The 68,675-nt window shown below is 36.4% G+C and overlaps 2 protein-coding genes across 2 annotated transcripts; both read left to right on the top strand.

Annotated features, from left to right (window-relative positions):
- The first annotated feature begins 46,068 nt into the window (after positions 1-46,068).
- LOC131078794 (major pollen allergen Bet v 1-D/H-like) lies at positions 46,069-46,720 on the top strand. The gene is made up of 2 exons (XM_058016555.2): positions 46,069-46,252; positions 46,419-46,720. The coding sequence occupies exons 1-2, from the start codon at positions 46,069-46,071 to the stop codon at positions 46,718-46,720; spliced, it is 486 nt and encodes a 161-aa protein (XP_057872538.2).
- A 2,829-nt stretch (positions 46,721-49,549) lies between these two features.
- Positions 49,550-50,267, top strand: LOC131859223 (major pollen allergen Bet v 1-D/H-like). The gene is made up of 2 exons (XM_059212798.1): positions 49,550-49,733; positions 50,017-50,267. Exons 1-2 carry the CDS (start codon positions 49,550-49,552, stop codon positions 50,265-50,267), a joined length of 435 nt encoding a protein of 144 aa, XP_059068781.1.
- The last annotated feature ends 18,408 nt before the right edge of the window (positions 50,268-68,675 follow it).

Raw genomic sequence — 68,675 nt, forward strand, 5'->3', positions numbered from 1 at the left:
AGGGGGGGTGGGTTTGATGTTAGATAGAAGAAATGGAGAACCTATTACATTCCTATGGAAGAAGAGGAAAATAGAGTATCCATTGTTATGACTATGTATGCATGATATGCAGCTATTTATGAATGTATGGATGGGTGGAATGCAACGAAATGCAATATATACAGATGAGATGAGATGACGATCCATAGTGCTCTATTTTCATCATTGAGCTTTAAAATGTTGGAAGAGAATACAAGCATCTTGACACAATGATTCAAGATGACCTGAGTATTTCTTACATGGATTTTTATATAGCAAGTTAATACAAGCAACTTGATATAATGGATCAAGTTGACCTGAGTATTGCTTGCGGAACAGATAAGGATTATCTCCTTTCGTGCATGACTTGGATCGTCCTCCTTGATCTTAGGCTGATCAGATCCTGAGACAAGTTCATACCGTACTAAGAAAATAAAACCTTTATCCAATTTGGAGGAAGAGGAACCAAAGAATGAGCATTGTACCTGCAAACAAACAGCATATATATACATAAAGAATAAAGAATATGGATCCTTGGTAATGGTTCATGCTCATATGGTCGAGGTATACGCTGTAGTCAGCAAGCCGTAATGATCTATGACTGTATTTGGCATAAGATTACGTAGCTTAGTGAACTTCCCACGTAGACACCATTAGTACATGCCCCAGAACTTCATCGGAAATAATGCGCAAACGATACAAAACAATGCTAAAAGATTCCGATACAGATAAACAAACAATTGAACTCACAAATCAACCAAGTATTTGATAGCTTAACAGAATTTTCTTGTCAAAGAAAATGTCATCTCGTCTTTGTTTTGGTAAGGAAGGATGCATCCTTGTTTTTAAAGACAGGTTCTGATTTGTTGGATGTTGATTGTGTTGGTTTGATTGATAAATGGTCATTGTGTGAGTAGTTTGTCAATGTTTATTTTGTATCTGATCGGATAAATATGTACAAGGTGTTGCCATGTTTTTGTGTGTTTTTTGATGGGTTTTCCGATGTTTTTGGATTTTGAATTGTTTTGAATGTTTTTGGATTTTGTGAGTCATTTTTGAATGTTTTTGATATTTTCTGGGACATTTTTGAATGTTTTTGATATTTTTGATGATTGCCTGAATGAAGAGCGTAATGACACATAAGACAATGTAGAATCCACTTCCATCAATACGTTAAGGGTAGTGCCCCCAGTTTGTAGACCGGACTATGAAAAGGTGGGATGCTAGACGCGTGGAGTACTTTCTTAATTGCAGATCAAATAACAAGCCATGGTTGGGATAGATGGATGTATGTGTGCATGAATGTGATCGCAACGAGCCTGAAAGATACTGGAGCCATTGCCTTTACGAGTGGCGCCTGTTTGCCAGGTTTTCACCATCACACTTACCCAAGGTGCCACTGGAGTGGTTGTTCACCGTTTGGATGCATGATTTTTCTTTACTTTTTTGAATGTTTTTGTATTTTCTTCAGGACATTTTCTGAATGTTTTTGGTATTTTTGATGTTTTTGTGAATGTTTTTGGTATTTTCTGGTATGCAGGGGAGCCTGATGCTCTGTACACCTTAGGTATAAAACCGTTTGAGGTGCATGCTATTGATTGGATCTACGAGCGGTTCTCCGTCTGATGTAGCCAACTGATATGCCCCGGACCCGAATACAGCAGTGACAACATATGGGCCCAACCAGTTTGATTCAAAATTGCCTTGATGTTCTCTGTTTGGTTGGTTGCGAGGATTTTCTCGAAGAACAAGATCACCTACCTCAAATGTACGAGATCTAACTCGGTGATTGTAGCTTCTACTCATGCGCTGCTGATAGGCTTTGAGGTGATTGTATGCAGCTTGTCGCTTCTCATCTAGTAACTCTAAGTCCTGAAGACGTGAGACTCTGTATGCTTCATCATCGATGAGATTATGCAAGGAAACTCGTAATGATGGTATCTCAACCTCAATAGGTAAGATAGCTTCTGCACCATAGACTAATGAATAAGGAGTTGCACCTGCAGGGGTTCGAATGCTAGTGCGATATGCCCATAATGCTGGATTCAATTGAACATGCCAATCACGACCGGCATTTATTGACTGTCTTCTTTAGGATTCTCAATATGTTTTTATTGGATGCTTCGGCCTGACCATTGCCTTGTGGGTAATAGGGAGTGGAAAAGCGGTGTTGGATATGAAATTTCTCACAAAGCTCACGGACATCCTGATTTTTGAAAGGAAGACCGTTATCTGTGATAATGGACATGGGCACACCATACCGGTAGATGATGTAATTGAGGATGAATGAGGCGATCTGCTTGCCGGTAACTTGGGTAAGTGGAACAGCTTCGATCCACTTGGTGAAATATTCGGTGGCGGTAATAATGAATTTATGGCCATTGGATGAAGATGGATGAATCTTACCCACAAGGTCAAGGCCCCATTGACAAAAAGGCCATGGTGTTGTGATTGGTTGCAGTTCCTGTGCTGGTGCATGTATCAGGTCGCCATGAACTTGACATTTCTTGCATTTCCTAACAAAGTAGTAGGAATCCTTTTCCATAGATGGCCAATAGTATCCAGCTCGCATGATCTTCTTGGCTAGTGATGGACCGCTTGAGTGAGTCCCGCAAATTCCTTCATGTACCTCTTCCAAAGCCTTTGTTATCTCACCTTGTTCCAGACATCGAAGGAGAGTACCATCAAGACCGCGTCGGTATAGGGTTTCGGCAATAATGGTATATCGAGCAGTTTGGCGAATGAAGGTTTTACGTTGGTTATTTGATTGGTTGGGAGGAAGGGTGTGATCACGGAGATAGGTGTAGAACTCACCGTACCATGGGGATTCAGAACCAACAAGGCAACATATCATTTCAGATTCGGGGATATCATTATCGGGGATCCAAAGTTGTTCTACCAAGAACTCGTAGCGTGTTGAATTCTGTGGAAGATCTACTAGAGATGCGATGGTAGCCATGGCGTCAGCAGCTCGATTCTGATCTCTTGGTATCTGCTCAAAAGTGATAGTAGTAAATGATGTCTTTAGATTGTCCACCATTTGCTTGTATGGCATGAGTTTATCATCTTTGGTCTGATACTCATCTGTTGCTTGTCGAATGACTAGTTGGGAATCGCCATATACTTGCAGTTCTTTTAATTTCCATTGTATGGCTAATCTGAGTCCTGTGATCAAGGCCTCATACTCTGCTATGTTGTTTGTGCATGGAAATGTGAGCCTGTAAGACTTCGGGATGCTATCACCTTGAGGTGTGATAAACAGAATGCCTGCCCCCGAGCCGTGCCTAGTGTATGAACCATCAAAATATAGTTTCCATGGTTGTACTTCTGTGATCATGAATATCTCTTCATCTGGAAAATTGGAAATGAGAGGATGATCACCTATGAGAGGCGCATCGGCTAACTGATCTGCAATAACCTGACCTTTGATAGCTTTACGGTCCACATACTCAATGTCAAATTCACTTAGAATCATTACCCATTTGGCCAAACGACCTGTCAATGCTGCTTTGCTGAGTAAGTACTTGAGTGGATCAATCTTTGCAATGAGTTGCACCTTGTGTGTCAATAGATAGTGTCGTAATTTAGTGGCTGCCAGGATTACTGCTAGGCAAGCTCGCTCAATAGGTGTGTAATTGAGTTCATAGCCCACTAGTGTGCGAGAGATGTAGTATACAGCACACTCTTTTCCTTCTGCATTATGTTGTGCCAGTAGTACACCCAATGCTGTACTTGTTGCTGAAATATAGAGTAACAACGGTCTACTTGGATCTGGTGGCATCAACAATGGTGGATTCATGAGATAGTCTTTAAGTGCCTGAAATGCTTGCTGGCATCTGTCATCCCATTGAAAGCGGATGTTCTTGTGTAGAAGGTGTGTGAATGGGTGACACTTATCAGCCAATTGTGCAATGAATCTGCGGATAGATTGAAGCCGTCCTTGTAGTGTTCTTAGCTGACTGATATTCTTTGGAGGTGGCATGTCCATTATTGCTTTAACCTTTGCTGGATCGACCTCAATGCCTTTGCTTGAGACAATGTATCCTAGAAGCTTTCCGGAGGTCACTCCAAAGACACATTTCTTTGGGTTGAGTCGAACATGGTATTGTTCCAGTCTATCAAAGATTTTATCTAAGATGTGAAGATGTCCTTCTCTAGTAAGTGATTTTGCTAGTAAATCATCCACATAATCTTCCATTATAGTATGCATCATGTCATAGAAGATGGTGGTCATTGCTCTTTGATAGGTCGCTCCTGCATTCTTTAGACCAAAAGGCATTACATTCCAGCAGTATGTGCCCCATGGACATGTGAAGGCTGTCTTATGTTGGTCCTCTGGTGCGATCTTTATTTGATTGTATCCCGAAAAGCCATCCATGAGTGAAAGCATGGCATGTCCTGCTGTCAAATCTACTATGATGTCGATATTTGGTAGAGGGAAGTCATCCTTAGGACATGCTTTATTTAGATCTCTGAAGTCTGTACAAATGCGGATGCCCCCTTTTGGTTTGCCAACTGGCACAATATTGGAGATCCATTCTGCATAATCAATTGGTCTAATGAAACCAACATCCAGGAGTTTCTTGAGTTCTGTTTTGACTAGCACGGCAATCTGAGGATGCATCTTACGAAGCTTCTGCTTGACAGGTTTGGCTCCTTTTGCTACTGTGAGATGATGCATGACTAAATCAGGATCAAGCCCAGGCATGTCTGCATATGACCATGCAAAGTTGATCTGACGCTGTTGGAAGAATTCTATGAATTGAGGCTGTTCCTCTGGAGTGAGAAGAGATGCCAGATGTATGATATGAGGGTTTTCAGGAGTCCCCACATTGTATTCTTTAGTCTCCTCAATGAGGATCGTTGATCGTTCCTGTTGTGTACTACCAGGGAGAATGTCAAACCCTTCATCCTCAGGCGCCTCAGAGAGGTTTTCACCGTTGGATACGCTCTTTCTTTTTACTTTTGTTGGATCAAACAGTGCCACAGTGTGGTTTTCACTGGAAGATCCATGTTTTAATGTTATATTTTTGCAGCTGAAGGGTTTGGCATCCGCTCCGAAGTATGCTGTGCTATTAAGTTGAATGGCGAATCCAGCTTTGTGATCCCCGCTTGGTAGATTATCCCTTAATTCCAAAAAGTCAATGATAGCCTCATCGTTTTGGAAGAGGTCAAGACATGGGGGATTTGGTTGGTTCCATTCGATGAGTTCAGGGTGGATAATGGGCATTACTTCATCGATTAAGTTAAGTGCGGGAGATGTATCAGTGAGGGTTAAGACAGTGTGGTGAAGGTCGTTGATGGTACTCTCCCTGTCAGAATCAGGCGTAGGATGAGACGTAGGGTCTGTGGAAGATGTTTCCAGCTCAGGTACCCAAGTGGTCTTTATCTGTGCTTCTCCGTAAACAGGGATGTCTTTGCGGGGTGGAGGTGGTGATGTGTCTTCCTCATCTGAAGTGTTAAGTTGCACTGAATCGAATTCCCACTCATGTGAGTCGGTCTCTGAATCACTCTCCAGCATCCGATTGCTATACCATACTGGGATGTCTTTGGAGTTAAACACGGCAGGTGTGACTGGTTTATGTATCCTTGTAGTGATCGGTGTTGCAGGAACCATGATGGGGATTAAAGGATTTGTTACTGGAAGTATTGGTAATGGTGACTCAGTGGCTTCTGCTAGAACTACTGGCGCCATAGATGTTGCTGCGGGTTCTGATACAGTTGCTGCTGCTATTGGTGTTATTGACGGGATTACTGGTTCGATTGGTGGTATGTTTGGCACTGGTGATGGTTGCGGTGGGGTTGTGAGCCTCGATGGGGCAGTGGGGATAGTGTTTGATGGTGCTTTGATTATGAAAGGTGTCCTCTTTGCAGTAGGTGGGCAAAATGGTTTGCTAGGTTTTCCTTTAAATCTGAGTTTAGGAAGGATCTCTTTTTCAAAGCCTAGGCCTGTATTACCTTTGGGCTTGAACTCTGGCAGCAGTGGTTCATGTCGTCCTTGTTTGCAGTATCCCAAAGCACTCTGACCATCATACCCCATTCTTTGCATAATGAGGAGGCCTTTGCCATACTGTTCTGTAGGAAGTGTAACTCGCGGTATGTCAGTGGTGATGGGATCCTTATAGATCCAGTCCGCTAGGTCCTCATCTTGTGTTTCTTCCTCTTGACTTTTTCCAAGGATGAAAGCCGTTAAGGCACATGCTGGCCTGATTAGTGGTTGCTGGAGCAACTGTTGTGGTTTACCATGTGTTCTAGGAGAAGTGGGCATTTGTCCCACACAAAAGAGCTGACTCAAGTTATATTCCCCGGGACCTTCCTCTGCGACTTTCATCTTAAGCTTTTCTTGCTTGGGTATAGGAGTGTTTGAACTGGCAAGAGAGGCGGGATTTACATATGATGTGGAGGAAATGGCTTCCCTATTATTAGGAACAGTAATCTCTGGTTGATGGCTGATATTATGGCAAAATGCAAAGGGATTTGCATCGCCCAGGATTGTGATCTCTACACCGTTATGTGGGAACTTGATACATTGATGGTAGGTAGATGGAACGGCTTGCATGGCATGTATCCAAGGTCTCCCTAATAATAGATTATATGGCAGAGGAAGGTCCAGAACCTGACAAATGATGTGTTTTACCACAGGGCCAACCCGGATTGGTAGTACCACAGCTCCTTTGGATGAACGCTCTGCATCATCATAGGCTTTGATGGTGATCTTCTTGCGAGGATCCACTGATTCTACTGCATATCCCAATGCTGTGACCAACTGTAGTGTACAAATGTTTAGGCCTGCTCCATTATCGATCAAGACTCGCTTGATCCTGTGTTGGTTTACAAAGCCTTCAATGTGGAGTGAGGCGTTATGAGGTTGCTGGAAGGAAGAGTTATCACTTTCAGAAAAAGTGAGACAGGGTGATGACTTTAGACTTCCAACCATGGCTTGAAATTGGTCCGTGTTTAAGTTTGCAGGGACTGACGCCTCTTGGAGTGCTTGATCCAAGATTGTTTTATGAGAGGGTGACAGACGCAATAGTTCCAAGATGGATATAAGTGCAGGGGTTTTGTCTAATTGTTCCACAAGATTGTACTGCTTTGGGATGGAGGTAGTGCCTTGTGGAGCTGCCTTTATGGTGACCTTGCCACGACGTGTAACAACATTGCAATTTGAGGTGGGATTTTTGAAGGTGATAGTTGCAATTTGTTCACTGGCATCATACAGGTGATTGACAGTGTAATTATACGCAGCTTGTGTATAATCAGTGGTATCAGGACCTCGTCTGGACGTGGAAGGACCCCTTTGATCTTGCGATGGAAGTGGATTCTTGAACATCTGATGATCATTATTGGTCATTTTTGGGTCATGCCCTTCAATTTCAATTTCTCCTCGATCAATAAGATCTTGAATGAGATCTTTCAATCGATGACAATTACTTGTCTTATGTCCTCTTCCTTGATGGAACTCACAATGTTCAGTATCTCTCCACCATGCCGGTTTGACTTGAGGCTCATAATTTGATAACTTAGGTAGCGTGATCAAATTCTGAGAAATGAGTTGTCGCATCACTGTTTCAATGGGTTCCCCTAAGGGAGTGTATGTGCGTTTTTGTTTTTGTGGACGAGGTCTTGGTTCATCCTGAGATGTGATGCGACCTTGATTAGGAAGAACATTTGTGTTATTTTGAGGTGGAGGATTTTGTCCTGCAAACCGAACCACAGGTTGTGCATTTTGGACAGTCCGAGCATCCACAACCCCATCATTGACGATATTCTTATTCTTGTTCCAGAAGTTCGGTTTATCGCTATTGAAGCGCGGGCGAGGACCATCTTTGGGTTCATTAAAGATTTTGATGAGTCCTTTTTTGATGAGTGCCCGCTCACATTTTATACCCTTGGTGATCATATCATTAAAAGAATCTGTGTCTTTGACATCCAGGTGAAATTCCATTTCTTCGTTTAAGTTGGAAATGAAAATTTCCACTAGTTCTCGTTCAGGTAACTGAAGAGAACGTCTGCTAGACATTTGGCGCCATCGTTGCAGGAATACTGAGAATAATTCACCTGGTTTTTGTTTGGTGTTGCATAGATCAGCCATGGTGATGTCACGTTCAATATTATAAGAGTAATGAGATAGGAACTTCTGGATGAGTTCCTCAAATGTTCTTATGCCACCTGGTAGTCGGGAAAACCATGATGTGGTTGTTCCTCCCAAGCTTTGGGGAAAAAGGCGCATTAAGTATGTGTCTTCATATGCAACTTCGAGACAAGCGGAATGAAATTCTCGGACATGATCGCGGGGATCTCCCTTTCCTCTATATTTTTCGAATTTTGGTGTTTCGAACCCACGTGGAAAGGGTGGCATATAAAGATTCCTGTCAAACGGATAGGGACAGATGTCGTTAAGTGAGAATTGATTGGTTTTAACACCACTATGAAGTTGCTGGGCAAGATTCTCAACTTGTTGCCGCAACATCTCTATTTCGTTAGGAGGAGGAGGTGGTGGGTTACCTCGAGGGATGTTATATCTGATGTGGTCTCTACGCCTTTCCTCCTCATGGCGACTTTGTCTTTCTGATGCTTGTCTTAATTGGGCAAGATCAAAGTCTGAGGGGAGTTTGGCTCCTTCTTGAGCCAGTCTTAAGAAGTGAGCATCCGCATTGCTCCTTAGTATTTCATCGAATAATCTGTTAAAATGAGGGTTATGCTGAACTCTTTCGATTGTGGAAGGAGTGGGTGTACTTGGGTTTTCATCATTCCCAGTTCCTCCAAGTGCTTCTTGAAATTCATTGAGGTTGTCCTCTTCTTCCTCAATTTCTATTTCTCGCTGCCTTGATCGTGATCGGGTTTGAGCCATTTTGTTTGCAAGTTTGTTTTTGAAGTTGATTGAAGATGATGATGAGTTGGTGATGAAGGATGGATGTTTTTAGTGGATTGGTGGTATGTAGGTCTCTAGCACTTTAAGATAGATGTAACCAAAATTCCTTCTTTGAATTGCTTGTTTGTTTTGATAAGTTTTGATGTGATAAGGTGTAGAGAAATCTGAGATGTGTTACAGATTTTGACTACCTAGTAATGAGAGGATTCACTCATGAACTAGTTTTAACCTGCGTAGATGTGTCTCTTAGGATGAGCTTATCCTAGATGTAGAAACAATCTAAAAGTGATGTGATGTGTTTGATTTCAAGCAATATCTAAAAAGAGAATTTGGGACAAGAACCTCTGAATGTTTTGAGAGTTTTGGGATGAATTGATGATGGAATGATAATGTATGAGTAAGATGATGGATGTTTTGTTTTCAACTTCAATAAAAACTTTGTGTCACAAATGGGACAAACTCTATCTCTTCCCTTTCGGGTGTTGGTGGCACTTCTCGAGCTGTGTTGTAGGTGATACAGATGTTTGGGAAGAAATTGGGGTTAATCTTTCCTCCTTGATTTTTGTGATAACTCAGAGCTCTATATTGCATAAAAGCTCTGCGGTTCAATGATTCTGAATCAAACTCGTTTGTTTTACCTTGAAGGTATAGACGCATGCGATGTAGAAAGACTCTATGGGAGACAAAGATTTATCGATTGATATAGAAGAATTTCCTCCTTTTGATTAAAGCCTTTGAACTTAGTGGTCTCCTTTTCAAGGTGATACTCTGATGACACTTCTTCTTTCGCAAGATGTGAAGAATGGTCATAAATTTTTGATTCTTTGTTTGTTTGCACTTTGTTTTTGGTATTTTTGGTTGTGTTGACAGATGTTGGATGAATACTTTGTTTTTGAGATTGATTTTCTGATTTTTCTTTGACAAGAAAACAAAGCAAGCACACAAACACAAAATTGTAGCCTCAAAGGCACAAATGAGTATGGGTCTAGATCAACCCAATCCTTGGACTTGTTTTTGACCCTTCCTTTAGATTTATTTTAAGGTGTATTTCCAAAGCCTGAAGTCGGCTCAATTCGCACTAGGTCTGTAAAACGAACACACTTCAAACACTTTTTATCCCTAAGGTCAAATGGCCAGTTGTGATAAATTTAGCCCACATCTTGACATTTCTTCGACTTTGGTACTACATACCTTATGAATCCCGCCGTGGCAGGTAAGGATGTGATATACTAAGTCTTGCGCGAGCATAACAAATAGATGATCCCTATGATGGGGGAGTCACCACTTTTATCAAGCCACAAGTGACTTTTCAAAAAGCTATGTTTCTACTCAAGGAAATATGTATGGTGAGTATCTTGGGAGCAAAACCATCTATGCTCTTGCACTAAATTATACCTCAAATATCCTCAATCAATAGAACAGGTGGGCTACTACTTAAAAGTGTTTAGTCATGTTCGATGGCTTTGGACATAAGTTCATTCTGCAGTGACTCACTTAAGAGCCTTGTAACTGGTGGTGGGGCCCATTTGTCCTTTCGGCCAGTTACACTGTAGGAACAGCTATACCCAAGGCTACAGCTTTCGCTCTCACCTGATTTCTATAGCGGCTCGAAGGATTTACCGCTCGAGGTCGTTCCCAAGAGTATCGATCCCTTGGCAGGCCTCTCTTAAAAAGATAAAATTTTGAGCGTTACTAACACTTTTCTCTTGCACCTAGGACCACGAGAGCCAAGGGAGAGGATAGTGTGTGTTAGAAGTAGGACCACTCGACTGACTTTTTGTGCACAAGCGTGCCAAACACGTAAAACACTTGTTCCTTTTAATCCAGCATTTGCAAATGTGTTCTAACTATTTGGAGATGTTGCTCCAACAGCCATGGTGTTCTTTCTAACTTCAAAGCAATATGTTTTGTAATCTAGAAGTTGAAAGTCCTGGTCAACTTAAAAAAAAACACGATTGCATGAAGGAAAATTTGTTTTTGCCAAAATAAAGACAAGTGGATTGTTCTTTTTACTGCACCAAAAATTTTGAAGTGTGGATTGTGATTTTTAAGTCCCAATTGATGCAAGAAAGAAAGTTTGTTTTGTTGATTTTAAGCACCAAATAAAAATGAGGCCTAACTAGAAAACAATGAAAAACTCTTTTTTGTGTTTTTAAGTTCTTTTTAAGCACTAAAAAATTTTATTTTTTTTTTGTGATTTTTGTTGTGTTGTTTTAACCTGCACAAAGAAAAGAAACAAGTTAATAAAATCGATGCTCAAAGGGGGGCTTCCACAAGCCTAATTTTTGATTTTTTTCGGTTACAAGTCCCTTTGGGCGACACTCTGTCGCAATAGCGCTATTCTGTGTTTTTTACAGAAGCGCTAATTAATACGAAAGCGCTAGTCTGCGTGAGCAGAAGCGCTAATTTACACAGTAGCGCTTAAATAAAAGAAAATCCCGAGAATACAAAAGCGCTAGAATAGAGTCAATAGCGCTGAAATGGTGACAATAGCGCTGGAATGTTGTTAATAGCGCTGAAACATTTTCAATAGCGCTACTTTATGGTCAATAGCGCTAAAAGAAATTTTTCAATAGCGCTAAAACGCGTTCAATAGCGCCGAAGCGCGACCTGTGTGGCAATTTCAACAAGAAAAATGTTAATTTCAAAAAAAATCAATCAGAAGGTTGCGTGTTCGATTCACGTCGGGTTCACCAAATGATGCCCTCCTAAATGGCACAATTGTTAGTTCTTGATCAATCAAAACAAAACACACAAGATGTTAACGTTAGTCAATCAAAAACTAAAACATGAAGGCATTCCAAAAGAGACACTAAAAGAAACATGCTAAATATATCTAATAAATAGAACAAATGATCATGAGACATCTCCAACTGCCTCTTAGCATGGCCTTAGTTTCTTCTCCCTTGTTCCTCTCCTCTCCAAGTTCCAAAATAGTGTAGCTCTCAGCAGCTTTTTGCACTATGGATGCTTATGGAGGATTGAGATTGTAGAATAGCTCTAAACATGAAATGAAAAGCTATTTTTAATGCTAAAATGATGTATTTTAACCAAAAGACAAAAGATTAGATTGTTTATGCTAAAATGCTCTCTAAAATGTCTATAGTCTAAATGCATACAAGTTTTCAGGATCTGGATTATGAAGGAATGGGCTCTATTTATAGGAAAAATAGAGCAATGGATGGCCAGGATTGAATGGTTTAATCAAGGGTCAAGCTTGAAAGTTGGGGATCCATGTGCACAATTTGCACCAATGAAATGGTGACAAGTGTCAACACAGGATTGGGTTGAGAGAAGAGGTTGGAGGCATTAAAGGCCTGAGAAGACCTCATGGTTATCTAAAGGCTAAGAGTCAAGCCTAAATTAGGATTACCCACTGGATTAGGAGTTAATCCAAGGATAAACCTTTGTGCAAATGATTAAGAGATAATCATGGTCAAAGCATTAATGACCTGATGAGACCCTTGGGTTGGGTAGAGGTTGAGTCAAAACAAATGTTTTAACCATGTGGGAGAGTTTGAGTTAACCATTAATGGTTATTGGAGACTTTGGGGAATTAAGTGGTTGAAGGTTGGAAGCCTTTAATGGGTTTCAAAGACTTTGGGGTTTTTGGTGGTTGAAGGTTGAAAACCTTCAATGGTTATCCAAGACTTTGGGCCATTTGAGAAGTGACTCCATTTTGCTTAGGAATGTGACAATATTTAGGGGATGGTTTAGGCTAATTAGGAAGGGTTTAGAAGAATCTAGAAGGGGATTAGATTTTGCAAGTGGATTTGGTGGGTGAGGGAAAATAGGATTTTATTGAAATAAAAATTCATTTATTTCAATAATGTGTGCAAGTTGCATTTGTAGGAAAATGCAAGTGGGGGTTTTTAAAATGATTTAAATAAATGTTAATTTATTTAAAAGAGGAAAAGGGGGATTTAATTAAATAAATTGATTTTATTTATTTAATTGATTTGTAATTTGATTTAATGAATTAATTAAAATAAATTGAATAATTTATTTAATTAATAGAAGAATGTTTGGGGATGAATTAATTAAATATTAATTTAATTAACTGATGGCTAGTGGATTTTTAATCAAATAAATACGAAATATTCATTTAATTAAAATGGACAGATTTATGTGACTACAGATATGATTCTTTGATTGATTGAATTTTGATATGAAACTTTGATTGCGATATGAGACTTTGATTTCGATATGATTCTTTGATTGATTGATTTGTTGATTTCAATAGATAGGTTAGGTTGAACCCACCTAGTTGTCAAGAGTGTCTGATTTGGAACTCTTTGTGTGATGTCGTGGTTGTCGTCACTGTCATAGGTGCCCCTTTTTTATTGAGATTTGATGTTTGATTTCTTAGGATAGGTGAAACTGATGTGGTGCTCGTGTGTTGATATAGGCCGACTTAGGTGTCATACAGCTTCAGGAGATATACCCGAAGACACTCTCCTTACACAGTCGACTGACAAACGATGATTGAGCGGTGCTCGAGGCTTGTGGTATGATTCACCTATTGCGCATGCCTTCCTATCAGAAGAACAAAGTGCTTTTGACAACTTTAGTGGAGCGGTGGCACAGTGAGCACAACAACTTTCACTTGCCGACATGGGAGATGTGACTCCAGAGGATGTCTATCGGATTCTACATATTTCGATCACAGACGAGCTAGTCATCTATGATGTGGAGGAGACTGGAGGGATAGATGCGCATCGAGAGATTTTTGGTGATCCTCAGATTGCTAGATATTCAGTGTGCTGGCAGGATATGGTAGATAGATATGCCCCACTTCCATTAGTGCTAGCGGGTTTAGTTGGTGGTTTCCTCCTTCCTGACAGGAGATCACGGATTATTCGTTGGATGGGGTCATGTGCTACAACGTATAATACGAGAGAAGAGTCACTATGCGTGGGGTATATGTGTTCTAGCCCACCTCTATCACGAGCTACATCAGATAGTATATGATAGGGATTGAGGATCTAGTCTGGTAGATGGGTGTACATTACTGCAGATTTGGGCTTGGGAGCATATAGCCATTACACGTCCTATTGTTCAAAGAGCTTGACCAGCTGGATATCCTTATTTGTATATGTAATGACAGGCGGCTTCCCAACCTATGATAGGGAAGCTGGAGTATTGGAGGCACATTTTAGATGATATGGATGTAGTGGTTTGGCGCCCATATTTGGATTGCGAGCCTTGGCTTGAGGATGCCACAAAGGTGCCAGTTTTGTTGTAGATTTGATACTTGATTGGGTAGATGCCCTATGTTGTGGAGAGATTCTTCTTGTCATGGTTATATTGATAGTTTGGTCGGCCACACCCGAGACCACAGGGGACTGCCTTGTATGCTAGAGTGTACAAGGAGAGAGCAGAGTGGGGGCCACCCTTGGATTACGCCACTACTCATGTGGAGTTCCACACTCTCCCTTTTGTTGTGTGGGATATGAGGCCTACAGTGACAGATGCGGGCATGCACCAAGATTATGCCCTTTATTTTGCTAGCCATCCTTTTCCGCGATTGAAAGGGCCAAGAGAGTCGATACCACCACTATAAGTGGTTGATGATGATGATGATGATGGTGGTGGTGGTGGTGGTGGTGGTGGTGGTTGTGGTGGTGGTGGTGGTAACGTAGGGCAACGAGGAGGCAGGTGGGGCCAAGGTATGGAGAGGATGATGAGGGGTCGAGGAGAAGATTGAGGAGTGGTTTGGGGTCGAGGATAGTTGGGTTGAGGTAGGGGTGGTGGTGGGGATGTCAGTTTTGAGAGGAGAGGAGGTGGAGCAGGATCTAGCGGGGTGAGGGGTAGAGGTGGTGGATGGAGACAGATGCTAGGTCAGGGAGCTCTCGTACAGGCAGAGGACATAGCAACAGTGGGAGGTGGAGGTGAGGAGGATAGCTCTGATGAGGAGACAAAGTCAGAGGATCTGGGTGGTGAGAGGGTTGGATTGGGTGGCATGGGCTTCGATGAGAAGGAGGAGGATGTGCAGCCCTTAATACTCCAAAGGATATTGGACATGCCCCCACCAGCCACAAGACAGATGAGTATGCCACAGATCCCGACAACACAGGCTTTATAGGTACCACAACCCAGACATGTTACTATCACAGTGCCATCACACCAGCAACAGGCCCAGACAACAACATTACAATCCTTAGTGCAGAGACTTCAAACGCAGTTATCACAGGCACAAGGACAGATTACACAGTTGCGGGCACAAGTAGCACAGTTGACTATTGAGAGGGACACGAAGATAGAGCGGTGAGGCCATGCATAGGAAGCGTTGCAGTCATTATAGTAGGCCATCGACCAAGGTGTGATAGGAGACACTATCAGAGGTCTCATTGAGCAAACTACATGGGTTGAGTATTACAAGACTCTATATTTGTAGGTTGTTCTGCCATATCAACGTGCTCCTGGCTATGATGCCAACTCTCAGTGCAGGGGTTCTCAAAGATGAGGAGGTAGTGAGGGGGTGATGGGTCCTAGGAGAGATCCTCCTAGTGGCGGGGCAGGTGCGGGTGGCTCTGAGGCTAGACCAGCAGATTCAGGAGGCAGCCACTCTAAGTCTCTTGTATGAGGATGATGTACCCTTTTGTTGTTGTACACAGATCGTTGTACCTTTGATGATTCACTCGAGATGGATATTTTTGTATTCTTATTGATCTCTTTGATATGATACACATTGATTCACTGATAGATATTGATTTTGCTTGATTCATGGACTCTGTTATTGATATGATATCCAAGGACTTTGGACTTTTATTGTTTCACTGATGATTTGTTATGACTTATATCTTTGATTTTCCTTTGGATCAGTATGTGGTCACACAGATGCATGATGATATGATAGTAGATATGCTTCTACATGTTATGGATGCCTTTGATGAGCTATATGATTTTTGCTTATTGTTGTGATGATGTAGATGATGTGATGTGTGTGCTTTTTATTTGTATGATCTACATGCTTCTATGATGATTGCAATGTATGTCTAATGGATACTATATGTTTGGAAGGTGATATGCCTATGATGGTTGGATTTGATGATTGCATATGCATATGATTGTGCAAACGTTTCTAACATGTTTTGGTGCTTTTATGTGCTTTGGATGATGTGATCTAGAATGCCAAATATTTTTGATATGATATGCATTTATGCGATAATGATTTGAAAAATGAAATGTATCTTGAAAATGAGATGTATGATGTGAGATGGATCATGAAAATGAGATGTATGATGTGAGATGTATCTTGAAAATGAGATGTATGATATGAGATGTATCTTGAAAATGATATTTTAAAATGATATGATGATGATAATGATAATGATAATGATATGCAACCTAATGCGATCTTAATATGATATGGTAATGATAGTGATGATGACAATGATACTAATGTAAGATAAAAATGATATGAAACCTAATGCAAGATTAAGATGATAATGAAATGATACTAATGCAAGATTAAAATGATATGCAACCTAATGCAAGATTGAGATGATAATGATAATGAAATGATACCAATGCATTCTCGTTCCCAAATGTTTCCATCTGTTTTGATGAAAGTGTCAGTGCTTCCTTTGTTTTCATCATCGGACCTTGATTTGTTGAAAGTTGATACAAGCATCATGGTATTATTAAACCATAATGAGTTTAGTATAACTTACATGGGTTTTGATATTGCAAGATGACACAAGCATCGAGGTATAATTGAACTAAGATGACCTGAGTGTTTCTTGCGTAAAACAGACAAGAGTTAACCTTAGTCCCATACAAATCTGAAATGTCTTCAGTGATATGTTACCCAATCATGTCATAAGACAAATTTTCATAGTAGAAGGCTTTACTCCCAAACAGTAGACAAAGAAAACATCGCATTCCTTCCTTGCTTCTCTAGACGTTGAGACATCCTTGAGTCACTTAGGAGATATGATAAGCAAAAATTAACAATCATAAGTAAGCATGCATGCCATCTAAAATGTATTCTTGTCAAGTAAAACATCTTACAAATAGATCTTTTGTTCAGTTCAATTCCTTGTTGTCTAGCCTCCTTGCATTGTTGCGGTCACTATTGGTTGTTTTGATACTTCTTGTCTTGCTACGTGTTTGGTCTGATGTCTAAAACCCTCAGGGCGAAATGCCCCCAATGAGGTCAATATTTTTCCCCTTGTCGTTGATACTACTTCAATATGGATATTTACACTCATCACCAAGCCATGGTGGGATATGATTCGGATAACTGATTCAAATAAATCAAGGAAAGTGATTGCGCTAAGTATGTCCAGGATAATGTTGCGTGTACAAGTGTTTAGCAATGGCTATTAGCTTAGATCAGATGGAGCCAAAGATATGATGCGAGTACTAATAGATAGAGGAGTGGCTCTCTCACAAATGGCGTTTGTTGCTAGGTTTTCACCACTTGTTTTTATTGCACTTTTTGACTTTTTTTTTTTTGTCTTTTTTTGTCTTCTTCTTGATTTTTAATTTTTTTGTTGTGTCACAGGGCACCTGTTTGCCAGGTTTTCACCCTAGTGACAATTTTTTATACTTTTTAATTTTTATTTTATTTTATTTTATTGCTTGATCTGTGCATTGGATGACTCAAGTGTAGAACTTCTTTAGATGGATGTTGTTGGTTGGCTCATCAAGCGCGTCCCCTTCTGAAGTTGATAACTCGTATGCTCCTGATCCATAAGCTGATATGATAACAAAGGGTCCCAACCAGTTGGATTCAAATTTCCCTTTCTTTTCTCAATCTTGCTGATTTTGAGGATTTTCCTTTAGTACCAGGTCACCAATTTTGAATGTCCTTGGTATGACCTTGTGATTGTAGCTTTTGCACATTCTTTGTTGATATGCCTTGAGCTGATCAAAGGCACACTGGTGGCATTCATCTAGCATCTCTAGCTCTTGCAGCCTATTGACTCGATATTCCTTATCTGGAATGAGGCCTTTTAATTACACCCAGAGTGATGGAATCTCTACCTCAATAGGTAGGATAACTTATGATCCATACACCAATGAGTATGGTTTAGCTCTTGTTGGTGTGCAAATACTCGTTCTATAGGCCCAAAGTGTAGGATTAAGCTGGACATGCCAATATTTACTAGAATCATTCACTGTCTTTTTGAGGATTTTCAAGATTGTCTTGTTTGAGGCCTCTACTTGGCCATTCCCTTGTGGATAATAAGGTGTGGAAAAGCGATGTTGGATATGGAATCACTCACAAATCTCTTGTACATCCTGATTCTTGAAAGGTCTTGCATTATCTGTGATAATGGAGCTACAAATGTCGTACTGACGAATGTCGTAATTCAGAAGGAAGGAAGCTATATGTTTGCTAGTTATCGTAGTTAATGGAACTGCCTCAATCCACTTGGTGAAGTACTCGGTGGCCGTGATGATGAACTTGTGTCCATTTGATGAGGAAGGATGAATCTTTCCCACTAGGTCGAGTCCCCATTGACAGAAAGGCCAAGATGTAGTGAATGGTTGTAACTCTTGCGCTGGTGTATGAATGAGGTTACCATGAATTTGATGCTTAGGGCATTTCCTAGCAAACTGATAGGACGATTTCTCCATTTTAGACCAATAATATCCCATCCTTAAAAGTTTCTTGGCAAGAGTAGGACCACTTAAATGTGTACCACAAACACCTTCGTGAAGCTCATGTAAGGCGGAGTTAGATTCGTTACGATCGAGGCATAAAAGAAGAGTACCATCAAGACCTCGGTGATAAAGCGTATCAGTGGTTAAGGTATAGCAGGTTGCTTGCCGAATAAAGCTTCATTTTTTGTTACAAGACAGGTCTGGTGGGAGGGTATTGTCTTTGTGGTGGGCATAGATCTTCCCGTATCAGGGGGAATCAGAACCATTTAGGGCATAGATGACTTGGGATTTTGAATTGCCATAGGCCGGGGAAAACAATTACTCCACTAGGAATTCATAGCGATTCTATGTATCAGGAATTTGTAGGAGCGAGGCGATAGTGGCCATTGCATTAGCAACTCTAATGTTTGGCCTTGGAATCTGCTCAAATGTGATGTGTACAAAGTATTTCTTAAAGTCTTCCACTATGTGTTTGTATGACATCAGCTTATCATCTTTTGTCTGATAGTCATCATTGATCTGATTGATAACTAATTAAGAGTCCACATAGACTTTCAATTCTGTGATTTTCGATTCCAAGACTCCTTTGATACTTGTCACTAGAGCTTCATACTCAGCGATATTATTGGTGCATGGGAACATCAATCTCTAGGATCTCATAATTGTGTGTCCTTCTGGAGTGGCAAACAAAATGTCGGCACCTAATCCATGTTGTGTATAGGATCCATCAAGTATAGGGTCCATTGCTTTGGTGCAACATTGAGCACATCCGCATCTGGGAATTCCACCTGTAGTGGGTGTTTGTCCAATAGTGGTGCTTCTACCAGTTGATCTGCTATTGCTTGTCCTTTGATAGCCCTTTGTTCTGTATACTGAATGTCAAACTCGCTTAGGATCATGACCCATTTTGCTAACCTCCCGGTGAGAGCGGCTTTGCTAAGTAGATATTTTAGTGGGTCGATCTTTGCTATGAGCTTAATAGTATGAGCTAGCATATAGTGTCACATCTTTTGGGAAGCGAACACTACAACTAAGCAAGCTTTTTCAATGAAAGTGTAATTGAGCTCATAGCCATTCAGCGTCCTGCTAATGTAATAGATGGCTCTTTCCTTTTCTATTGAGTCCTCTTGTGCTAGTAATGCCCCCAGTGACACTTTCGTTGCTAATATGTAGAGGATGAGTAGCTTTACCGCTATTGGTGGCACCAAGATAGGCAGATTCATGAGATATTGCTTCAATTGACGGAATGATTCTGCACACTTGTCCTTCCATCTGAAAGGTACATTTTTATGAAGTAGATGGTTGAATGGGAAACATTTGTCCGCCAATTGAGCAATGAACCTTTTGATAGATTGTAGCCTGCCTTGAAGAGATCGTAGTTGACTAATGTTCCTTGGAGGTGGAATTTTCATGATAGCCTGAACCTTTGCGGGATCCACCTCGATGCCTTTTTATGATACAATGTAGCCCAAGAGTTTTACGGATGTGACCCCGAAAACACACTTTTAGGATTCAATCTGACATTGAATTCCTCTAGTCGTTGAAATATTTTATCAAGAATGTCCAGGTGTTCTACTCTTGTGAATGATTTGGCTAGCAAGTCATCCACATAATCCTCCATAAAAGTATGCATCATGCCTTGGAAGATTGTTGTCATTTCTCTTTGATAGGTTGCACCAGCATTTTTCAAGCTAAAAGGCATGACGTTCAAGCAATATGTACCCCATGGACATGTGAATGCATTTTTATCCTGATCTTCTAGAGATATTCTGATTTGGTTTTAGCCAGAAAAACCATCCATGAAGGATAACATAGCAAGTCCTATTGTTAGATCAACAATGGTGTCGATTCTTGGTAAAGGAAAGTCATCCTTCGGACAAGCCTTGTTGAGATCCCTAAAGTCTGTATAAATCATGATTCTTTTATCTGGTTTAGAGACTGGCACAATGTTGTAAATCCATTCCTCATAATCAATGGGTTAGATGAATTATACATCAAGTAACTTCTTCAGCTCTGCTTTGACCAATATGGCGACATGTGGGTTCATCTTCCTTAATTTCTGTTTGACAAGTTTAGCTCCAGGAGCCATGGACAAGTGATGCATGATGAGATTTGGATCTACCCCCGACATGTCTGCATAAGACCAAGCAAATTTGATTTTCTTCTCCTTGAAGAATTTGACAAAGTTAGGTTTTTCCTTTTCCGTTAGTGATTCTGCTAGATGTATGGTTCTTGTTGTTGCTTCAGTGTCGATATTTATTGATTGAGTTGGATCAATCAAGATGGGTGATCTCTCCTGGTAATGTTTAGGAAGAGTATCAAGTCTCTCATCTTTAGGTGACTCGAAGAGGTTTTCACCATCAGATACGTCCTTTGTTTTTACTTTTTTGTGATCTAATACTGCCATTAGATGGTTTTTACCATTAGATTGATTTTTATTTTGTTCATTTTGTGACTGAGAGACTTGGCACTCCCCTAATTGTAGATATCATTATATGGTTCACTGGTGGAGCATGTTTTTGGGTTGACGGAGCAGAGGTATTGAACAATGACCTCATCATTTTGGAATGTTGGTATATCATTGTGCTCAGGTTCTTCCCAATCTATAAGGTCGGGATATATGAGAGGTAGGGAGTCATTTGGTGGGTTAAGATTTGTTGCTATAAGAATCATGATAGAGACATTGTCATAGTTGTCCGTAGCATGGGTGAGGTCTATAATAGTCTCAAGGTTTTCGATGGTACTCTTGTCGATATTGCCTCTTTCGTATTAAAGTTGCTCGTTCTCGCTAGCCTCATAGATATGTTGTGGTCCGAATTCAAATGATCTAGATCTCAAGGGTATGGGTGTATAGGTGTGGATTGTATCCACTTCAATATCCTCAGTAATATCAGAACAAGTGTCCCATTCATACTCATTGGAATTTGTTTCAAAATCGCTATCCAAGGTTACCCCACTGAATCAAACAGGAATGTTGTATGGTGAAAAGAGATTATTGGTAATTGATACAAGCTGGGTGGCTTGTGTTGATTCAAGATCTGTGCTTGTTTGTACTCTTTAGATTTTCTCATACACAGTCTCCCTTCTTTGAGTAGCAATCTCCTCAGGTTGTGGCTCAAATTCAGTTTGTTCAGGTACTTGTACATGATGTACTTTTTTATAAGAAGCCTCCTCACTTTGGATAGCAAGGTCTTCTTGTCATTTCTCATTTTCTTCATGCTCTTGCTCTTTTCTTGTCTTTTCAGCTACTTGGTGTAGCACCTCTTTCCATGAGTCTTTGTTATGTGTTACCCTTTCTCTCCATCAGGGTTTCTGATGGTGATCTCTTTTTTGCACATATTGAACATGCTGACCATACCCAAGTCCTGATTTGTCTTTTGCAAGTTGTGAAGGGGGTTCTATGGGTTCTAGGATGCCCTCTTGATGCTTACCAATAGGTCCTTTTCCTTTGTATCCCATTCTTTGAATGATTCTGAACCCATTTCCATATTGTTATGTGGGAACAACCACTTCTAGGGCAGCAACTCTTATTTCTTCCTCATCCTTGTATAGCCAGCTGAGGATGTCCTTGTCTTCTAATTCTTCAACCAGTGTGCCAATTTGGGTAAATTTACCATGAAACTTCTTGATGAGTTGTGCCACTTGATGTCTTGATGTGGAAGGTTGTCCATGATATTTTGGCGAGGTTGAAAATTTTGATAGACATAGGGGTTCAAAAGAGTATTCTCCCATACCTTGGTCCTTTATCTTCATCTTTTGCTCAAAGTCTATGGATAATGACTTGAGTTTTTCGTGATTGTTGGATGATGAGGAAGCCTAGGCCTCCCTGTTGTGTGGAACCAAAACATTTTGAGTTGGCCCCATAGAGTTGCAGTACTGAAAGGGGTTAGTGTTTGGTGATATTGAAATCTCTTGTTTGTTGTAGGGATATTTGAGGCATTGCTGGTACGTGGAAGGTACCACTTGCATTTCATGGATCCAAGGACGACTCAAGAGTATATTGTATGTCAAGTCTATGTCCAAGACTTGGCACATTGTGTCTTTTTGCACAGGTCCTACCTGAATGGGTAGTACCACTGTTCCTTCGGATGACCTTTCTTCATCATCATTGGCTTTGATATTGATATTCTTTTTAGGGTCAATAGCTTGCTCAGAGAAGCCTAATGCACAGATAAGATTCAAGGTACATATATTGAGACCATCTTCTCCATCTATTAGCACTCTTTTCACCTGGTGTTTGTAGACTAGGACTTCGATATGGAGCGGGGTGTTGTGCGGATGACTCAAGGAGACGTCATCGTGTTCTAATAAAGATATGTTATGTGGCACCATCATATGTGGCACCATGGCTTGGAACTGATTGATATCTAGATTGTTTGGAACCATTGTTTCTATAAGAGCTTGCTCCAAGATATCCTTATGCTTTGGTGAAAGTTTGAGCAATTCTAGTATGAATATCTGAGCGGTTGTCCTTTGCAGTTGGTCGACCAAGTTATATTGAGTCTTGGGGATAGTTGTTTCTTTATATGTTCTCCCCTTTAAGACATATTTTTGAGCCCTCATTGTCACATTTACCGACGCATTTTCTTGTTTATCCTTTATCTTTATAACATTTACTTGATTGTCGCATGTTGATATGTGATTTATAATGTTTTCATTTATGTGATTGATGCGAGCTCCTTTGTTGTTGTTTGACGTTGATGCTCCTCCCTTGTCATAATTAGGAAGAGGGTTTTTGAAAGCCTCATGATCACCATTGGTTTTATGACCATCGATCGTTATGTCTCTCTTATCTACCATATCTCGAACTAGTTTTTTCAACCTCATGCAATCATTTGTTCTATGCCCCTTGTTTCGATGATAATTACAATAATGTGAATCATTCCACCATGGTGGTTTGACTTGGGGTTCAAAGTTGCTTATGACTAGTAATGTGATAATCTTGTTTTCCAATAGTTTGCTAAATGCAGATTCCAAGGTTTGTCCCAATGGTGTATATGTTCTTTGATATGTGGGAGGTGGAGTGTTAGCATTACCCCCTTGCTTATTGTTGTTCCCCTGATTGTTGTCATTATTCCCTTGGTAGTTATTGTTTCCTTGGTTGGTAGTGCCTTGATTGGCACTTCTTTGATCATTGTTGGATGGAGTATTACTTGATAAAGTCATCATTGGTTGCTTAGACTTTACATTGTTGGCATCTGGACTTGTCTGAGTTGTTATTATATTGATTGATATAGGTGTTATTGCTTGATGAACTAACACCTTCCTTAGAGAATTTTAAGGTCCCCTTTTTTATCGAAGCTTCCTCTACTTGGATACCATTCTCTGTCAATTTTGTAAAAGTGGGTAAACATTGTAGTTTGAGTTGATAACTCATTTCATCGTTTAAATTATCTATGAAGATTTCCATCTTTTCCTTTCCAGGTACATCTCGTGGGTACCTTGAGACCATATGTCTCCATCGTTGTAAGAATACCATGAATTTTTTATTGTTCTTTTGCTTCATATTGCATATGTCAAGCATGGTAACCTCATGTTGGATATTGTAGGAGTATTGTGTGATGAATTTATTCACCAACTCATTGAATGATCTAATGGGAGGTGTGAGTTTTGATAACCACTCCATTGTTTGCCCTCCCAAACTTCTTGAGAATAGCCTCATCATGTATGTATCATCATGAGAAAACTCCAATCTCATAGTACAGAATTCCCTGACGTGATCATGGGGATCACTCTTACCATTGTATTTATCATACTTTGGTATATCTGAATTTGGTGGGTATCATGTTTATCCTCCTGTCAAAAGGGTAAGGACAAATGTCATCCAAAGAATACCTCGTCATAGACCCTTGTTGCATATCTTGCACTTGTCATTGGAGTGCTTGAAGTTGTTGCATAATGTTAGATAAGGGAACATTTCCTTCATTGGACCTTCGATGACGGGAATCCCCTTGTTCACTAATGTCATCATGATCACACGTATTATCTTGGTTGCGGGTGTCGGCTTGGGTGTCATCTCCTCTTAAGTGTTCTTGATTTTGAGTGTTGAATGTGTAGGCCATTGACCTTGTTCTTGGGATTCTTTCATTCCTTGAATTTTTTATGTCAAAATCCTCAGGCATCCTAACTCCTTTGCTAATTAGAATGAGGACTTAATTTTGTTTGTCTACTTCTATAAGCCTTTCCATGATCTTTTGGAAGGCGGTGCTTTGTTGGCATTGTTGGACGAGTTCCTCAGTGATCTCCTCTTCTTCCATATTTGCATATTCATCAAAAGGGTTAGATTCCCTATGATTCATGCTAGATTCTGGTTGTGGATCCAATTATTTATCTTTTCGAGATCGAGTTCCAGCGGGTATCAATATATTTCTATAGTAGTGAATTCCTCCTCTTCTAACGGGGTTCTTGGTGGAGTTGGTGGCTCGGGCCGAGCCTCGTTGTAAGTGATGCAAATTCTTGGAAATAAGGCGAGATTGATCTTTCCCCCTTGGTTAAGGCATTGATTGAAAGCCACTTTCTGAATGTAAGCCCTACTTCTCAAAGGCTATTTGTCAAATTCATTAGATTTTCCTTGAAGGTACAATCGCATATGACGCAAGGAAATGCGATGTGATGCAAAGAGTTGACGATTGATGTAAGGAAAATTTCTCCTCTTGATAAGTGCCCTAGGACTAGGTTCTCTTCTTCAACTTAGTCTTTTGACGAAGAATTCTTCATCTCAAAATATGGGGAGTGGTCATACAAATGATCAAAGAGTGTTGATGTTGATGGTTGATATGGATACTCCGTTTCAAATACTCAAGCTTACTAAGTTGAATAGAGGGTTTTTTTGATAGGCCCCTATGATAAAGTGCGTCAAATGATATGGATAAAGTCTCTGGATATGGAAATTTGATTTGACTAACTTGAATACCTAGCTAGGTATTGTTGTTGAGATAGTTGGATGATAAACTCTTGATCACTTGGTTTTGATACTCCTTTATTTGTTAGATACTTGATCAGTCCCAAAGACACTGAGAGGGGGCGATGAATCAGTGTCTAACCGGTACATGAAATATTTAAACTTGTTTGCATCTTTACAACCCAAATTAATGTATCGGTAAACAAGCAATAAAGTAATAAAGAGAAATAACAGTATAACCATCAATGCACACCATAACACAGATATTTGGGCGAGGAAACTCAGTAGGGGAAAAACCTCGGTGGGAATTGTGACCCACAATATTTACTCACTAGCGAATATGAATAAATATTACTAATACAATAGGGGCCTGCACATGCAGGAAGGCCAACAGCCTAGAGCTCACTACTCAATCACAAAAAGGAGTCACACTGACTACAAAATTGGATGATTAAATCCAATGACAATGTACTACTCAAAATAGCATCTATGATGCTTGATTCAGTACTAGTTTAAGCTCTGTCAAATACCTTTTCCATAAACCTTTCTTCGCTCTATTGTGCTCTTATTCGCTCATCAAAATTATTACATCAAAATGCATATACAAATATTCTATCTCATATTCCACTTGCATTAATTACCTATACATAATTCACATACCTATCACACTTACAAAATGACCTATAAGATCTCATACATATATGAGTCTTTACAATACATCATGTTGGCTATACAATATAATTACAATACAAAATAATATAATTTCCATGTCAGCTGGGGTGTCAGTAAGATCTTTTGTTGGTGTAGACTGGGTGTCGATGAGAATAATCTGGTTGTGTCAGTCAGTGCCGGTAGATGATGTTTGTTGCTGGTGTAAGATGTGAACCATGTTATCAGTTGGTTGCCATCAATGACAACATCAACTATTCTCATCTGAGTGTAGAATGCCAACAATCTCCCCCTTTGGCATTGATGGCAACACTCATGAGAAAAATCTAAAAACTGATATCCAAAAATGAAGTCCAAAAATGATCCAAAAATAGGAGTGCTCCCCCTGAGCAAATGATCTCTTATGTATATTTTTCTCCATACTACTACTCCCCCTTTGACATCAATGACAAAGGATGTAAAAAAGAATCAAAGAATTCAAAATTCTACCTCATAGCTTGTATCCAGTTATGTACAATTTGAAAGATATCCACCAAAATCAGATCAAGACTCTGCATGAATTTGGTGTTGTTAGAGATAATGGTTTCAGTCTGTTGGATCATACCGGTCAGATAATGCATCTATTGCTCCAGTGATCTTTCTCCTTGAATTGTTGCTTTAGAAAAATCAATCCGCTGAGTTATAAGCTTGTCAAAACTAGGACCAAGTTTGTTTTTCAGCTCAAATGCCTTCATTCTTATCCTTGCTTTTTCTTTTTCTAGTTTCTCAATCTTTTCCTCAAAAATTGTCATTTCTTCATCAAAAACTGAGGTAAGTTCTGAAGAACCTATCATATTGTCTGCTATATCATCAATCTTTTTTTGTGTTTTCTTTATCTCTTCCTTAATGTCTTCTACCAAGTTGTGAGGCTTGCATGCTTCCTTATACAATTCTTTATATTCCAAAATAGTGGAATTAAGTATCGGTAATAAAGAGTCAATATGCTCAGTACAATCCTTGATAGTCTTATCAAAGAATTCACTTTTCTTCTTATTCACCCTTTCCTTAACAGTCTCCTTATTTATTTTTATCTACAATTAGCATATTTGAAGCAATGAATTTGGACAATGTGTCCAATTTACCTAAAGATCCATCAATATGATCTATCTTACAAGCCGATGCAATCATTTTCAATATAGGTAATGTATCATCAATGGCCTTAAATTCTAAGGCATTGCAATCTGTGATCCTCTTTATTGAATCTAAAAGTACATCAGTCACATTTGTAGACCTGTAATCCATGGTGGAAGTGCTAGGCTCAACAATAACTTTCTTTTCTTTAGATACTTGTCCAATTGCCTTAACCACTTCTTCCTTGTTTCCATCATTAACACCGGTTCAACTATACTCTGTTCAGGTTCTTTCTTTGTCGGTTTCTCTACCTTCTGCTGATTTTCAACATTTATAGGTTCAGTTTGTGCTTTTACCTCTGCTTCTGCTTGTGCTTTTGTCGGGTTCTCAATGTTAGGCAGAGTAGCATCTGGGATGGTATCAGGTTTCTCAACTTCTGTTGGTATCTCAATGTTCTGAGAGTCAATAGTGTTGACCGGTGACTCAGAGATCTCAATATTTGTAGCATCAGCTACCTTAACCTCTACAGTCTCTTTGTCCATGACAATATTGAAGTCAAGTGTGTCCACATTCATGGTAAAAGGAACTTCAAATTCTGGATTAGTTTCATCTCTTGTTATTTCCTCTGCCTTCTCTTCCGGTTGACTGTCAATTTGTATCGGTGCCTCTGCAGTTATTGGCGGGGTGTCCTGTGCCGATGGAGGAAGGTTATCCTTAATCATTATATTAGGTACACTACCAAATTTACCTTTACCTTTATCCTTCTAATATACCTTTGCGAAAGACATCCATTTTATGTCTATCCCTTTCTTATTTCTTCTCTCTTTCCACAAAGAATATGTCCCACTTGTCTGCTGTCTCATCTGCAATTTCCTTAACTCGGCCTGCCATAAGGCTAACCTGCCAGTGACCACTTACAAAAACTGTTATGTTTGCCTCTAAGATTAAGTCATCAATTTCTTGTTTGGAATTAACATGAGGCACAACAAGTAGAGCCTCTACTTTCAATTTCTTATCTAATTCCATAACTGACATCCTTTTAGCCTCTAACCTCAAATACAAATCATTGGGTGGATCATCTACAACCTCAATGAGAACTTTCTTGTAGATATCAAGATGTAATATAATGCTTTCCTCTGTAGTGTTTTTATCAGCATCCTTGAAATAATGATAAAGTTTATTTACATTGCTAAGGTTATCTTCTTGTGTGATTTCATTTATCAATTCTTTTGGTGTAAGAGTATCTAGTGCCTTAGGTTCTGATTTTTTCTTAGGAGTTACCTTCTTCTTGGGACCACTAGGCTCTCTCACAACCTGTTTCTTCTTTCTTTGTGTCCTTGACTTCTTTGGAGATGGAGCAGGTGCTGGTGAAGGTTTTCTTTTCTTCCTTTCAACTCTTTTAAATTCAGTTGCTTTATCACTTTCTGTCTCAAAAGAAGTAACAATTGGGGAAACATGAGCTACCGGTGTCTGCTCTGATTGACTTTATTTCATACTAGCAGCAATACCGCCAAGAATCATCAACCCTTTTGTAACTTCCTTTACCATTTTAGAAGCATCTTTCATGAATTTGTCTTTTTTCTTTCTTTGCTTCATCATGGCTACATCACTTTCAATTGTTTCAACACTACCAAATATTTTCTCTAATGGTTCTGGTGGAGCATCTAGGAGCACTTTTGCATATGATTCCAAAATGTGAGAGTCCACCTCATATCCCATTTCAGCAATCCATATTGTTCTGGGTCTAACTGCTTCCATCCAGATTTCATCTCTCTTTACTACAAAGCATATTTGTTTATCATATTTATCTACGATGCTTTGGGAAATCCTTTCTCTCTGTTTCATTCTAGTTTGAAAATTCTTAAAGTAATCTTTGACCAACTCATCATTGTTAGCTCCCATACCGGTGATTGCCTCCTTTATCTGTTTTCCAACAGAAATATCATAGGCAAAATCCTTATGACCTATGCCGAGGATCTCCTTAGAAAAGTAAAGCATTAAACATACTAATAGATTTCCAAATTTGAATGTTCCTTTCTTGTCACCTTTTATCTTATCCAAATTTTCTAGCAATTCATCCTTCAACCATTCACAAATGTCAATATTTGCATTGTTTACAATCATCTCATGTGCACTATAAATGCATGAACTTGACACAGAATTCAACCTATTTGTGTGACCAACTTTATATCCAATTATCATGCTAGCAAATTGAACATTTTAATCCTTTATGTCATTAACCCTAAGTGACCGATTGTCATATGTAGCTCCAGTTAATCTCATAACTTCCTTGTTAGGGATTTTCTTCTTCTTGTTAGGTCTAGAACCAGTGGAGGGTAAACCAGTAACAACTCTAATAGCTTCCTTGGTAATCTTGAATACTGAGTCCAACCACATAAATTCTCTGTGAACCCTGCTAAGGACGTAGCAAACAGCTTCATCTAAGACTCTAGCATATGGAGGATGTCTATGAAACCTAAATCCTCAACTACCTTATGTTCCAGTTTCACTATCCCATCTTTGTCAGTAATTTCATTCATGTATATGTTCATCAAATATTCAGATCCTAAACTTTCTATGTTGCAATGTATGTATGCCCTAGGGTCTTCAGTGAACGCAACTCTCTTCGGGATTTTGGAAAATGCACCAATAGAATCATCTTGTTTTTCTATCTTGGGAATGATCTTAAAAATGGGCCTAGGTCACTTAATGTTTTCCACAATGGTAGGGTTTGCTACGAATTCAGGAAGAAAAGTTGAAGATGCCATTGCGAAGGATAAATACCTCTTAACTGTGAAATCCTTGAGTGCCCTGAAAAAGACTTTTGCTGATTCGCCTTTAGAATGCCTTTACTCAATTTTTCGCTCTCTTCAAATGCTTGGATGCTTGTTGAATTGAAATGAGAGGTTACAATGCCTTTATAACCAAAATTTTGACTTACAACCCCGGTGAAGTGAAAAACTCCACATATCTGTCGGTAAAGAAGATATATAACTTCTCTCCATCAACCAAGGGTAAATCCATGATTTTCAATTTGTTGCCTTACCCCTAAGGATTATTCCTTAGTTGGATGAAGAATCTCTTGCTGGTGCAGGATTACCCTGTTTTGTCGCTGTAGTGACAGATTCATCACCTCTCTGATCTCTCTTCCTCATCCATTGTTTTGAAAATTCTTGCTTGATTTCAGTCACCTTCTCTTTGCCTTTGTTATTAGATCCTTTATTGTTCGCCTGTATAGTCTTGCTTCTACAAAATTTTGCAATATGCCCAATCTTGTTACATGCATAACAAGTTACATTGTTTCTCTGAATAGCCTTTCCATAACCTTGACTGGTTTGAGTTCTGCATTGATTAGATAAATATCCAAATCTACCACAAACATAGCATTTCACATTCATTCTGTAATTGTCTGAGTTATGACCATTTTTATTGCATTTGGAACATTGATCGGTGGGTAAGTTTGTATTTTGATTATTCCTAAATCTGCATTGATTTGCTCTATGACCAAATTTGTTGCAATTAAAACATTTTCCATTAATTTTATAAGCATTAGGTTGCCTTACCGGTTTGCTGTGACCATGGTTGTTTATAGTCCCATAACTTTCTCCATGTTCAAATCCAAGTCCAACTGTTTCTCCATCAGGTTTCTGACTTTTCAGCATATCATCAAGATTATCTGAACTCTTCTTCAATTTGTCTTTGTATTCATTTGCAGTGACCAACTCACTTTCCAACGTGCTAACTTGTCTCAAAAGTTCCTCCTTGTCATGTTGTATGTGAATCAAATCAGTTTTGAGCATATCATTTTCATAACTAAGCCTTTGAGACTCATCTGATCTTTCATTTAGTCTTCTGGCCAAATCTTCCTCATTCCTCTTTCTATCTTCAATATCCTTGCATGGTTAAATCTTGCATCTCATTCTTAATGTTATTGTTCTCTAGTCTCAATTTGTCTGCAATATCTCTAAGAGTTTATTTTTCTTCATCATCTTGATTTTGCAATTGCACATGTAATTATTTTCTCTTATTCTTTGCTATAACTAGGTTATCTTGAAGTGCTTTGATAAATTCCCGGGCAGTTCTGAGTTCATCTTCCAGTTTGATATTCTTCAATTTTTCTGCATCAAAATCTTCAAGAGCTCCTTCCAACTGTTGTCTCAAGCTTTCCATTGATATTGGTTTCAAAATCTTCCTCAAGTTGTTAGGCTTCTGCAAATAGAGGACTAGGCTTTGATACCAATTGCTACATTATTGATAGTCCCAAAGACACTGAGAGGGGGGGGGGGAATCAATGTCTAACCGGTATATGAAATTTTTAAACTTGTTTGCAACTTTACAACCCAAATTAATGTACCGGTAAACAAGCAATAAAGCAATAAAGAGAAATAACAGTATAACCATCAATGCACACCATAACATAGATATTTTGGCGAGGAAACCCGGTAGGGGAAAAACCTCTATGGGATTTGTGACCCACAATATTTACTCACTGATCAATATGAATAAATATTACTGATACAATAGGGGCCTGCAATGCAAGAAGGCCAATAGCCTAGAGCTCACTACTCAATCACAAAAAGGAGTCACACTGACTACAAAATTGGATGATTAAATCCAATAACAATGTACTGATCAAAATAGCATCTACAATGCTTGATTCAATACCAGTTTAAGCTTTGTCAAATACCTCTGCCATAAACCTTTATTCGCTCTGCTCTGTTCTTATTCGCTCATCAAAATTATTACATCAAAATGCATATAGCTCTGTCAAATACCTCTGCCATAAACCTTTCTTCGCTCTGCTCTACTCTTATTCGCTCATCAAAGTTATTACACAAAATGCATATATAGATATTCGCTCTCATATTTCGCTTGCATTAATTACCTATACATAATTCACATACATATCACACTTACAAAATGACCTATAAGATCTCATACATATATGAGTCTTTACAATACATCATGTCGGCTATGCAATATAATTACAATACAAAAAAATATAATTTCCATGTCGGTTGGGGTGTCGGTAAGATCTTCTATTGGTGTTGACTGGGTGTCGGTGAGAATAATCTAGTTGTGCCTGTCGGTGCCGGTAGATGATGTTTGTTGCCGGTGTAAGCTGTGAACCATGTTATCAGTTGGTTGCCATCAATGACAACATCAACTATTCTCATCTGAGTGTAGAGTGCCAACACTATTTTGGTTGGATGAAAATCTTGCCTAAAGATAGTTGAAGTGTTGATAACCACCTCCAAAGGTGCTTGGTTGGAGTAGAAAATTTTCTTCACTTATAATCTCTCCTTGTTTTTTAACTGATTTTTTAGTTGATTTTTGGATATTTTTGCAAGATATTTTAGCATTTATGAAAAGAATACATAGCACCCATGAAGACAATGGCCATCCTAGTGCTAAACATTAAGTGTATGTTCTTTTGAGGATGTGTTCAAATCCCTGATGTTTTCACCAGTTTGGATACACATAAGACACACCAAGTAGACTCTTTATTCAAGGGTCATTGGCAATATCATAGCTCACTAGTCTCGATACTCCGTCAGCTCAAACAACCTTCTCACCCCATAGAGGGCGCCTGTTTTTTTGCCTTTTTTCCAGAAATTAACCCAAAGTGAACTGCTTCACAATTATGTAGTTATCTTGGGAGATATATGGTGAGTAATCTTGGGGGAAGATTCTTCCCCACCCTTGCACTATGATATTGCCAATGTATAGCAACTGACTTGGCTCAAAGCTTCTACTTCTATGGTTCGTAGTAAAGATTTCGTTCAGCGCGAAAAATGATAAACTCAATTAAGAGGCTTTCCAACCTTTAGAACAAAGTCTTTTTACATCACAAGGATACTAGGAGAAGGATATCAAATACACACTTCCGTTGGAGGGGATTTTCATCATCCTCCACATTTGATTATAGTGGGTTGGTAAACTTGGTGATAAAGTTGTTGTCCACTTGGGTCATACCCTTCTCACTAGCCCCCTCAAGGCTTCGGGATGGCAGGCCCTCTAAAGGATTTAATTTGCTTGAAAGTAAAGAAATCATGAAAAAGAGTGGGTTTGGCTTTTTGGTCACCCAATTAAGGGGAGAACATATACCTACCACTCAAGACAAGGCAAACAAAATTCTTTTTAACTTTAAAAGCAATGATTTTCTAGATCCTATTTGGAGATGTTGCTCCAATCAAACATGGTGTTTATTTTAGTCCCACATAGCAATTTGTTTTCTAACTAGGAAATGGAAATCCTGGTTAACGAAATGAAAGCATGTTGCTATAAAATAAATCGATTTGCAAAAATGGACAAGTTGATTGTTCTTTTTAACTTGCAAATAAAAGGTTGATTGTGAATTTTACCTTTTCAATAAATGAAAGACTTGTTCTTTTTTAAACCCAAATTTAGGTGTTTTACTACTATCTTTCCAAAATGAGAATTTTGAGATTATGGTTGTTTTTATCCATTGCAAGTGTGGTTCCTTTTAAACCCAAAGACAAGTTTGATTCATTTTAAAACACCCAAAATGAAGTGTGAAGTTTTTACCAAAAAGGAAAATGAGTTTCTTTTTATCCAAATTTGAAAAAAATAGAAAGAAATTGCAATCCTATTTTAACTCCTCCAACTTGCAAGAATTTGTTAGAGACCTGCAAACAAAGAAGTTAGTGAAAATTTTAGTCACTAGGTGGGCTAGACAAGCCTACTTCTCCAAGCGGATTACAATTTTTTCGCCTCTATGACAAATGCGCTAAAATAGAAAACAAATGCACTATGTCGTATTGTAAACGCGCTAAAACGTACTGCAAACGCACTAGAATACTGTGTGAATGTGATACTCTAACATGTACCAATAAAATGACAGACAGACAAACGTGCTAAACCAAAATGTGTATGTGCTAGTCTGTACTATAAACATGCTAGAACAGAGAATGAACACGCTATAGCGTACAAATGCGCTAAAAGAAGCTTCAAACTTTTATTGTCTGGACCTGCACAAAAACGTTATAATTTTGATAAAATTAGGGGTCAAGCCCCACAATGGGCACCAAAGATGTGTACTAGAAATGTGGGATCATCCTACAAATAGAAGAAAACACCTCAAACACACACATGAAACATTTCATTAGAGTTAGTAATCACAAAAACATGTTAGTGAACCAAAAACTCTAAAAATCGTTCCATGCTCCTCTATCCCTAAAGATACTTAAGATTCAAGGTGGCCCTCACTTGGAAGAGCACTTGATCTCTTGGATGTCAACCTAGAGAACGAGATTTAAATGATGATTCTAGGATCAAAATGAATGCAACTAAGATCCTAGTGAATGGTGAGATGATGATAGGAATGAAAGCTAAGGATGAAAGATGAAAAGCTAGTTATGATCAAGATGGTGGAGATGATATGAGGCTAAGTTAATTCCAAATTGAAGATTATGATGAGCTAATTAAGCTAGATGAAGATGAAAAATTATGTAATTGATATGCAATTTAGGCTAAATGATCTAAAACATAATGCAATTAAGCTAAATGCTATGATGCTAATGCTAGAAGACTTAGATGCTTGAAGATGACAAATGAGGTCCTTGATAACCTGCAAAATGACTATAATTTGGATGCATAAGATTGGGATCCTTGAATTGAAGAAATGAGCTTTATTTATAGGCAAAATAGAGAAATGGATGGTTGAGATTGAGTAATATCAACAAGGGCTAGGATTGAAAGTTATCAATCCATGGGAGAGACTCAATCCAATCCCAAGTTGCCATATGTCACCTTGAGAGGGCTTGAGAAGATGCTAAACAAGCATTAGATGCTAAGCAAGAAATTAGGGATAACCTCAAGGAGTGACATCATTGGATAATATCATTAACCAGGGAGGCATGCTATTACCCAAGAGGTAAACTCTTCTACAATATGGGAAAATGGTTAAAGGGACAACCATCATGGCTAAGGGGTGTGGGCTTGTAAGAGGCATTAAGTGTCTTTTGAAGAATTTGGAGGCTAACTTGCCCAAAGAGGAAAACCACTAGCGGTTTATGTAAGAGCCTTACATGTTTGGAAGACTCAACAAGTTAACTTGTTGAAATAGATAGTCTTAAATGCATTTTGAAGACTTTCTTTGAAATTTGGAGAAGTGACTCCCCAAAATTTAGGGAAAGGACATGATTAAGATGGGATTAGGAGGATGATTATGGAGGCAAGTGAGAGATGTAGGAGAATGAAAGTGGGTGAGGGAAAATAGGATTTTTAGTTAAATTAAAATGATTTAATTTAGCCAAAAGGGATGCAACTTGCATTTGTAGGATTTTGCAAGTTGGGGGGATTTACAAAAAATTTAAATTTATTTAAATGCAAAAGGGGATTTTAATTAAATTTACATTTCATTAAAATGGGAAAGGGGATAAATGGAGATTTTTAATTAAATGTGAATTTAATTAAATGGCTTAGATAGAAGAAGGGGAATATTAATCAAATCTTTAATTTTATTAATGACCAAAATAGAAGAAAAGGGGATATTAATTAAATGTAGATTTAATTAATAAGCCAATTGATAATGATTAAATGGATAGAATTAATTTAATTAGTTGTGCAAGTTTTAGGTGTATACACTAAATAATCCCCCTATTTTCAAAAAGATTGCCCTAAATTTCTAGACAAAGAAACTTGCAACAATATAGGATCATGTTTGAACCATAATCCATTTGAACAACCACTTTTGACATCAATGAAAAACTAACTCAGATTTCCAAAAATCTCCCCCCTTATCATTGATGGCAAAACAATAATCTTTGTAAAAAAATAATTCACTCAAACATCAAGAGTTCTCTCCCCCTTTGACATCAAAGACAAAGGGAACAACATGAAATACTGACATACTAATCATCATTCCTTGTATCACTTCTTTCTAGAAACCAACGAACGTGCCACATACTCAATTTCTGCCCCTTAGAGTAGCAATAGCATCAATCTAGGAGACAAAGAATAAGCCTTGAATCTCCCCCTGGACAAATGAGCCTCACCTATGCATCTAGTTGGATAAAGGAGGGGAAATAAACCCTAATTTCAGCCTGAGATACTCACAAGTATCCTTCACTAATGCTTTAGTAAAAATGTCTGCAACTTGTTCTTTTTAAAAAATATACTCTAATATGACTTCCTTTTCTGCAACCTTCTCTCTTAAGAAATGATATTACATTGAGATATGTTTAGTTCTTGAATGCATTACCAGATTCTTTGAAATATTTATAGCACTAATTTTATCACACGTAATCGGAATAGCTTCATCATATACTACTTTGATATCTTTATAAGTTTGTTTCATCCACATAACTTGAGAACAAAAAGATGTTGTTGCAATGTATTTTTCTTCTGTAGTAGATAAGGACATTGATTCTTGCTTCTTACTTAACTAAGAAACCAACCTGTCTCCCCCCAAAATAGTACCTCCACTTGTACTTTTCCTATCATTAATACTTACGACCCAATCAACATATGTGTATAATTTCAGTGTAAGTCTCCACTCCTTATACCAAAGACCAAAATTCAGAGTCCCTTTTAAGTACCTAAAAATCCTCTTTACTACTTTCTCATTTGAATACTTCGAACTAGCCTAAAATGTTGCAACTAAACAAACGGTCTGCGTGATATATGATCTAGAGGTAGTTAAGTATAACAATCCTTCAATCATGGATTTGTACTTCTAATCAACTTACGAAGATTCGTCATCTTTGCTCAATTTACAACCAATAACCAAAGGGGTTGCAAACGATTTATAGTTCTCCATTTCAAACTTCTTTAGCATCTATTTGACATATTAGGCTTGAGAAATGAAAATTCCATCTTCTATTTATGTAACTTATAAACCAAGAAAGAATGACAACTCACCAATCATTGAAATTTTAAATTCCTTTTGCATCTCTTCTACAAACTCCTTACATAGATCATTACTTCCTCCAAATTTAATATCATCAACATAGACAACAACAATTAGTAGCTTGTTACCTTTAACTTTAAAGTAAAGATTGCTATCAGTGGTACCTTTTCTAAAATTTTGTTATAATAGATATCTATCTAATCTAGCATACCAAGCCCTAGGTGCTTGTTTGAGTCCATATAATGTCTCCTTTAATCTACAAATGATATCCAAATCTTTTGACAATTTGAATCCATTCGACTATTTAATATATACCTCTTCTTCAATTTCTCCATTTAGAAAAGTTGACTTGACATCCATCTGATATACCTTAAAGGTCTTATAAGAAGAAAAAGAAAGAAACATTCATGTAGCTTCCATCCTAGCTACTGGAACAAAAGTTTCCTCAAAATCAATATCTTCAACTTGTGAATAGCCTTTACATACCAATCTTTCCTTATTTTGTGTATCTTGCCCTTGTTCATTTAGCTTGTTCCAAAACACCCACTTAGTTCTTATCACATTTTTGTCCATCAGTCTGGATACCGGTTCCCATGTATTATTCTTCAGTATTTGATTGAGTTCTTCTCCCATTGCCTTTACCCAACTCTCTTCTCTACTTGCTTCCTCGTAAGATTTAGGTTCCACCAATGAAAAAAAACTATAATTTACTTGCTCACTTGCTTCTGCAACTCCTCTTCTTATCTGAACACCTTTTTTTTGTCTCTAAAAATATCATCTTCTAAATTATTCTTTCACACATATATGGCTAGAGTTTTAGCTACTTTCTCAAGTTCTTCTTCTTCTCCTTCATTTGTCTCTTTCTTATTGTTGTCTTTCAAATCAGTCTTCTCTTCTACAACAATCGAGATAATCTCGAATTCAGTCTCTAATTCAAGTTCGTGGGTAGACTAACCCCATTCTTCACATACTTTCACATTTGCACTTTCTATTATCTTGTTTAGTCTCTTGTTGTAAAACCGACAGGCCTTGTTGTTTCTAGCATATCCCAAAAATATTATTTCATTTGCTCTAGTATCAAACTTTCGTAGATCATCTTCATCTCTCTTGATATAGCACTTACTTCCAAAGTTTCTGAAATATTTCATAGTAGGAGGTCTTCCATTCCACAACTCGTAAGGTGTCTTACTATGATTTACTCTTATTTGTACCATGTTAAGAATGTAAACTGCAGTATGCATAACTTCTTTCCAATACACATTAGCCAAGTTAACATCTTTCAACCTAGTTCTAGCCATTTGAATAATAGTCCTACTCTTTCTTTCTACAAATCCATTCTATCGAGAGGTTCTTGGGGTAGAAAAAGGCCTTCTAATTCCATGTTTTTCACAAAGGCTATAAAATTCATTTGAAGTAAATTATCCTCCTCTATCAGATTAAAACACTTGATTTTAGTATCTACTTGATTTTCAACCATTGTTTTGAACGCATTAAACCTTTTAAAAGCTTTAGATTTTAATTTTAAGAATGTAACCCATGTCATCATAGAGTAATCATCAATAAGTAACATAAAATTCCTTTCTCCATTGAGTTCTTTTGTCCTTGTAAGTCCACAAAGATCTATGTGAATCAGCTCCAAGGCATTAGAAGTGTAATATTCCTTGTTCTTGAATCTCGTCTTTGTTTATTTTCCTAGTGGACATTCCCTGCACACAACGTCAATAAGCTCGATATTTTTTTGTAAACCTCTCACAACTTTAGTAGTATTGATCTTGACAAAGTTATCAAAATTGACATGTCCCATCCTTTCGTGCACAACCAACATTCACTGCTTTGTGCTAGCAAACACCTGCTTCCACTTTCATCCTTTATTTAATAAAAAATTCCACTTGTTCTAATACCTTCTACGACCAATCTTCCAAATTTTTCTTTTCTAATCACACATCCATACTTACTAAATAAGACTTCAAACCCTTATTGCACATCTGGCTAACACTCAATAAACTATTTCTTAGACCTTCAACATAATAAAAATCATAAGTTATATGATTACCATTAATTATGATACTCCCTATCCCACAAATAGGTGCAACTTCCTTTCCTACAAATTAAATTGATCCTCCATCATACTTCTTAAGTTTAATGCACTTCTCTTGATCACCAGTCATATGGTTTGAGCATCTGGAGTTAATGATCCAAGCTCTTGGTTCTACTTTGGCATGCAATGCAACCTTTTCTTTTATTGAATTCTTGTTACCTTGTGGTCTTTTATACATACCCTTATTATTTTCTTCTATAGTCAGAAATAGAAATTTTTCATTCGAGTCGTCACCATCTTCATCCTCAGATGAATGTGTCTCCATAGAACATAGGCTTCTTTTTCCTTTATCTTATCATTGATCTTTTTCTTCGAGTCATATCTTTTGTATCTACTCTTCTTCTTATCATCATCAGATCTTTTGTAGTCTTATACATATATTTTTAGAAGTATAATAACCAATTCTACCACAATTAATGTATTTCAGGGGTGACTTACCTTTGTACATTCCATTTCCTCTCTTCAGTCTTCTTACAAAGTTTGCTTCAATATCATTCATGTTTTCACTTGCTTCCCGTTCATCTTTAGTCAACTTTGAAACATTAGATGCAACCTCTTTTCTTTCCCTTTTAATATATTTCATCTTTGATATTTTGTAGGCAAATAATAATCCAAGGTGTTGATCAGTTGTATACTTATCTATATCATGACATTATTCTATCACACACTTCTTAGGCTTGTAGGGTTTGGGTAGAGTCAACACAATCTTTCTCACTACATCACCTTCTTCTATCTTTCCACCAACACCTCTGATAGCATTCACAATCTCATTTACCTTGTGTATTTAATTTTCAACACCTTCATCATCAACCATCTTCAGACATTCATAGATTTGTTTTAGATTCATTAACCTAGTTTGCTTTATCTTTGGATCTCCTTTACATCCTTGACTTAACTTTTTCTAGACTTCTTTGGCTTCTCTGAATTCACTAACATTACTGAATACTGCATCACTTAAAAAACCAATAATTATGGTTCTATCCTTTGCATTATTCTCATGATTATTAAGTTCATCCATATTCTAAGGTCCATTCAATTGAGCCGTCTATTAAGAATTGACAATCGCTTAGATTCCATTCATTAGAGTTTCCAAATAAGATTCCATCATCTCCTTCCAATAAGAAAAATTTGTGTCATCGAACCTGGGTGCTTTGAAATCAAGTTCCTACTCCATTTTGAATCTACCTCAAGTAGTTAAGCTCTCCAAAGAGAAACCTTTCTTTGATACCAATTGAAAAACCCACGACAAAACTAGGAGGGGGTGAATCAGTCCAAATCTTCAAAATAGGTAAATTATTAACAATATTTAACCATTCTACAACAAAACTGAAAAAGAATCAACCATCAACACATGAACACCATATTTACATGGAAAACCCATTCATGGAAAAAACATGGTGATAATCACGCTTGCAATATAAATAAAATGATTACAATATTTTAGGCTCATTGCCAAGGAGCGGAATCCACCTGATAAACTTGCAAGACTAAGGCACACTACCTTAGAGCATGATACATGGACTCGCACAACTAAGGCACACTGCATTAGGGCAATATACAAAGTGTTGCCAAAAGACCCATTGTCATTCAATAACAAAAGAAATACAAAAACTGATATAAGAAGAATCTCCTGATAATGAAATTGAACTTCAACCTCTGTGTCAAGTGACCAACATTATGGCAAACATCTTTGACAACCACCACTATCTCAGCACACTGTCTTAGCACACTATCTCACTGAATGCGTCACCTTCAAATCTCTTCACAAACTAAATTTCACACATTCGTAGTCTCAAATCAACTTGCATATCATTCACATTTTTTTCTCATCATCACACTTTATCTCGTACACAACTCATACATTCACACCTTAAATATAAGTTAGATTGTCAAAAACCTAATTGAGGGTCGACCACAATCAGAATAAATAATATTGCACTAAGTAAGCCACTTGGACAAAAAATACTCAAAGCAGTCCACTCCAAGAGAAAGACGAGACCCAAAAACATCACAAATACATCCTTCCAAGTTGAATCCAACTAACCACACGTGCTAACAAATCCTTTAGAGTCACCACCAAACATAACATGTAGATAAGCAATAAAAATTAGCAATTAGTCAGTCAAAAGACATCTCCCAATGTAAATTACCTAACATGGATCTCCACACACCATGGTGAGACCCACAAAAATATTCTAACTCAACCTCCAATGCATATCTGGACCAAAAGGTATGATCCTAACATGATAATCCAACTAGACAAATTGAACCATAACACAATTGAATATACCAAGTGCAAACAACATAACTCACTTGCAAAATGAAACATCACCCTAAGAAATAAACTAAATCACTACACGAACATGTCCACTAAACCACAACACAAGATCCAACATATCCAGATGCCACCGAGAACTTTTTGGACTAGTCTAATAGACACCTTTACTATTAGAGAACAATAATGCTAACAAACTTTTGCAATCCACAAATAGAAAAACTAGTCAATCCAACATCCATAGAGCATAATCTTTACCATCTAGCTAAATGCAAAGCATTCTAGCATTGGGACATTAAATACTATTTCTTGCATACATCAAGTGCTCTTTCCTACATATTGAACTTTCCACAACTATAACTTCACCAATACCAATGCATCAAACTCGACAACAACACCAAAAACAAGACAAAGAAATATGCAACAATATAGGCTCATATCTAGACCAGACTCCATCCAGACAACCAATTTTGATATCAGTGACAACCTAACTCAAATTTCCAACAATCATATATGTCATGAATACAATCATATTCAAACGAGATGTCCTAGAGACAACCATACAATTAAATCAGCTAAAGCTTCATCTCGTCCTACTTCTAAGGGTGATAAAGGGAAAGCTCCTATGACTAAGGGTGCAACTAATAAGAAGGATTTCATTAGTGTAAAGTCTCATAACAAGGGCAAGGGGAAAAAGAGGTCCCTCAACGATAATCAAGAAAATATGATCTATAGCCATTTTGATATCTTAAATAATTTGGCTCCGAAGAAGTGATTCCATTAGGTTTGCATATTGATGAACCTAGATCCTATCTAAAGGAAGCTATTTTAGCAAATGATTGTGATTCTTGGCAACAAGCCATGCTAGAGGAGATGATAGTATTAGAATCATGTGGTACAAGGGATCTTGTTCATTTACCCAAAGGAAGAAAAACCATTGGTTGTAAATGAGTTTACAAAAAGAAATTTGGAGCAGACGTTTCATTGGAAACGTAGAAAGCTAGAATGGAAACTAAGGGCTACTCCTAGAGAGGGGGAGTTGATTTTGGTGAGATTTTCTCTCTTGTTACTAAATTATCCTCTATTAGATTGCTTTTATCCATTGTTGTTGCTAATTATTTTGAGATTGAGCAAATAAATGTAAAAACAATTATTTTTTTCATGGAGACTTGGAAGAAGAAATTTAAATGTAACATCCTAAAGGATTTGAGATAAAAGGAAAGGAACACATGGTTTGCAGGTTAAAACAATCTCTTTGTGGTTTAAAACAGTATCCCCAAATATGGTATCAAAAATTTGATTCATTTGTCATAAAATTGGGTTTTGTTAGAAGTGAAGATCATTGCGTATACATTAAATATATTGATGATTGTATTTTAATCATTGTCTTGTATGTCGGTGATATGCTACTTATCAACAATTTTAAGGAAATGATTAGTGAGATAAAAGCTCAACTTTTAGGTGCATTTGGTATGAAGGATTTGGGAGGTGCAATGTATAAACTCCAATATGAAAACCAAAAGAGAACAAGTGAACATAAAGCTTTGTTTATTGTAGAGTAAGTATGTTAGCACTATTTTGAATAGATTTAGTATGCAAGATAGTTAACAAGTAAGAATTCTTTTACAAGTTGGCAGTAAGCTTCCATTAAATATGATTCCTAAGAATGATGATGATTTAGAGGATATGTCTAATATCCTTATGCTAGTGTTTTATGAAGTTTAATATGTTCAATGGTTTGCACTAGACTAGGTATTGCACAAGCAGTGGGAGTTTTAAGTAGGTTTATGTCTCAATGGGCTAGTAGAGAACATTGGAATCATGTTAACATGGTGTTTATATATTTGCAAGGAACTTCTAATTATTGTTTAGAATATTATGGGACTAATAGTGTGGATAAGACATTGGACATACATCGATTTGTTGATGTAGATTGGTGGGTGACTTAGATAGTTGAACGTCCACAAGTGGGTACATATGCTTACTTTGTTTGGGGAAGTAGTAAGTTAGATGAGTAAGAGACAACCTATGATTGATTTATCCACTATTGAAGCAGAGGACGTGGTTGCTACCCATGTTTCTAAGGAGGCGGTATGGTTATATAGGTTGTGTGTAGGTATTGGTTTTGATTATAGGACAAGTTAGATTGGTTGTGATAGTCAAAGTGTAATTCATTTAGCTAAGAATCATATGTATCGTGCACAAACTAAGCATGTGGATGTACAATACTATTTTGTTCATGAGTTGATTGCAGATTGACAAATTGAGTTGAGGAAAATTGACACTCAGGAGAATGGTGCATATTATCTCACTAAACCTATGAGTGCAAAAAAAATTATTTGGTGTAGAAAGGCCACAAGCCTTGTTTCTTGTTCCTAGTCAATTCTATAATGATGTGATTCCCCTGGCTCTTGCAAGGTATTCGACAAGTGGGAGAATGTTGAGAATCAAGGTATCTCAACCTTAGCAATTCCAAATTATGTATTTTTTTATTATTTTATGTTTTCCCATGGTTATTTGGCATTAATTTAATAGAATAATTATGCTCCACATAAGGGGTGTGGTTTTTAATAGTTGGCACTTTTGTCACATGTCGATGCCTTAAAAATTAAAGTGTTTTGTTGTTAAAAGATGGTCATCAAGTGGTATAACATGGAAGGCCTATTTTAGGGATGTTGTAGTGGATTCTATAACAACTGTAAGGGCTAAAATTGGGGTGAATCATTTTGGACATGAGAATCGGTTATTATAACACGCATATGAGCATCCTTACATTTGTTATTAATAGTTTATGACACATGTAAGAGTATCTCCTATATCTGGGGGATTCTTATGACAACTTGTAAGAAAGTGTAAATGTCATGTACGAGGCTATGATTGGCATGTAGGGTTCATATGGATTTTTACCATGGTTTTTTAGAGCCTTATTTTGGCCCATGATAATTTTTGATGGTGGTATTTTGAGCCCCCAGAGGTCTATATATTAAGGGGATGAGTTGGAGACAATAAGTTTTTTACAAGTACACAGATGTTGCCAAATTGAAGCAAGATTGAGGAAATATTTTTGTATTGTAATCTGTTTTAATAGTAATATATATTTGCCCTCTTTTCTTAGTGGATTTATTTTCATGAAAGGGTTTCTCCACATAATCATAGTGAACTATGTGTTCGATTTTATATGGTGTTATCTTGTTGTTGTTATAGCTGATTTTATTTTTATTAAATATACATTGTTAGATCTGATTTATGCCCTCTTTTCTTGGTGGATTTATTTTCATGAAAGGGTTTCTCCACATAATCATAGTGTTATGTGTTCGATTTTATATGGTGTTATCTTGTTGTTGTTATAGCTGATTTTATTTTTATTAGATATACATTGTTAGATCTGATTTACAATTTGATTTGAAACTTCCATTATTGTTGTCCACCTCTTATTTTCTAACACCTATGGCTCTTATATCAGTTGATGAGAATAAAACCTAAATCACAACACACAGATACTATATATTTGTTGCCAAAAATTTGGTAATATGCTAAAAAGCAAGCAAATAAACAAACTATGGAGATTGTCGAATACAAATAATAATTTTTTGTTAATTACTAAAAGACATTTACAAAATCTTTCATACTTATATTACAATTTGATTACAAATGTTTTTCATTAATCTTTTATGCTATTTTATTTGGAGTTGTGCATAGTTCTCACTCGCTAGAACTGCTTGTTGTTGCACTATTCTCTCTGCACTATCTTGTCCACAAACATTGCTTTTTGTTGCAATATTTTTTTTTCTAGTAAAAAATCTAGTTGTTATTCACACACTCTAATTATTGCATGTTTCATTTTTCTTTTTTTCTTTTTGTTCCTTGCTATTCAAATTTCAAACTCACCTAACTAATAATTTTTTCCCCAATGTAAACAATTGTTCAAAAAAAATATCCTTACTAGGTGTCAAAGATAGAGCCTCTAAAATTCAATGTTGGTTGGTGGCTGTAGGAAGAATGGTAGAAGATTCAAGAAATCTTGGTTAGGAGTGACAATGAGTTTCTTGACACAAAATTAGAGTATTTCCAGTTCATTCTCAATCTATAATAGTTATAGTTAAAAATAAACAATTTATTTCTAGAAAATAAAGATAAATATAATTAAATTAAAGTTTATTTTAAATTGTCTTATCTTTAAGAATTAGTTATCAGTGAAAAAGTTATATATACTCCAAATAGATTAAATTGTAAAGAATGGTTCGATAAAAACCAGTTTAGAAGGAGATAGATGTTTGTTTGCAAACGGAAAAACAGAGATTTCTTTTAATAAAAACATATCCTTTCGCTGCAACAACGCGGAGAATAACCTGTTCCATCTCCTACCATTACGAAGAAGAATAGTTAATTTTAAGTGAGTTTGATAAGATATTTGAATTGAATCACGTTAGCAGTTATTAAGTGATTATGGTGCAATTAATCTTGTTTGAATATGTACATGGTGCTGGAAATAAGGATTGATTCTCCTTTTTTGATGATTTTCAGAGATATGGCCTCACCTGTATAAATGGGAATGCTCTCATCCCATTTCACACAACATACAAGGAAAAAAAGGAGAAGAATTTTTAGTATAGTTTTGGGTAAGAAAGAAAAGATGGTGGCTGGAAGTACAGCAGTGGAAATAGTGAGTGCAGTGGAGGCCAAGAGGCTGTGGAATGCAGTAGTGAAGAATGCACAGACCCTCTTCCCAAAGGCTGCCCCACAAGTGTTTTCAAGCATCACCACTCTTAGTGGCAATGGAGGAGTTGGCACCATCAACCAAGTAAACTTTACCCCTGGTAATCATGTTACAAATTTATGATTTCATCATCTGTATGAATTTTTTTTTTCGAAATGAATTTGGATATATAGATGTTAACATCTTTGTCTTTATATAACAGACTATCACATTTTGAATAAGAATACATCTAAATCACTAGTCGTCGCCTTATGTGCATGGCTCAGGGAACAATGAGTTTAGCTTTGTGAAAGAGAGAGTGGATGAAATGGATGAAGACAAGATGGTTTACACAGTGAGTCAGCTTGAGGGAGGAATGGTGGGCAAGACATTCTGCTCTGTGAAATCTGAGCTCAAATTCAGGGCTAACACAGAGGGAGGATGTGTGATTACATGGACAAGTTACTTTGACACCCTTCCTTCTGTCAATCCTGATCAGACTAAAGCTGAGAAGGTTAAGACCTCCATTGTAGCATTGTTCAAGAAGGTTGATGAATACCTTGTCTCTAATCCCACCTTATATTCTTAGGGTTGCTTAATAATATTGAAAATGGCAACATCATCCATCTTTGTCTCAGCTCATCTCACCTGCTATAATAATGCTGATGTCACTTCTGAGCTCTAAAACTGGCAATGAAATTCAGCTATTTTTTTTGCTGTTGTTTTTCTTGGTTTCAAAACACAGTTTTTAATTTTTCAAGGTGCATTTGTTCTGCCTCTATATGGTATATTGTAGAAAAAAAAATTGTTTGAACACAACCTCAAGTAATTTTTAATTTAAAAAAAAATTGTAATGTTTTTTTTTTTTAAATCTATAAGTAGTAGGATATTTTTTAAAGCATGTCTTCTAAAATATGTAATAATGTTCATGTTTAATTATTGTAATGATGAAAGTTGTTTATTTATTCTTGTTGTCTTATGTTTTATAAAAATCGTTTAATTATTGTAATGACAAAAATTGTATATTTATTCTTATTGTCTTATGTTTTATATATATTTTGATTTGAGTCTTTTTTATATATAATGACAACTTTTTAAGTGGTATATTTTAATGTGAAATTTGGTTCATGACTTTATTAGCTTGATCCACTATCACTCATCCTTGAGAACTAGTTTCAATCTCTAGATCTTCCATTTACCATAATAACTTAGATTTGCGAGTGAGAAATTGATCTAAATCACCTCAATATATGTGAATTCTACCTTGAACTTTAATATTTCAAAATTCAAATTAAACCCGTTATTGACTCTTAAACTAATCATTGTGAGCTGATCTAATGCATGTTCGATATGCGGATTTATGTTCTATGTGGTTATATATATGCACATTCATTGTCTACTTTGAGATCATTAAAAGATTTTAAAAAAATTGCATAGACGATTTATGAAATTCATTTGTAAGAACACTATCAAAGTATACATGATCACTTACATTATCTTAAGTATTCTTGCATGCTTTCCCTCTATCTTCAACCATTAAATTAGTTTGCCTAGGGTCTTGACCAAAGGAGAATATGTCCGTCCCTATCAAATAAAAAAAACAATTTACATAGACTTCACATCACATCAAACATAGGTACAATATGTTGAGGCACCATAGTTATATTCCCCCTTTGTTTGTTAATTCATTTTTCAAAGTTCTAGTTTTAATTCTACATGTCAAATCATTTTCATAGAATAGATTTGAACTAAAATAAAGTGCAAATGATTTGCAGATTCTAAGATTTGTAATTAGAAAAAGAATTTTCTAATAAAACAATGAAGCAATTTCTAACAAGTTTAAAAAAAAGAAAAAAACTTAAACTCATTAAGAAATAGGATATTTTTCTAAGGAATTTTCCATAAATAATGTAAAATTGTGCATGCTTAATCATTGTAATGGTGAAAATTGTATATCTATTCTTTTTGTCTTATGTATTGCATTTATTTTGATTTGAGAGACTTTTTTATATAATGATAAGTTTATAAGCAATATCTTTTAATGTGTAATTAGGTCTATGATTTTATTAGGTTGATCTCAATATCATTCATCCTTTCATACTCGTTTAAATCCCTGGATCTTTCATTTACCATTGTAGCTTAGATTTGCAAGTGAGAAATTGATCAAAATCAGTTATATGATTACCTTGAACTTTCTAATTTCAAAATTAAAATTAAAATGCTTACCTGCCTTTGCACTTGTCTTGTAACTTGATCTAGTGCATGTTTGATGTGTGGATTTGTGTGCTATGTTGCATATAAAGATATTCATCACATAGTTTGATATCAATAGAGGATCAGAAAAAATATTGTCATAGAACATTCATGATATATTTGTAACAACATTGCAGAAGTATACATGATCACAAATATCATTTTAGGCATCCTTTCGAGCTCGACTTACATCAATAATTAAACTAGTTTTCCTAAGGCCTTGACTAAAGGAGAATATATCCTTCCGTATCAACTTAACAAATAGAATTCACACCACATCAAACATAGGTACAATGAGTTCACGTACTTGATTATATTTCTTAATTCTGAAAATACAAAAACATATAAAACTGTTCTTCACTTTTTAATACTATATGAACTGTGAAAAACTCATACCAAATCTGTCAATATTACCTTCGAAAAAATCTTATAACAAATCTATCAGATTAAATTATAAAGAATCGATTTAATAAAAAACAGTTTAAGAAGAGAGATTTTTGTTTTGATACAGTAAAACATATATTTTTTCAATAAACACAGATCCTATCCCTGCAACGACGCGGGAGGATAAATTCATTCAGATCATATACATTGTTTGTCATAAGAATTTAAAGACATATAATCATTAAAGTTCCTGTCAAACTGCATTCAAACATGGTGATTTAATGACAAACAATGTATTACAAAAAAGTTGTAACTATGATGGTGAAAAAGATGCAAAGAACTTACTTCAGTACAGACTATCTTTAGCCTTTGTCAGTCATAAGGACCTCTTCACTACCACACTGAAATTAGTTAACTAGTTATTGAATGCATAATGGCGGTGCAGATGGTCCTTAAATAGGATTCCTTTTAATCAATATAACCTCACATTTTGAGATTTTCACATTCTGGCCTTTCAATATATTTGAATTCTGTCATATCAGCAGCAATATATTTGAATTCTGTCATATCAGCAGTTATTAGGTGATTGTAGTGCAATTCATAAAATATGTTAAGAGATATCATTCTCATTTCTTATTTGAATATTAAATAAAATAGATTCTCATTTTCATCGATTTCGGCTGCACCTCTATATATAGAAATGCTCTTATCCCACTTCACACAACTTACAAGGTAAAGGAGGAAAAGATTTTTGACCGTAGTTTTGGGTAAGAAAGAAAAGATGGTGGCAGGAAGTACAACAGTGGAAATAGTGAGTGCAGTGGAGGCAAAGAGGCTGTGGTATGCAGTGACAAAGAATGCAAAGAGCCTCTTCCTAAAGGTTGCCCCAGAACTTTTCTCAAGCATCACCACTCTCAGTGGCAATGGAGGTGTAGGCAGCATCAACCGAGTGGACTTTAGCCCTGGTATCATCAACCTAGTGGACTTTACCCCTGGTAGTCATGTTACAAACTTATGATTTAATGCAAATGTGATGATTTTTTTGTGGAAACAAGTGGGTATATATAGATGTTGGTATCTCTTGTTTCTATATAGCAGATTATAATATTTTTGTGATGAGTTTTTTGGAAAACAAGTCTGAATATATAGACATTGGCATCTCTGTCTTTATATAATAGATTATAATATTTTGAATAAGCATACATCTAAATCACAAATTATCTTGTGTACTTGTTAACTTTGTGAAAGAGAGGGTGGATAAAAGAGACGAAGACAAGATGGTTTACGCTATGAATCAGCTTGAGGGAGGAATGGTGGGCAAGGCATGCAGTTCTGTGAAATGTGAGCTCAAATTCAGGGCTAAGACAGGAGGACGATGTGTAATTACATGGACATGTTACTATGACACCCTCCCTTCTGTCATTCCTGATCAGATTAAAGTTGAGGAGGCTAAAACCTCCATTATAGCATTGTTCAAGAAGGTTGATGGAGACAAGTGATGAATATCTTGTCTCCAACCGCACCTTATATTCTTAGGGTTGAAAGGCTTGAACATATTATAAGTGGCAACACCACCTATCTTATCTCAGCTCATCTCCCCTGCTATAATAATGTTGTTGCCACTTCTCATACAATTGAGCTCTAAAACTGGCAATAAAATTTAGCCATCTTTTTGGTGTTGTTTTTCTTGGTTTCCAAATATATTGTTTGGTTATGGTTGAAAATATGTACCATTTGTTCAGGCTTATCTGTTATATTGTAGCAATTTGATTGTTTGAGCGCAACCTCAAGCAATAAATTACTCTTTAATTTGACAAACTTTATAATGTTTCAAATTAATTTTTATATAATTTCATAAGAAATAGGATACTTTTTAAAGGCATGTCCCTTGAATATGTAATATTGTGCATGTTTAAATAAATGCAAGCAGCCCATTGAGATTCATTCCATGTAAAACAATCTGATAATATTTAAGAAACTGTAGAAGAAGTAATGGAGGTGTCAGAAAGGAGAGACAAATCAGCAGGAGAAAACCATATCTATTTCTTTAAATCATTTTTTTGTTTGTCCATTAGAAGTGGGGAAGGATTATCCTTTGAATAAACTCGTTTAAGTGTTTAATTTAGTCATAATAAAAATCAGAACTGAGTGCAAATTAATAAGATGATTAGGTTATAAAAGCTAGAAAAAAATTCACAGGTTGTAGGGCAAAATTTGGCAACCTTTCATTGAAGACCAAATGTTCAGTACAATATTTTCTTACAATGTCCAAGTTTTAGTCACCATGAGAAATTTCTTGGCATTAATAAATGTATGAACCTTCCAAGAATATCGTGAAAATTTAATAGTGTGTAAGAAATAGCTTGTGTTACATTCCATGAATAGTTCAAACTCAAAAATGAATATTAATAGAAACTAGCAAATCTAATTTCAATTTTTTATTTTTTTTTGGGTTGTGTAGTTAGGAATGACATATTTGTGATTTATTGGTTTAAATATTATATTTATTGTTTGGTTTGCAATTGAGTTAGTAGATTTTGTTATATCTTTAGCATGGAATTTGAGTTTTAGGAGTAGAAATGGTGATCGTCAATTCTACTACTTTACAAATATTTCTATTATTTTTATTAGTATTATTTCTATTATTTTTATTAGTAATCCCAAGTTATTAGTGATTATTGTGTATTAATGACTTTCAAGCCTGATAAGAAATATAGATATTGGAGAAAATTACAAGTGGCTATACAAATATCCATCACTATAACAGATCAAATTATTACCACATGGCACATCAATCTAATATTCACGTCATCTCATATTAGTTGAGCTAGGTATGTAATAATGTCATTTTTCTATAGTTTGCTAAACACATATTTATGTTATTTATTGTAACACAATTCCTTTGAAAGGCATTTAATTGAATTGAACATTCATCATTTGGTGTATCATATCTCATTTGATTGTTCCAAGCAATTATTCTTCTATCATTCTAGGAAGACTCCAATTGGAGCATCTTAAAAAAAAAATTGCATAATCATCCTAAGGAATCTACATGCTTGAAGAGTGTTGTCCTTGATCATTTGCATAATCTAAGGCTCATCTTTTTTATGGGTTGAACTAGGAGAACATGTATCGTAACAATCTAGAAACCCTCTAAAGGTGTTTTAAAATACCACTAGTCATTAGAGCATAGTAAACAACAAAGAATTGAGCAAATCAAGAATTAAAAGCACACACAACTATCAGATCAAATGTATGGCCAAAGATTAGATCTAGATTTTTGCACGTAATATAGGCCTATAGATTTGATCCTCTAGAAAGCACATAAATGATTCTAGATCCAATGTAAAGTATAAATAAATACTATTTCCAAACCCAAGACTTCAATATCATATTAAAATATTTTTCTTCAAATCTCAATCTAATACTTTTCTGTCTTATATTTAATTTTCATAGTTAACATTTAATTTTAAATTATATATATATATGTATGTATGAATTGATAAATGATGAATTAAATTTTTTGTAATTCAAAATAAATTTGATATCATAAAAATATGTAAAAAAATGAATATACAAAGGTAAACCCATAAGAAAATATTTAATAAATAATTATTTTTTATTAAAGTAAAAAGATCTCTCTAACAATTGTAGAATTTGGATCCAATGTCCTGCTAAGAAACATACTATTATGCATCTGACTGACTTTAAACAGTCGAAGTCATGGAAGACAAATAAAAAACAAAATCAATTCAGACCACTAATTCTTATTTTTGCATGACTAAACCTGCAACTTATTACCAACTATTTTATAACTACCATATTCCCATGGCATACTAAACATTCATCTCTTACAGTTGAGCTGATTATGGTGTGACAATACCTGCACCCAACACAACAAAACAGATGGTTTAGAAGAATGTTGCACAATTATTAGAAGGGGTAAAAAAGCAAACAGAAGAAGAAATATGTATAGGATCACAATATTCTGATGATAGTGAAATATAAGAACAACAGTCACAGTTTAATTGAATTATATAAATCTGTAATTTTAAAGCGGTCAAAAAGATTTTAGAATTAATGAATTCAATCATATTCTATGATTCATCATACAATATTAGAGAGTTCAAAAAAAATTTAGAATCAATGTTTCAGATCACATTCTATGATCTATCATATGATATTAGAGAGCTCAAAAGATTTTAGAATCAACATTTCTGATCACAATTCATTATCTATCATAGGATGTTAAAGAGTTAAAAAGGATTTTAGAATGAACATTCCACATCACACTCCATGATCCATTATAGGATGTTAGAGAGTTAAAAAGATTTTAGAATCAATGTCCCATATCACACTCCATTATCCATCATACAATATTAAAGAGCTCAAAGAGATTTTAAGATCGTACTTCATGATCCATCATCAAGATATTAAAGAACTCAAAGCAAATGTGATCTAAAATATTGATGCTAAAAATCTTACATAAGCAAATCCAAAAATAATGACGACAAACCTAATGAATTATAAAAACATAATAACTTAAATAAATATATGATTAAGATAGTCAATCTTACTGCCGCATCTGAAATGGTGGGGAACTTTTCTTCCACAGCCTTCAATAATTCGGATAGCTTTCCTAACTTGAATGAGAGCAGCCAGCTGTGGAGTAACTTTGGGACACACACAAGCTGTGTTTGCACTCCTTATCAAAGAACAGCACTTGGGTAATGGCGACTGCCCATATATTATTGGCTTGCAGGCATTAATCAGCCCTTGGACTTGATCTTTACACTTATCTCCCTCCACTCCCATCATACACACTGATAATACACAAGCACTTATTATCACCATTACCACACAAGCCCTCATTTTCGAAGCCATAACATTCATCAATCCTACAATACCCACTTCGCTTGCAATGCCTACTTATATCTCGAAATCTATATCAAAGTCTTCTATTTGATGTTGCAGGAGTCCAATCGACGTGTATTCCAGTGAATCATGGCAGACAATATACTTTCTTGAAGCGCGTCTAGAGGATGTATCTAGACAGTCGAGCTCAAAAAATTCCTTAAATTTAATCGATTTTGTCTTGGAATCTACAAACCAGGGCAATTTTTCCGCACATGTGGGGAAATTATCTTGAGATGGGGTTGTCATGGTTACTTTACACTATTGCATTCACATGACCTAACCATGTCCTAAGAGTTAATGAATTGGAGGGCATTATGTATCATGTTGTTCCTATCACATTATGTATTTGTATGAACTAACCATGTTCTAATAGTTACATTAGGACGCCATAACTTATCTCATGGTATCGAAACGAATGTGCATAGTTTGCCTTACATTGGTTTCATCAGCTTATTTATTGAAAAGATCATTGAAAGATTAGAGAAATTTTTACATGTTGAAGAGTAAAGCAAAGGGAGATGGTAGTGCAAAGTTTTCTCTCTTTTGGTACCCTTAGTCTATTATAATGAAGTCGGTGAAGATGAAAGGACAGAAATATAGTGCATCTGATCAAGAGTGTTTAAAAGAGTCAAAACAAGCTTTTGCAGTGATAAGCTTTTTACGATGGCAGTCCAAATCATAAAGATAGTAAGACACGATTACAAGGGGAAGCTTTGGAAAAAGGTTTGGACAGTTAGAGCAGCAGTAAGAGATACAAATCAAAGTTTTTAGAAGCATTATTGCAGCAGATAATGAAGACAAAACAATCATATAGTCAAAGAGTATGGCACATCTACAAGATACAATGATGGTAACCATTGTTGAAGACAATTTTGTGTTCAAGAGAGCCAAGGGTATGAAAATACACAGACCAAGATAGGTTTTTGATATACCTCTAAAAGAGTGGAATGAAAAAACAAAGAAATGACAAATCCCCTTCCAATAAGGGTTTGAGGCAAGAAGTAATGTAATCCATAGTTTTTGGAGACCCAAAGAGAGAGAAAATTCCTCCAAACCCTACCAAATGGACACAGCAAGAACGGATAGTCATGATAATTGTCTCAAAAAGGAGGTTTGTATATTTCCAGAGATGTAAGACAGTTTGCTAAATGTCTTTTTTAAAGCTGTGAATAACAAGGTAGTCAAGTGTCACCAAAGTATGAACTCAAAGAGAAGATATCAATATGTGAAATAGTTCAAAAAAGGGAAGCCCAACAAAAGGCAGTGTAGTTTTGAAAGATGATACTTGAAGACAAAGTTTGTTAAATTCTATGTTTGAAAGTACTTTCAGTTTAAGGACTCTCATGAATATAAGATTGAGATGTTGTGACAGTGATATCGAAAGGTCATAATATGATAGGGTTATGACATTTAGTAAGAGAAAACAGACAAAGAGTAAACTTCTTTCTCAAAGGTAAATCTCAGTGCAGGGGATTATTTGAGAGTTTAAAAAGAGTGACAATGAGTGAATATGATAGTGAAGATTGTGACAGGTGTAACACAAGGGGCAGTCCAAAATAAGGATAGAGAAGGAGAACATATACTTGTGATAAGGATGATAGCACATTTTAGATGTACAATGACATGAAAAGAGCAATTAAATGATGCAAAGATTCTACCATGGAAAATCTAGAGGTATAAGATAGTCATGTGACAGTCTTTTTCAAAGAAAAGAGTGACAATTTAATTGTACAAGGTATAATATTGAGAAAGATGTTGTTAGAGTTATTTTGTATTAAAGCTAATAATTATTTATTTAATTATTAGCCTATTATCCTCTACACTTAAGCTAAAACATAGGCATTTGATAATATTGTAGGGTTTCTTTAGGGTTGCACAATCTCCTTTTATAAGGATTGTATTGTACTTTTTTATTGATTCCCTCTTTGAAAGATAATATTTTTCTTCAGAACCATTTTTTTTTTTTGCCTCCATTTTTCTCTTGTGACGGGTATTTTGCTTGCAGGTGTTCTTGGGATCTCTGAAGTTGTATTTCTCAACTTCATCATGGTATCAGAGCTTAGATCTGAAGCAACATGTTCTTTTTTTTCGAAGATTTTTTGGAGCTTTGAGGGTTTCAAGTTTTTCAAAGCTTTTTATTTGGATCTGGGGTTCTTCTTTGTTTTTGGGCATTTTGGGCTCAAACGAACGTCACCGTTGAGCTCATAACACCCCAAAACCCCCATTTTCATATAAAATTTATCCAATTTGAACAACTTTGGCTCTGGATTTTTTTTTAGTTTTTTGCCTTTTTTGGGCACGGATTTCAAGAATATATATATATATTGGCAGTTTAACAGCATGCCCAGGCCGATTGCAACAAAAAAATTGTGAAAAACTTTTTTTAAAAAAAAAAGCACATCGGGGGGGGAGGCTTTGCAGGTTCGTACGGTGCAGCAAGGCTTGTCCTCCACCTCCTGACCACCACCTTCCACCCACCGGCCACCTCACGACCACTGCCACCCAAGCACTCGCCCACTGGATTTTTTTCCAACAAAAGCCTTTTTTGGGCAAGTTTTTCGACAACTGGTTTTTTTTTTGGCAATGATTTTTTTCAACAGGAAGGGGAATATTTTTGGAATATTCCACTAACATCAGCATGATGTCATGTTGACGTTAGCAGGACAGACAACTTTGCATGGCCCCTGAGACCCTCTTTGTGCCCTAAAAGAAGGGCTCTTTTTTTTTTTTCTTTTGGCCATAACTTGGACATACAATATCATTTTTTGGCAAACGAACTATCGTTGGAAAGATGGTTTCGTCTGCTTTCTATATTTGTGGGTTTCATCACCTGGTTTTTTTGTTGGTACATTGTATAGCCATTTGAAGTTAGAGGTGTTGTTTTCAGTCTCGAGCTCGTATCTTTTCACCAGTTTCTCTGTTTTTCGCAATTCTAGTGGCGTTGGGATAGTGTTTCAGAGCTCTTCACATCCATCCATGCACTTTTTCCATATTTTACTCCAGGTACATTTTATTCAGTTTTTTTGTGTTTTCATACTCTGGTGAATTACTTTGACATATGAGATAGTGGAAGCTTCTCGTTTGCATGGGATGACTTGTTTTTTGTTATTCTTCGTGTATTTCCAGTCTTTTGTCTTCTTTAAGCATTGTATATATCATTTTGTAAGATTTTTCCTTTTTGCAAACGCACTGAGATAAAGTGCCACTATGCCTTGCATGCTTGGGATCTTGCACATCTTGTGCCTTATTGTACTCGCACTTTGTTATAAAGTGTCATGGGGGGTTTGATGTTTGTCTTTGTTTGTCATCTACATTTGTCATGTGAGTGTTCCTTCCATGACATTAGCCTCATGATATGTGTCAAGTGAGTGTTCCTTCCACGACACTAGCCTTTATATGTGTTTGTACTTTCTGTTGCACTCTCGATGTTCCTGGTTCTTCGTCATGCAGCTTGTATTGGCATTCAGTTTCAGTGTACCTTTCACCTCTCCCTTGTCAGCATTATGGGGGGGTTCACCTGTTGGTTGTTGGTTCTAATGCTTCATTGGTTCGTTGGAGTGAGCTATGTATTCAGTATTTGTTCCTATGCACTAGGCAGGTGCAATGGCTAGTTACCTATGCATTTCGGTGAGATGGATCATTTACCATATGGACACTCTTCATTCCTATTTTGGAGGCAACCTTCCATCTTCGATTGATCAACTCTTTAGACTTTGGTGTTTTTGCCATCTGTATCTTCGAATTCAATTGTTTGTCTTTGTTTGTCATCTGATTCGAGTAATGTTATTTGAGGGCACTCGTGCAGATTACAATCTTCTCTACCTAATCATATTCTATTTCAGTGGAGGTTCTTTAGATCGACAGTTATTCTTCGACATTGTTTGCAGCTTCATGCTTTAGTGGTGTTCTTCATGTTCATCATTTGTTCCTTTTTTCTGGGACATTCTCTTGTTTGGAGGCTTCTTCAGTCCTTCACTTGTATTTCTCTCTTTAGGAGAGGAGTTTTTCCCATGAGGTTTTCTCCTTTTCTGCAGTTGTGAGATATCTTTTGTACTTGGGTATCTCATCAAGCCTAGTTGTCAGGACCCATTGTTACTTTCATGCATTTTGTTTACATGCATTTCTTAGTCCTTAGTTGTTTTTAGCTACTCCCTAAGTTCATCTTAAGGGGGGGTGTTAGAGTTATCATGTATTAGCTAATAATTATTTATTTAATTATTAGTCTATTATTCTCTACACTTAAGCTAAACTTGGACATTTAATAATATTGTAGCTAATTATTAAATACACATTATCCCTTTAGGGTTTCTTTAGGGTTGCACAATCTCCTTTTATAAGGATTGTATTGTACTTTTTTATTGATTCCCTCTCTAAATGATAATCTTTTTCTTTAGAGCCATTATTGCTTTTTTGCCTCCATTCTTCTCTTGTGACAGGTATTTTGCTTGCAAGTTTTTTTGGGATCTCTGAAGTTGTATTTATCAACTTCTTCAAGTGTCATAGCAAACCATAATGTAAATTCCAATCTTTATGGGAATAACAACATGAGAAAATGACAGTGGCATGTGATGCCAGGGTGGATAGTGTCAAGAAACAAAATCATGGTCTAAAAGGCAATCATAAAATGGATCAAGGACACCAATGTGAGTAGGGGTATCATTACACAATAATACAAGGAATGGCAAGTTAGGTTATGACATAATGATGAGTATATGACAACCTAACATCATGGACAATCCTTCATGACAGAGGAATATGAGTTGAAAACATGGTTGCAAGTCAGCAAAGAATATTTCAATGATATTGAAAAGAGTGTAGAGCAGACACAAGGATAGACATATGGCTAATTGTAATAGTGTTTGGTCTTTTATTTCTTTTAAAACAGTGTGGGTAAGGAGTCCTCATTCCAAACATCAAGGAGACCAATTCATATATATCATTGTCAATGAACAAAATCAATGTGAGAATGAGGTCAAGTTCTGAATTTTTACAGTCAAAGAAAATACTATCAATAAGATATGGAATTATCAAGAAAGATATTGAAGGGGTCACTATCTTAGTGATATTCCCAAAAGCATGGTTTTAATCATAAAAATTCCATATGCTTGATACACAGTAGAAGTCTTGTTAACTTATAAAGGCATGGTAAAGATAGTCTTTGAGAAAGATAAAATCATGGAAAGAATAAGAAGAAAATCCTATTACAATGTCAACGACGTATGTAGTTTTAAAAAGGATAGTGTCCAGCAAGAAGTAGTGATCAAAGAGCCTTCAAGAGGACAGTGAGCATAAGATAAAGAGATTGTTTATGACATCTTTCAATGATAGTCATTAGTGTAAATAATGTTCGATTTACAATTCAATATGCAAGATGTATTCTAGTTTATATTCTTTTATCTCTGTATTATCTATTTATCTTATAAATCTGACTATCTTCTTTTGTATGGCAGGTGAGAGGAGCATTTATTAATTTCGATGTCCTTTCTCACAAATGCCATTTGATATATATAGCAAGTTGGGTATGATCAAGCAATGCCTTGACCGATCATGACCGATCAAGCGATGCCTTGACCGGTCATGACCGATCAAGACATTACTTGATCGTACCCCTTTGCTAATTATATTAATAACAAACGGTGTATATTAACAACCGATGCCAATTGGTATATGTTTATCTTAACAACCGATAACTATCGGTGTATGCTTAACTTTAACAGCCTGAAAGCAATTAGTTCTTCTTTACTTTGCCACCCGATATTAATTGGTGCATATATAACCCGATATCAATCGGTGCCAGTTTATATTAACACGCGATACTAATCAGTGTTTGGTTAATCCGATAATCATTTGTTTACTATTAAATATGTTAACCGTTATAAATCGGATTGCATTGGTTAGCCCGATTTAGTAATCGGTAAACACAAATAATGCTATGGGATGATTATTGATATTAAGCATTTGATCGAACTAAGTAGATTAATTATATACAAATGAAGAATGTTTATCAAATGAAGGATTAATTGCTTGAACTTTTTCATCACAATTATTGACAGGATAAATGATTAAATGAGAGACTTCATTTATCTCTCATTCAATCATTTATCTTACCGAAGCTATCATGCATTAACACTCCCTCTTAGCTAGGTAAGATAAATGCAACCAATATATTCAAGCATCACAATTCAAATGATAGTTAGCATTCTTTACACAATCTAACTCTCTAGAAAATCATATCACCTAATCACATGATATGAAGTATCACCTAAACACGTGATACAAATGTCCATCACGTCATTCTTGTGATGATAGGATATCACCTAAGCATGTGATGTCAGTATTGCCTAAACACGCAATACTTAAGGATGATCATATGAGAAGGATTAAATTCTCATCTTATCCAAGTTGTGATACGTGTACTAACACCTTATACAAATGTTTTATCACAACACAATCATGGCACGTCCATGACACACCAAAGATCCACCATGATAACCGGTTTGGACATCATGAGATCGTCACCTTATAATGTCTACATACAAGTGTTCATTATCTTGAGAGATCGTCACCTCTTAGATATGAACCCAGGGGATAAAATCCAAAATGTCCTATCATGACAAAGAAGCTTACACATTAAACATCTTATTGATATGCAAATACAGATTTACAAAGAAAATTACCTTTCTATCATATCTAAACCTTTTCTGAAGTGATCAACCTTCACTCTGGAAAGAGGTTTGGTTAGAATATCTGCAGTTTGATCTCATGTACAAACATATTCTAATTGGATCACATTCTTGTCTACCATATCTTGCACATAGTGGTATGTAATCTCAATATGCTTGGATCTGTCATGGAACATGGGATTTACTGAAAGTTTTATGTAGCTCTGATTGTCACAATGTATAACAGTGGGTTTCATAGGCTCTCCAAACAACCCCACAAGTAGCTTCCTAAGCCATACTACTTGTCGGGCAACCATAGAAGTTGCAATGTATTCGACCTCGGTGGAGCTTTGAGCTACGGAAGACTGCTTCCTGTTGATCCAAGATGTCATAGTTGAACCTAGATTGAAGCAACACCCTGAAGTGCTTTTTCTGTTATTCACACTTCCAGCCCAATCTAAATCTGTAAATCCATGTAGGTCTATATCAATTTTCTCATATTTGAGACCAAGGTTTAGGGTACCTTGTAGCAATCTCATTATGTGTTTTACTGCAACCAGGTGTATCTCTTTAGGTTCACACATAAATTGACTTAAAGCATTGATTGCATAATAGATATCTAGCCTTGTATTTACCAGGTACATTAGGGATCCAATCATCTGTCTGTATTGAGTAGGGTCAGTGGTTTGTGACTCTGTTGCTGCTTTTTTAAGTTTAAGTAAATTGGTTTCCATAGGAGAGGTCATGGGCCTACAGTTTAGCATTCCAAATATTTTCAAAATATCCAGGGTATACTTTCCTTGGTTTAGTATAATGTTGTCATAATTTTCCCATACTTCCAATCCTAGGAAGTAATGAAGGAGTCCCAAGTCCTTCATATGAAATTATTTGGATAGATCTTTCTTGCATTGATCTATAAGGTGATCATTTCCTGTGATTAATAAGTCATCAACATATAAAATCAATATTATCATATCACCTTTATTTCTTTTGTAGTAGAGATTAGGATCTGCATCATTCTTAGAGAAGCCTATTCCTGAGAGATAGGTGTCAATTCTTTCATACCAGGCCCTGGGAGCCTATTTAAGCCCATAAAGAGCTTTCTTGAGTCTACACACATGAGACTCTGCATCATGAATTTCAAACCCTTCAGGTTGCTCTAGGTAGACTTCTTCTGAGATCTCACCATTTAGAAATGTTGTCTTAACATCCATCTGGTGTACCTTCCACCCCTTTGCTGTTGCAATGGATAATACAACTCTTACTGATGTATACCTGGCAACAGGTGCAAAATTTTCTTCATAATCTATTCCTTCCCTTTGTGAGAACCCTCTAGCTACAAATCTAGCCTTGTGTTTTTCAATACTGTCGTCTGCAACATGTTTGATCTTAAAAAGCCATTTAGATGAAACAACGGATTTCTTAGTTGGCCTAGGAACAATCTCCCAAACATCATTTTTTATAATGGACTAATACTCTTTAGACATGGCATCCTTCCATACTTGATGTTCAAGTGCATCTGATACATTGTTTGGTTCAGTTTTAGAGAGATCATTCATAAGGGCAACATAGCTAGTGAATTTATTTGGCCTTTTTCTTTCCCTGAAGGTCCCTAAGGGAGCAACAAACTTCTAAGCTTCTGCTACAGTTTTGGTGGCCCATAGTGGTCTTTTCTTGAGGTTTTCTCTAGGTGGAATTTGAGTTTCACTTATAGTTTCCTCAGGATTCTCCCTCTGAAGCTCAGGAGTAGGATCTTTATCTATGCTAGGGGTAGGGATATAGACTTCAGGGTCTAGAGATCTTTGGGCTCTTTTGAAGGCTGAGTCTTCTTCAAAGATCACATCCCTAGTTAGTTCAATATTCTTTTGACCAGGTATATAGATCCTGTAGGCTTTGGAGGTTTCACTATATCCTACAAGGATTCCCCTTTTTCCAAAAGGCTCTAATTTTAATCTTTTCTCCTTAGGTACATGAATATAGACAGGGCATCCAAATATCCTAAGGTGGCTAATATCTGGTTTTGATTTAGTAAAGACTTCCTCAGGGGTCTTATCTTCAAGATGAGAGTGAGGACATCTGTTTTGAATATATATAGCAGTGCTAGTTGCTTCTACCCAAATATTGACATTTAGATTCTGATCAAGAATCATAGCTTTGGCAGCTTCAATGATTGTCCTATTTTTCCTCTCAGCTACCCCATTTTGTTGAGGGTTATAAGGTATTGTTAACTCCCTCTTAATCCTTGAATTTTTACAAAACTCTTTAAATAATTATGATGTGTATTCCCCCCATTATCAGTTCTTAGGGTTTTAACTTTATTTCCTGAGTAGTTCTTTGTTAATGATTTGAATTCTTTAAACCTTTTAAGGATCTCTTCTGATTCTTTACATTTCAGAAAGTAGATCCAAGTTTTCTTAGAGTAGTCATCAACAAATATTACATAATACAAAAATCCCCCCAAAGAAGGTGTGGACGTGGGTTGCTTTAACTTAGGTAGACCTGTGACAAGGTCTCCCATTGATGATAAATCTCTAAAATTTAGGTGGCCTACTCTTCTATGCCAGATTTCATTAGCATCTGTAGTTTCATGGATTAGGACTAAGTTGGGCTCTGTGCATAGCTCATACATGTAGCCTTGTCTTTGACCAATCATTTTAGCTTTCTTGATGGATGAATTCTTTGGCCAAGCCAATACTTTGTTGTCCATGAAGGTCACTCTATATCCATTATCCTCCAGTGCTGATATTGAGACTAGATTTCTCTTGATGCCAGGAACATATAGTACTCCTTTAAGTTGAAATGATACACCTGACTTTAGTTTGATTGTGCAGGTTCCAACTCCTTTGACTGGATGTGTAGAGTCATCTCCGATAGTTACTTCCTCATCATTGTCCTCTTTCATGGAGTCTAGCACTTCTCTGAATCCTGTAATATGTCTGGATGAGCCACTGTCGATCGCCCAGGAGTTAACTTTGTTTGATGCTTGGTTTGTGAGTGCTGAATAGAGTACATACTTCTCGGGGTCCTCTTCCCTTTTAGATTTTCCTATTTTGGCAAATGTGGCTTGTTGCTTAGCTCTTTCTGGACATTTGGCGACATAGTGCCCAAACTTGTCACATCTATAACATTGAATCTGAGAAAGGTCATTCTTGAAGGTGTTCTTGTCGTGACGACCTTTTCTCTTTCTGAATTGTTTATGTTTGCTTTTCTTGTTTGAGTTCGTATTCAGAACTTAGAGATCTTCATCTATATTCTTTTGCTTGATCCCTTTCTTATTTTGTCTTGATTCCTCTTGGAGACAGTCAACCTTTAGCCTATCGAATTTTGGAAATTGATCCCTTGGACAAATGTTTCCCATATGCTAGGCAACCCATCTAGAGCAATGAGTGTTAATTCTTTGCTTTGGATCTCATATCCAAGGGTTGTCAGTTCATCCCTTAGGGCAGATATTCGCATGAAGTAGGCATTGATTGACTCTCCTTTTATCATGGCTATGTGATTTATTTCTCTTTTTAAAGCCAAGGTTCTATTGACATTAGATATCTCAAATGCATTTTTAAGTGCTTTGAACATGTTGTAGGTTGTCTCATGTTTCCTTATGATGGGCATAATATTATTTCTCACCCCATCAACTATGATTTTGATGGCCTTTTCATTTCCCTCTCTCCAAGTTTTTTTGTCAGGTTCAGTCTCAGGTTCTTTTAGTTTCAGTCTTTACAAATGATTCGACCTTATTTTCTTTTATAATCATTTGAATTATGAACTTCCATGCTGAGAAGTCATCACCTCCTCGGAGTCTATCTTCAATTCTGATAGCGCTGGCCATTGAAAGAATTGTGATGTTGATTATATGCTTGTTTTGAATTTTCGGCAAAATTGAACAGCCTTGGGTTCGATTTAACTTGGCTCTGATACCATGTAAATAATGTTCAATTTACAATTCAATATGCAAGATGTATTCTAATTTATATTCTTTTATCTATGTATTATATATTTATCTTATAAATCTGACTATCTTCTTTTGTATGGTACGTGAGAGGAGCATTTATTAATTTTGATGTCCTTTCTCACAAATGCCATTTGGTATATATAGCAAGCTGAGTACGATCAAGCAATGCCTTGATCGGTCATGACCGATCAAGACATTACTTGATCGTGCCCCTTTGCTAATTATATTAATAACAAATGGTGTATATTAACAACCGATGCCAACCAATATATGTTTATCTTAACAACCGATAACTATTGGTGTATGCTTAACTTTAACAGCGCGAAAACAATCGGTGCTTCTTTACTTTGCCACCTGATATTAATTGGTGCATATATAACCCGATATCAATTGGTGCCAGTTTATATTAACATCCAATACTAATCGGTGTTTGGTTAATCCGATAATCATTTGTTTACTATTAAATATGTTAACCGATATAAATCGGATTGCATTGGTAAGTCCAATTTAGTAATCGGTGAACACAAATAATGCTGTGGGATGATTATCGATATTAAGCATTTGATCGAACTAAGTAGATTAATTATATACAAATGAAGAATGTTTATCAAATGAAGGATTAATTGCTTGAATTTTTTCATCATAATTATCGATAGGATAAATGATTGAATGAGAGACTTCATTTATCTCTCATTCAATCATTTATCTTACCAAAGCTATCATGCATTAACAGTTAGAGCTTATCATGGTTACATTGACAGTGCATAAGGAGTATAGAGTTGGCATGACAAATGTTTTAAGGAAACCTCTAACTTGTTTGAACAAGACAATCCTTATGAACATGAGTAGGGGCAACCCAAAATGGGGATAGTTTTATCAATGAAAATTATGCTTATGATAGTGATGTGTAAGAAAACGAGAATATCCAAAGTTCATAAACACTGATAATTCAGGGAGAGATCCTATAGCATCCCATGCAAGCCTATACCAAATGGCAATGAGCTTGCATGGCTTTTGATGGCAGTTCCATGACAATAGATTGGGTTTAAAGACAATCAACGTTAGGAGATTATGAAAGCAAGGTATCAAAGGACTTTTGAAGGCTATTGAAGACAAGTATAAAGGATAGTTTTAGGCCTAATAATGGCAAGTTGATATATGTGGAGGATGCCCAATGGATGTATATGCATTCAAAACGTAATTTGGGACCATTGTTGTTCAATTTAGAGTAGTTAAGGGGGTCTTTATGACCCAAAATCAGTTGCATCCAACCCCCAAGTAGTTGAAGGAATGATAGACAATTGTTTTAGCATGTGGAGAGCATCTAGGGGCATATTGTTGAGTTGGACAACAAGTAGAGGGTGTCTAGGAAGGAATTGGTGTGTTGTCCAGATGATGAAGAAAATACAGGAGCAGTTGAAGACCTATTCAAGCTGATTCCAGGCATATAGGGGCAAAAATTAAAGGCCTAACCCATAGACCAATCAAAGAGGGAAGTTATTATTTTTAAATGTTGTAGTTTGGAGCGCTTTCATGGGTCCTTAATAGCCAAAATCAGTTGAATCCAACAAATAATGGAAGATGCAAACTTTTTCAAACTTTACAGCACTCCTTTGCAGCTACAATAGATGGATTGGATCTTTTGTCCTTATTTACTCCACATAGATACTCTCCTATATTCTCTCATGTGTAAAAGATACATAAGGAAGCTTAGTATTAGTTTTTAGGCTAGTTCTTGCTTTCTTTTCTCAATGTTGTAGCTTTCAGCTCTTTCTAGGCAAAAAGTTGAAAGTTGTAACTCATTTTCAGTCACTTAGTAACTGTTGTAGCATTGTAATTCAGACTTTCAAAGAAATATAAAATCATTTTTCAAATTTATATTGTTGTATGAGTCCTTTATTCAATAAAATTCAAACATTTGCCTTCCATATGGTTGTTCATGTTATGTTTTGATGATTATCAGACATATTTATTGTGTTTTGAGTTCAAAAGCTCTGAAATATGATTACACAAGCATGCATAAACAATTTTAGGGCAATCACAAGTAGGTTATAAATGTGGTTGAGCTTTCAAGGTTGTTCTTTTGTGAAAAGATCCTTATTTTCTTTTAAATGATGTTGTTACATGCACTTTTTATAAAATATTTATGTGAGTGATGTCAAAATCATAGGTTGTGCATACAAGAGTGAGTTTTTATTGGGTTAATATGAGTCTTAACAACAAATTTAAGTCTACTTCAATTTAGGTGTATCACCAAAATTAGTGATAAGTTTCAGTTTTAAGCAATCTCTTTCCCTTTTTCCTTTGAAAGACTGTAGTTTAGAGTAGTTTTAAGGTGAGGCATCATAAGGAACCAACCTTCTCTGGAGGTTGGCCTTTGCCTATAGGTTACCCATAGCCTTAGAGGTCATCCCATGTCTCACTAGATGGTTGAAAGAGGTTCAACAAGAATGCACATTTTGGTGATAACAGTTTTTGGCACACCCAATGGGACTGCGAACTAATTTTTTGTCCATATTCAAAATGTGTTTACTACTATTTGGTGTGTACAACAATAATTTTAGCCTTCAAGAGGCAACCAAAGCTCATACCTAGCGACTTTGAGCTCTAGTGGAGAAGATTTAGTGTAGAACAATGCATGAGAAGAGTACAAACAAGAAGTAGCTAAGCTCCTTTTGAATATTTATAGTTGCCCCCACCTAGGAGGAAAGGAAGGGTAGCTCAAAGACCTTAGAAGACTATTGTCTATTCCAGAAGAACCAAGTTTACCCCTCTTGCTGTAAGATTCCATACTATATTGCCTCAATATACCAAGCTCCAATGATTCCTATGGTTGCACCTAGGAATTAACCTTTTGTTCCCTTCAATCAATGTAGCCCTTTAAATTTAACTCGACATGATGATATCCCAGTGGCTGGCTTGAAGAGTATCTCATTCTTTACTGATGAAGACCAAACCACTCCCATTGAGAACATAAAAGATGTGGCTAATATTTGTGCTATCCACCATGTTACAGAAGATAATGTTACACTCAGATTACTTGCAACATCATTTACAAGGAAAACCTTACAATGGTTCCAGGCTTACCAATTAATTCTATAGCCACATGGGACCAACTAGGAGACCTGTTATGAAAATTATTTGAGGACAAGTCAAATTATTTGTCATTGGTGAGGCAGTTGAATACAACCAAGAGAGCTTCTCATATTTGCCAAATGATCTGCAACCCGGTTTCCTTCTCTATACACATGTGAAATAGTAAAATTTACAAATGTATCAATGAGTGTCCATGCTTGTTCAAGCAAATATCTTATCTGTCAATTGTCAATATTTCTCTTTATGCAAGTGTTGATAATAATAGCCGAGTCGCCTTCGATGTGAATATAAGAGATGTTCAATTTTTTAACTAGTAGAATGCCTTCAAGCAAAGCATATGCCTCTGCATAGTTGTAAAAATAATTTTTAATATTATTATTGACAAATGTATGTTGAATTAAATAAATTAATAAATTGCATTGACTTTTTATTTTTTTAATGGGGTATAAAACGGTCAAGGAAAAAAAAAATCTTTATCAAATATAGGTGATTTTAGTGTTCAAAACTATAGCCTTTGCTTATAGTTTGTTATATAAATTTTAATATTTATTCAATACATCATTGTTTATATTCTAAAGAACAAGCAAAGGCATATTGAAAAAAAGCAATATTATCATATTTGACCTTAAATTCAACATGATAGTTTATAAGAAATAAACACTTACCCAATTAATTTTATTCTTTTCTATTATTAGTGATGAATATTTGTGAATAAATAAATTTATATGATTATTTATAATTAATTTTTTTATATCTAAGGTATTATCTACAATTGATAGGCACTTTTAGTCATGCAAGACAATTGAATCTATCTTAATCATCTATGTCTACAATGTGCATTTAGTTGTCACTGGTTAATGTCTTGGTGTCATTGGAATAATCATTCCCACAACCAACAATTTCATGCAAACTATTGTCTTTCTCCTCCATCATAACCATGGTAGGTAGATAATTATTCCTTCGTATGATATGAGAAACATGAGTTAATTGAATGAATACATCTATTCTTTTCTCCTCTCTTTGTACTTATCTCTCCCTCTCCCTCTCCTCTACATCTCTATCTCTATCTCTATCTCTATCGCTCTCCCCTATCTATATCTTCTTACCTCTCTCTCCATCTCTCTCCCTATCCCTCCATTTTTTTCTCTCTCTAATTATCCTCTATCCACTCTCTATTTTTGTCCCCTACCTCTATCTCCTTACCCCTCTCTATATCTCCCTCTCCCCCTATAGACCTCATGTATTGCACAAATGTATGCAAAATTTAAATATCTTTAACCTTA

The sequence above is a fragment of the Cryptomeria japonica genome, chromosome 2, assembly GCF_030272615.1.
Source record: "Cryptomeria japonica chromosome 2, Sugi_1.0, whole genome shotgun sequence".
In the NCBI taxonomy this organism is placed as follows: domain Eukaryota; kingdom Viridiplantae; phylum Streptophyta; class Pinopsida; order Cupressales; family Cupressaceae; genus Cryptomeria; species Cryptomeria japonica.

Coding starts and splice junctions, on each gene's coding strand:
- LOC131078794 (XM_058016555.2), top strand. CDS start 46,069: ATGGTGGCTGGAAGTACAGCAGTGGAAATAGTGAGTGCAGTGGAGGCC. Junction 46,253..46,418: donor CCAAGTAAACTTTACCCCTG/GTAATCATGTTA, acceptor TGCATGGCTCAG/GGAACAATGAGTTTAGCTTT.
- LOC131859223 (XM_059212798.1), top strand. CDS start 49,550: ATGGTGGCAGGAAGTACAACAGTGGAAATAGTGAGTGCAGTGGAGGCA. Junction 49,734..50,016: donor CCGAGTGGACTTTAGCCCTG/GTATCATCAACC, acceptor ACTTTGTGAAAG/AGAGGGTGGATAAAAGAGAC.